Source organism: Chelmon rostratus, chromosome 22 (genome assembly GCF_017976325.1).
Source record: "Chelmon rostratus isolate fCheRos1 chromosome 22, fCheRos1.pri, whole genome shotgun sequence".
Lineage (NCBI taxonomy): Eukaryota > Metazoa > Chordata > Actinopteri > Chaetodontiformes > Chaetodontidae > Chelmon > Chelmon rostratus.
In genome coordinates this window covers 10,265,494-10,337,582 of record NC_055679.1, presented here as the reverse complement: position 1 = coordinate 10,337,582, position 72,089 = coordinate 10,265,494, and the positions used below count along the sequence as shown (strand labels likewise).

The window sequence follows — 72,089 nt, the reverse complement described above, 5'->3', positions numbered from 1 at the left end:
TCCTTGATAGCAACCGCTGCAATCTCCTCAATTTCACACGTTTTATCAAATCAGTCAAGTTGTCAACACTCTGCCCCGCAGGAATACGGGAAGATGGTTTTCCTCTGCAGCAGGTAATGGTCTCCGTAAACTGAAAAAAAAGCCTCCCATTTTCCCTCCGGGGTTAATAGAGGTGACAGTTGGCTCAGCGGTACCAAGATGGCTGCCGCCGTCTGAGTTTGACCCAGTGACACATTTCCTGTCCCATCTGTCTGCGGGACCCAGAGGAGGCGAGAGTCCCCCCTGAACACAGGGAGAGCAGGAGTGTGTGTGTGTGTGTGAGGCTGCATCTCTATGTCGACTTAATGTTTACTCAGCGAGTCCCAGCTTGGCTCTGAATAATTCAGTCTTGTTCACGCACACACACACACACAAACACACACACACACACTTTGCCATCCCAGTGGCACCATGGGTGTGCTGTCAACCCCTGCTGTTAATTTGTACTAGACGTGCAGTAAAAAAAAATCCAAATTTCTCTCCGCTGCCCTTTTTCTCTTCTGCTTTATGATCTCTCTCTTTTTTCCCCTGCTGTTGACCCTCATCTTTCCCAGTTTTCTCTCTGCACATTTTTCTGCTTCATCTTCCTCCACATCTTTCATCCGCCCCGTCTCTTTCTGCCTGCCATCTGACTCTTCCCCTGCTCTCTCATGCATAAGTAAATGAGAAGCAGGGAAACACATCTCGCTACTCCCAAAGTTCTGCCCCTGAGCTTTTACAGATGCATAACTGAGTAGTCTGGAAAGTGAGAAACAAAGACTAAAGGCCGGGTCACACCACAAATTGTATAATGAAATACGTCTGTGCGTCTTTGTGAAGTATTTGGTTGAAGCCTGGTGACTATTTGCAATGCTAGCTGGTGAGCTTTTGTAGCTGGCAGACTAACCACTAACACACCAGCCATCTTAGCGCTAATCAGTCACAAGAGCTCCCAAAACTTCTTTCTAGTCTTCTGTTTGCTCCTCACTGGGATTTAGTTCCCAGTTGTGCATCGTTTTGTGCAACAAAAAGTCAGTCAGCGAAGTTTTTAGCTCATTAGTTTAGCAACAACACATTGCCACACATTGCTGTGATTTCATTTCAATAAAAGTTTTTGCTGTTTAAATGCTGTTTAATGTTAGTGTGACTGCGCCTTAAAGCAGGGCAGATGCATCACTTGTAGCTCTCCATGATCTGTGAAAAAATGTTGAAATACAGCACATCATACAGTACAAATACAGCGCAGTGTGTTCACTAAACCATGACTTACCCAGTCTGCATGACAATAGTGTGTTCTAGTCATTTTGGTGCGTTAAGCAGAGAGAATAACAACCTATGTGACTGTGTTTTATAAATCATTCATTCAATCATTAAATAACGCTTCATTTAACTCTGAGCCACGGCAAATATTGATGCTTGTTGCCACGATGTGAGAGCTTCAAAGCATATTATTCTGCAAGGAATTGATTAATCAATAAGCTACATGTAAGATGGAAAAGGAGGAGGGAAGAAGAAAAGGAAGAACGAAAGAAGAAAAGGAGGAATGGAAGAGGAGAAGGAGGAAGTGAGAGCAGGAGGGAAAATGTACAGGAAGAGGGGAAATAGGGAATTGACAAAACTTTTGAAATAAAGAGGAAAAAGAGGCACGCACACAAGGCATGAACACACACACACGCACACACACTCATTGACACATTTCCAGTGATCCCCCTCTCACTGTATCTCAAGCTAACAATCCTTATAATCTTACAATGCTCAGAAATCTGGTGGATCAAAGTATCACTCCTTCAAACCTCAGTGCTATTCAGAACTCAGAGATGAAACACATCAAGGCTTGTGTGTGTGTGTGTGTGAGAGAGAGAGAGTGTGTGTGTGTGTGTGTGTGTCTGCTCTCTCTCCTCCTTCCTCCTCCTACGTCTTCTTCAGGGCTGAGCCGCCTCATTGTAGCGTGATACAGCAAAATGCAAAACACCTTGAATGAATAAAATGGCTGTTATTGTTCTTCTTCCCCCCTCTGAAGACGCCATGACGTCAGGCAAAATAACGAACTGCTTCTCCCCTCTTCTCCTCTATTCCACGCCTTATTTCATCTTTATGCACTCCTCATCTCTCTCCGTTTTCCTCCTTTCTCTGCTCTACTTTCTATGGCTCTACACCCCCCCCCCCCCCCATTCATTTCCTTCTCTCCTCTCCCCGCCTCCTCTTTTCTGCCCTGCAACAGAGAAACTCAGGGGTGAACAATTCTCCTGAATTTATTCCAAATTATGATAGTGTCTGCTGAACCCTATTTATAGCCGCCTTCACTTCCTGTACTGTAAATCTGGGAGCGTAGAAATGTCACGCACGTGTGCTCGTGCGTGCGCACACTGTACGTGAACTTCTAATCAGTGTAAGTGATGGTATGTGTACGTGCATTTGTATGCGTGTGGGTGGGTTTCCGTGTGCCAGACTGGGTCATGCATAATGAAAATGCCTTGGTCTTGTCTGGGCAGTCCCATTGAGATACAGTTTAATTGATTAAATGGTTATTATATGCCGATCTATTGCACATGCTATCTATAAAGTGATGCCTTGCTGCGTTTGTTCAGCATCTACATGTACAGTATGTTTCTGCAAGTACATTAAATGCATGTGTATTCACATGCTTTTTCTGAATGTGTGTGCGTGCCAGAACGTCTGTACAGTATGTGTGTGCGTGCCAGTGTGTGTACACGTAGGGCGGGCTGATATATTTCTGTCCAATTAGCCAGTGACCCAATTCTCTCTGGCTGTCTTAGAGTCATTCTGTGGTTGTAATGGATTCACTCTATCATCATATCCAATCTCCCTGTCTCCATTACAGTGGAACACTACTCAATTTAACTCGCACATGACGTTCCTCTTACCAAGGACAGTTCAATCAATATCTGTGGACTTGACCCCCCCCAACACGCACACATCTCCTCTGGTAAAGCTCACAGTTTGCAAGACACAAATCTGGGATTTTGTCAGGTACTAAAACTTGGAGCTGTCCCACTGACACTGATATGTTACGTGGTTTTAAAGCTTCATTCATGTCCGCATGCAGCACTTGAAAATTCATCTAATTATTTGATGCCATCACTTTTACACTCAATATTCTCTCTTAAAACCACATAGAGATGCTGCAACATCTGCATTTACTTCATATTACAGCAGTAATCACTGAAACCTGAGCATATACTTGTATTTACAGTACCTCCTGATTGGTCACTGGGATGCAGGATGCAGGGATGCAGAGTCAAATAGGCTGTGTCTCTATTTTTTTAATGTGGTTTTAAAGGAATAGTGTGATATTTTGCTTATTAGTTTGTTAGCTTTGAACAGAGCAAGACTTACTGTCTCCTGCTGTTTTCAGACTTTGTGCTAAGCTAAGCTAAACAGCTGCTTGTGCTAGCTTTATATTTGGTGAGACTTTTTGTGCTGAACTGGATGTTTGGTGCCCACACAGCATAATGATGACTTTACAGTGGTGGTGAGAACATAAATACATTTTAAGTACACATTTCTCATTAAATAGATAATGCCTTCCCTTAAAGTACATGCCACTCAGGTGATTTACTGTTCCTTACTGTTTCTCTCTGCCTCCTCATCTGCCTGCAGGAAGTAAGCGAGTCAGCCAAAAGGGAGCTGAAGTCAGCATCATGTCCAGTGTAATTCTCACTGTCTGCCCTTTTTCACTGTAACCACAATTTTCCAGAAATATTTCAAAAGTAACAGCCATGTATTGGTTACACCGGTTTTATTTTCTAAATTTGATGTCACCTCTGGTCTGCACTTGCAGCTAATGGGCTAGGCCTCCAGTTAGCGCTCGGAGCAGGCAGAAATCTAGCACCCTATTACCAATAATGCACTTAATAACAGATATTTATGTCACATCACCACAAGTTCACCTTTTATCCTTGTTCTGTCCCGCTCATACGGAACTGGCTGATATCCAGGAAAGTCTTTTTTCATTCAGATTGATGGTCACTGAGCGACAGCACAATCAGTTTAGTCAGGATGATTTTGGATGCGAGCCCATATATTGCTGCATATCTGTATCTCTATCATAGGACATTTATAGCCTCCAGGCTCCTACAGTCTCTATAGTTGCACACAGTTACATATACAGTATATAGGCACTTTATTGGTATATTGCTTTTTTGGTATGTTTTCTCAAGAACCCTTCAACTGCATGTGTGTGAGTGTAATAACTGAATCTGCATATACTCGTGACTGTGTTGCAGCTGCATAGAAATTCTTATTTGACGCACACAAAGAGCAAACACAAACAAAAGAGGTGTGCTTTCACTGATGCTGCAGTTTGTGTTCATACCTCCTTTTTGACTTGCGCGTGCGTGCACGTCTATGCACGTGCAAAGTGTTATCTGTTCACACACCTGTGTCAGCCAGAGACTGCATCCTCCTGCCCCACTCGCCTGTTGCCATGGTGAACTCCCTTTGGCCTACAGCAAGTGCATAGGTGTGTGTGTGCACGCGTGTCTCTTCATGTGTGCAACTTCATGTTTCGCTTTTGCCGAATGTGTGTGCATCCGTGCACGTGTATGTTCATGTATGCACGCCTGCATGGAGACCAGTGTGCATGCATTCAGGTGGAAGTGTTTCTGCGACTTGCTGTGTGTACGCACATGTGCTTGGTGCACATGTGTTTGTGCACAGCGTGCTTGTCAAGCCTGTTTTACCGGGTGTAGGAGTCCTCTGCAATCAACATTGAGACAAATGCGAGAGCAGGGGTATGATGACTCAGAGTCGGTGGGAGGGAGAGGTCCTCGTCCTCTTTCTGTCAGGCTGTTTGTTGTCCACATTCCTCTCTCCTGCTCTCTGGCTCGCCTCAAATTATTTCTGTTTTGACACTTTACGCGGAAAAATCACTGATGATCACTATTAAAGCAAAACCTGAACATTGCAACAATCCACGGCTGACAGTATCAACAACAGGTAGTTGAATAAACCTCTGCTTCAGCGATGTCTCACTAGTGCGTCACACAATCAATATACAATTATGTTGTACAAACTTATCATTTGTTCCATCATTTCAGAAAGGCACGATCACAAACAACATTGCAGTGTCAGTGCTATTGACTGGACCATTATGGCTAACACTATTAACCAGAAATCCCACCAAGAGCTGGTTGTTATTGAAGGCATGCGAACTGGGAAGAGATGCACTTGTTTCCAGAGGCAGAGGTTTACTGCAGGCTGCAGAAGGCACTGCTGCATGTGTCTGAATCCATTCTTCAGCCAGACTTGCATGCGCTTACAAGTTAAACAGTTACCTGTGAGGACGTGACAGACGGAAGGGTCTGAGAGACCGAGGGTAGATTACAGGCCTGTGCTGCTACAAACAGAACCTCTATACTGACAAGTGCTGTGAGTTTGACTACATAGGTGGACAGTTACGTTCCACCACCTCAGGGACTCATAAAAATATTTAAAAAAACAAGGTTAATAAGCACAATACACTCGTCCTCACATTTTCAGAACTATAACATATTTGATTTGAGATAAGAGACGATTGTTGTTCTGCTTCCTTAACAACAGTTCTGCACAGACTCTGCTGAAGCTGAATGAGCTCTCTGTCATCTGCTTTTACTGCCATTCGTCTTTTTTCACCTTCTCTTTTCTTAGTGTCTGATTTTGACTCTTTGCCTCTTTACTCAGACAGCTCTCTCCTCTCTCCCGCTCTTCCCCTCGCAGTCTGTGCTCATCCCTCTCTCCATTCCTCCTCTATCCCACTCTGAGTCTCTATCTCTCCTCCATTCTCTTTATCTGCTTCACCTTCTTCCCGCTATCTCTTCTTATTGCCGTCTCCCGGTCTTTTATCGGCTCCCTCGGTCGTTCTATCTTTGACTCTTTGCTGTTTTTATCCTAACCTCACCTTGCTTTCTGGCCCGCCGTGTTTTCCCTTGCTGTGCGTGGGCTCCAATCTCAACGCTGCAGTTTGAGTCACAGGGCCACAGTGCATTCGTGCACAGGGTTGCACGGATGCTGTTGATTGATGCATATTTTTCTTCCTCTCTATGCGCACGTTTGACGCATTTGCACAGGAGAATATTTCGGTGTGTAAGCGTAGTTACAAACGTCTCTGCTTCAAAGCATCGGCCCTGCCCCACCTAGCAACAGCCTGCACAGTGCACACTCTCCCTTTTTTTCGCTCTTTCTGCCCCCTCTCCTCTCTCATTCCCGCTCTCTCTTTCAATCCCTCCCTCATGCTGTGACTGGGAATACTGGAGATGGATTTACATGCTCACATGCAGGTATACTGGCACAGGCTCACACACACAGTTGCTCTGTTACTGGTCTTTAAGTGGATCTGATGATGTTGGTTTCGGCTGCGTGAAAGCCTCTGAAGGACGATATTCAAAAAGAGACCTTTTGGTTACTATGGCAATGACAGCAATATGAATGTGACAGGTTCCTCATAAATTGTAGTCAGATTGAGCACATCTCCATGTAATTATACCTGGGTTGAGAGGCTCACTTCAAATCCATGCACAAACACACATACATACACTCCTCCACTCTCTCTTATTGCCTCTGCTGTTACACTGCTTTGTGACACACATGCACACACACACACACACACACACACTGCCGCCGCCTCCTCAGAAATATTCATATGAGTAAATATTGTAAGCATAATGAAGAGAGCTCTGAAAATGGTAAGCCAATGACCTTTAGTTCATTTTTACACACACACACATGCAAACACATGAACACACGTGCTATCTGCATGTAAAATTCTACTTGTATAACATGCACACACGTGTGGAAGCTGCAATTACTTTTGTTAATCTCAAGATCGCGAGCTAATTACTTCATTATCACAAGAACTTGAGCTTTGTCACCTTGAGATAATGAGATAATCAATCTGTTCTCACAAGAAAACAAGAAGCCGATTCTTCTTATTATTCATAATGTTTATCACAGATCAGGAGTACAATGCTACGTCTTCACAGCTGTAGCAACTGACTGAAGCTGAAACTGCCTATTACTGATCAATACGACAGACTGTACTTCAGTTATGAGCCTCCCTGGTGGTCATAACAGTGATCTTTGTTACTCGGCTGTATTGTAAATGAGGTCTGTACCTCAGTGTATCTCTGAGTTAAAACAAAGGCAGAATCTTTAAGGCTGAAATCAGGTGTGATCGCACATTTTTGTCTTCTCCATAGTTATTTCCTTATCTTGAGAAATCCACAGAGAAGTTAACTGTTTTTTTTAAAAAAAAAACAAAAAAAAAAACCAAGCTTTGTTATCTCAAAGTAACGAAATAATTAACTTATAATCTTGAGATAATGGCATTTAAAAAAAAAAACAAATTGCAAGCATGGCCGACCTCGGCTTCCATACCTGAATTTGAAATTCTGTTCATCTTTACGTGCACACACACACACACGCCTGCTTTTGCATAAAGTGGGACAGAATCTGAATTCAGACAGGAAATAGCGAGCACCCAGGTGATGTTTATTTAAAATTGCAATTCAAAGCACCAGGACCTCCATTGTAAAATCTAAATAATTTGGCTTGAATCAGTTTGGTTTAAGTACGGGATGTTAATAATAAATTATAATCCATCATGCCTTTTTTTTAACCCATTCCCTTTAATGTGTATCATTATAAGGGGCTTTGCCATTCATGATCACATAAATACTTGACATTTCTCTCCCACTGACCGTTTGGCTTATCATAAAAACCAAGCTACGCAAACCAAGCTTGGCATTTTGGTCATGGTAATGGTCTGCTGTCCCGTCATGAAGGCAGAAGATTTTATCCCTCTGTCTGGCAGTGGAGAAGACCCAGCAACCACTATAAAAGACACCGCTGCAAAGAAATCGTTCATCTTTGGGGGCACTTAGCCTTTCTCTGACAGGACATACTGTGTTCTGACATATTGAAGACGCGAGTCAGCTCTTGCTTTGTGTGCAGGCTCCCCCCCGGGTGGGATATAACACAAATAGGGCACATACCAGACAGTGAAACCTCTACAGCCAGTCTCTTATAGACATTTTGAGCACATAACCCAAATGAGAGACGCTGCAGTCTTTCATCCTGGGATGCAGGATCGGGAAAGTACATGGCTAGACTTTTGTTAGCAGCTCACACGAGGGAGACGCTGCCTGAAACCTCGACGTTCATATTTCAGAACCAGATTTGTTCTCCCCTGCTTTCTCTCTCCTCCTCGGCACGGTTTTGGTCATTAGGTGACTTGATTCATTATTCAACTGATGTTTTGCTTTGTTTGAGTCATTCAGTAAGGACTGGACATTAACATCGAAAGTGCTTCATGTCTGAAGAACTTTCGCTCTCCTTGAGGAGCTTCTCTGCAGAACAAGACCAGCTCTGCCCAGGGGCTGATTCGAGGGGGCTTGACATGGGCTGTCATCCATCTTGAAAAGCATCTCTGTAATTAACCTCAGAATGAGATAGACTTGAGGCGAAACACTGCTTTGTCTCTGGCAGCATCCCTTTGGTGAAGTGCCTGCAGTGTGGGGCCTTGGACACGATCAGTTCAGAAGCAAGGTGATGGATTTAACCCTTTGTACATCAAGAAGATGCAATTATTTTATAAAGAAGTTTCAGAAATGTGTTTGTGAGCTCTTTGCAGCTACTGCTGAAGTGCCATTGAGCATGTTATCATTATCCAGCAGTACAAGGTGGTGACATGTATACATATTCTTCTTAGAGATGATTTTTTAACATTCTGGGTCTACTTTCTGTAGTTCTACCCATTCCATTATTGACAACAGCATGAGGTCGCCAGAGAGCTTTTAAACAAGTCCTCAGTTTAATTCAATAATAATTACCTTTTATTTGAAAGTGAAACTTTAACTGAAAGCACCGAACAAAACTGTTATAATTGCCTGTATTGTAAAATTCAATGTGCCTACACAGTTAAACTAGTTTTCTATCACAAAATGTCATTTGACATTGATGATATTTTATTTTTCAGAATACTAAACTCCTTCAGTTTGATCCTAACTTAATTATGACATTAGTGTCGAAAAATCCAATATGTTTTATGTGTGTGCAAATATAGAATATAACTCCTCCTCGTGTCATTGTAACCTCCCCAGATTGGAAGAGATATTAAAAGGACATGACTTTGGTGTGCTCAGTGGTAGCTACTGCCTTGCTCTGTGCATGCACAGCACTTACTGCTTCACCACAGTTGCTGAGTTTTTCTTTTTTAATCAAAACTGATTTTTCTTAAAATAATTAATACCAACTTAACACAAGTGCTAAGACGAATCTGTCTTTCACCTTAACATTGTGGAACCATCTGTGAAGACCATATTCTCATTAGTCTAATGAGGGAGGAATCTAAAGGCAGGTACTGTAGTCAAACTAGCATCACTGTGCACAAAGGAAGGACTGTGTGTGTCTGTGTGTGTGTTTTACACGTACAAGCATGCTTGGTCATACCTGGTTAAGTGCACAGAGAAACATCTGCTGAACCTTTCACATTAGTAAGCAGTGCATGCTTGGTGGACGCGAAGCAGAGCGGCAGAAAGACGAATGTAAGCTTCTTAATTTCTTTTTTTTTAATAAAGGCTTAATATTTTATGAGATTAAGTGTATTTATGAAACATAATTTGGGTTTTCGAGTGGTAGCTGGACTCAGGTTCATTATAAGGCATTTCCCAAATAAGTAGTGTTTTGGTGTTTTTTTGATGTAATGCAATGCTAATGATAATGCACCACTTCTCATTAACACATTTCTCAATAAGAATTAGCATACCAACCTCTGTGTAATAATAATGGAGAGAGGCTTTCAGGGAAAACTATCCTTTTTGCTTGTTTCATCTTTCATTTTAGTGGTAAAAGTTTGTGTTAAATATATGTAATGATAGTATGTGAAGAATGCTTGATGATTATATAAATAGAGGTCACTTTCCTTATGTGCCAACACCTCCAGTTTTACAGACTCAGTATAGAGATTACTCACAAACACTCAGTCCAGCACTACAGATATATTTAGATGATTATTCATCCTTGTTTGAATCTAGGAGCCACAAAACACCCTACACAGTCCCCCAGCAAAGGCTTTGTGTGTGTCGGCTGGCGGTGCTTGTGCGCTCCAGGCATTTCTTTGGATGATCGGTGGCTGCTCGAATAGACTCTGGGCATTTGTAGTCCCAGTGGGAGTAAAAATCCCCACTGAAGCAGCGTGACCACCGAGCTCTCAGAACAAGAGAGCAGGAACAAGAACAGGAGAAGTAAAAGAACGAAACAAAGACGAGAAATGGAGATATAGAGCCAGAGAGGCAGACACACAATGAGAGAGAGAGAGAGAGAGAGAGAGAGAGAGAGGGGGAGAGAGAGAGAGGGCGTTGTGACACACAGGGAGACAGAGAGCAAGGCTGTAGTGTGTCAGACGCCGCCCACTTTGACCTTGGTCACACCTCCTTCATTCATCCATTCACACTGACGTACACAGAGGACACAAGGCAGTACACACACACACACATACACACACACACAAAGATGCACACACACACACGCACACACACACACAGGACAATACATGTCTCGGCTGAAGACCACTAAAGAGAAACTGTTGCCGGTGGCCAAGCCGAAACTGAATGCTGCAACTTTCCTCACTTCCTTCCTGTTTGTGTTTGTCTTTGTGTGTGTGTGTGTGTGTGCGCGCCACAGAGAGTGAACAAGACAGATTTTTTTGTCTCCCTTTACCTCCGTTGTGTGTGTCTGCACCGCATTCATAGAGTGTGCAATCTGAATATCTGCGTGTGTGTGTGTGCGTGCGCATGCTGGTGCGTGAGGGTTGGTGAGTTTGTCGGACAGACGTGTGTGTGGATGTTTTGACACAGAGCCGACTGGTCCGTTCGGATCACTCCCACACACCATCACACCACTGAGGCAATGCAAACACACACACACACAGAAACTATTGTTCCAACTTGCCCATGTGACTGTGGAAACGACGCCTTTTTCTACCACCTTAAAAAACAGCTACAGCCAAGTGTGAATTCACATTGAGAACCACTTAAAGCCGGTCTCAGAAATCCAGCAGCCATTTCTATAATATCATATAATATAATATAATATTATATGCATCTCCTTTAAAACTTTGCTGTTTGCTGTAATATTAATCATGTTTAAACTTCACGGTATGATAATTACAACATTCACGATCATGGTTGGTGGTACATGCATCATGTTGTTGCATGGGGTTGCATGTGTGTGGCATCCCAAAATGAGCCTTCAGTATGGCTCCTATGGTTGAGGATCGGTCCCTCCAAACGCTAGTGAACGTGCAGGACATGTTGCGTCTGCACCATACGTGATATTTGTCTATTAATAAGATCTGATCGTGATTCACTTCCAGGCTCTGTTCTCCGTCTGTCAGTGTGTTCTGAGGCATTGCAGAGTCCAGCATCGCAGACTGGGGACAGTCTGCCTTTTAGACATGCTCACTGCACAGGCCCAGTGTCACTTTTAAGTATGTAAATTGCCCTGACAGCTATTGGATGGATTGCGTGACGTTTGGTACAGATATTCAAGGTTCCCGGGGTATGAAGGCTAAGCCCGTCTCCCCTCCGTCCAGTGACATATTGCCACATCTAAGGGCCGGATTGTGCACACATGCATTCGCTCCCAGACGATGAAGCAGATTGACTATGGTTGTTGTAGTTTTGAAAGGTCTCTGCGACTATTGCGTGGATGGCCATGAAATTTGACACAGACATTCATCCTCACAGAATGAATTTGAACAACGCCGTGATCCCTTATCTTTTCCTTTTGGCGCCACCGTCAGGTCGTTGAACACGGTAAACCTTATACCTGCATTGTCATTTTGAGCATTTTAACATGCTAACTTTTGAGCTAAAAGCTTGACGCTGTGTGATCTCTGATGGTGCGTTCCATCAGATTGAAGCTTCTGTGCTTCTGTTTGCACAATATGTTGTTATCCCTGTTGGTTTTCAGACTTGTAACAGAAGCCGGTCAACTTGGGAGTGACGTCTTTCCCATCTCCGACCTCTGAGATAAATGGACCACAGCCTCACTGAGCTGCTACACTAATCTTCAAGTCTTTATATTATCCTAATATTTTATTCTCTCTGTTTGGAATTGTTTTGCTAAAATCTCTTAAAACTATGTGAGAAAGTCAAAGTCAGTCTCACAGTTCTTCCATGCAATTCATTTCAGTTTTTATCACCAGCTGTGGAATTATTTTTTCTCGGTTTTCCATCACACATTCTATTCCATTCATTATGTATCTGTTGTTGTTTTTTTTGTCTGGGTACTATTTGATTTTTTTGAAATCCAATTTTCTACCTCAGGCTCAGTTCAGAACAAACTATTTAATCTCTCAGTGCCTGTTAGCTTCTGTCAGTTTTAGCCTCTGTGTGCAGACACAGGACAGAAGGGAAAAGCCACATCGTCACCATCTCTGCAGGGACGTCTTCGCAGGACGGCGGCAGAATAGCAGCCTGGTGCGCTGAATTAAAGCGCTTAACATCTCTCAGCGCATGACTGATGACACGCGGAGTGACCCATCCTTTTCACTCCCCTCCCACACACACTGAACACTGCCACACCCTTTCTCCATCTCATCCAGCAGCCCATTCACACATGCTGCTGAACCATGTACAGTAGTGCACACACACACACACACACACACACACACACAAACAGCAGGAAGATGACAGTGACTAGTGACCCTCCCATTCTCTCCCTCTACCACACACACATTCTCTCTTTCCTCTTCATCCCTTTCTCCTTCCTCAGTTAGTCTTCCAGCACAAACCCTTCACACAGAGTTGCACAATGAGCGCTCTGTGATGGAGGAAAGCCTGTGTTTGCATTGTACCGCAGTGCTTTGTCTTTGACCATCATCACACATCTGTCTTTCTCTCCATCTCTCTGTGTGGCTCTATCCTTCCTGCCACACTGTAGGCTCCAGGCGAGGAGCGTCTCCAGAGCCTAAATCTGGAGGTGTGCATTATTTCTGCTGGTGGATGAGAAAATTAAGGAAACATATATTTTGTGAAATGGTTCAAACAACTCTACAATGCGCTGTTATCCACCCATTCCTCTCTTTCCTTTGTCACCCACCTCTCCTTCTGATATCTATGTTCACATCAAGATGGCTGACAATGAGCTCTTTCTTTCCCTCCATCTTCACTCTCTTTCTCCTCTGCGCCTTATCTACCACTCGGAATCAATGTTCACATCGAACCATGTGACCCCACATGCTCTCCGTCGCCTCCACTGTCCGTCTCCGTCCACCTGTCTCTCTCCCTGTAGCAACTAACAACAAAATAACTGACGGAGAGCTGGAAGAATGTGCTGAAAATGTGTCTGGGAATTTTTCCACAATGTCATGAAGCCTATTGCTGCGATGTGTTATTTGATAATGTGATAAATGACTTTGATTGGCCATTGATCACATGATAATTTATAGTGAAATTAGACCAAAAAAGAGAGACATTTTTCATTAAAAAAAAAGAAAAAAATATGTTAATCAATGCTTCTGTTTGACAAAAATATGGCTTTTCATAAGATATAGGATAATCAAATGTACTCACCACCTACAGGAAATATCATTACAGACCTTTTAGTTCATGTTGGACATGGAAAAGCACCACTAAACTGGTATTACTGGGGATTTTCTGCAGTGTCTGTGACTGGCAGCCTTGGCTAATGAGGTATCCGGTTCCTCCATGCCGCATGTGAGTTTTTATAAAGCGCCATGTGAAGGGATTTTTTGAAATCACTGCGTCTGTGTTCATGCTTGTGAGACAGACAGAAAGCAAGAGGCAGAAGAGAAAATGGTTTTCTGTGTGTGTGTGTGTGTGTTTGTGTGTGTGTGTGTGTGTGTGTGTTATTTTAGTTTGTTGAGTTTGTGGTGAGTGCATCTGCGTCTGTGATCTACTCAGTGCTGCTCCAAACAACCTGGCACAGATGCTCTCTCTCTCTGTGTGTGTGTGTGTGTGTGTGTGTGTGTGTGTGTGTGTGTGTGTCTGTGTGTGTGTGTGTGTGTTATTTACAGGTCTGAATATTCCTTGGTGTAAACTCACTGGCTCTCATTTATGCATATGCACATGTTTGCAGATTGCACGTTTACTTTGCTGCAGCAGCATAGTAGGGCTTTATTATCAGTACTGTAGTTCAATTAATGGACCCATGCACTCGATTTAAGTTGCGTGTGATTGTGCACACATGTGTTTGACTGTGTGTTCAGTAAATCCCTCCAGTCTCACTGGTCTGCTTTCCCCATGACAACAGTGAGTCATGTGGCTTACAGGGACACACACACACACACACACACATACATGCACACTATCCTTGTGTAAATAACAGTCTTTTTATGTGCATACTGTAGGAGGCTGAACAACCAATAACCTTGTACTCTGACACACAATTTAAACGCAACATTTTTCTCCCGGTACATGCATCTCAGATCTAGATGGGTTTTACAAAGTCGTGTGTGTGTGTGTGTCAGGATACGTGAATATATACAGTACCAATCTTATTCTGAAAGGGCTGTCATTCAAAAGAACATTTTAATTCATTCATTTTTCTTACCTGCTGAGAACATATGAATCCAGTTAGTAAAATCTGGCGACCTTGTCAGAATAGCCTAAATTTCTAATATTGCTGCGTTCATCATCCACTCTACTCTAATTTCAAAAGCTGAACATTACTGTGAATAATGGTTTTATGACAGTTCACTGCAGTGAGCTCGACTTTTTAATTTTGCACTGATTTTATGTGAAGGCTTTAGTTTGCTCAAATGGCACACACACACACACACACACACACACACACACACACACACACACACTATTTCTGCACAAAGGTCTAAAATTCCTGCCTCTATCCAAAGCTGGTACAATGATACAGTAGTTTGTTAATATTAATCCAGATTTTGCACATAGAACAGTGTCAATCCAGTGGCAACACTGTACGCGATGCAGGAAGTATGTGTGAAGGCATGTGTGGACAATACAACCCACGACGTGGTGCCTACTGGCTGCATCACACCGCCTCCCTGATCTCCCTACACATTTGCTTTTGCTCATCTTTGTTGTATTATACTGTTGTTCTTGATGTTCTCATATTGGATGTACTTGTGTGAAGGATAAAATAACAGAGCTTGAAAGTAAAGTTCAAACTATACGTGACTTTCACATGTCCTCGTATCTTGCTAATTGCGGAGTAGTTGTCAGATCGCCAGTTGCAAATATTGTCCGACGCAGCACGTCAATCCCAATATGCACTATTTGTGACCAGCGGTGCAGCACTGATGCAAACCAGATACATGATGGACAACAGTTGAGTCATTCTTTAACTCCATACCGTCTGTTATGGAGGAGAAAATGCCTGAAAGGGATTAGAAGACAATATTGTGTGTGAATTTGGACTACGCTGCTGACTTTATGCTCCATGTCATCAATAATCAGTGTAAATAAAGTCTAAATTAGAATTTTGAAGCGGCTCTGTAACGATGGCGGACCTCTTCTGCCACTATCACAGCTGGCACGGTCATAGACCACAGAAAAAGACAGATGAACTCTTGCCCAGAGGGAGGACAGACTTCGAGGTTGCACAGAGGTCATAGAAAGAAAAGTGTGTCATGTGTGTGTGTGTGTGCGTGTGAGTGTGAGTGCATGGATGAATGCATAATGTTATGAAAGTGCGACACGGAGCGACAGTATGACCTCTATCTGGACATGTTGCAGATGGTAAAATAACTAACTGCCTGGCTAACAAGCTAGCTTTAGAAGAATTTTCTCAACCCTCCTGACAGGAAGGGTAAGAAAAATTGCGATATAAAAACTATTAACTAAAGCTGTCAGACAAGATTAGTAGAGTGAAAAGTACAATGTTGGCCTCTGAGATGTAGCGGAGTAGGAATGTAAAGTTGAATTAAATAGAAGTACTCAAGTACTTTTAATTTGTACTTAAGTACAGTACTTGAGTGAAAGCAACAACTTTACATTCCACCGCTGCAAGCTAGCTCGACAGATATTAAGGCGGAGGTGAACCAAAACATGAAAATGGCGTTTTAGTGTTTGCTTTTGTCCACTTGTGTGTGTTCGATAAATGCTGGCTGACAGGAAATGACTCATTTTAGAATGGCTTTTGCAAACCGCAAGGTTTAGGAAGCGCACGCACGCACAAACGAACACACACTTTGCACGGCCGCACTTTCACATTCACATGTCCATCCTCAAACTGCCTCTTAATGCCACAAAGCACCAGCCACACACACACACGCACGCAGCCCACACACAGAGCCCAGTGATACTAGGTCAAACTGTCTGTGCATCATTAAAAATGGATAACCGTTTGACTTGCTGAGCTGGTGTGTGCATGTGTGTGTGTGTGTGTGTGTGTGTGTGTGTTTTGCTATAAAGTGTTTTTTATTGGCCTGCCACTGAGGAAATAAGAAAGTCCCTCATTCCCTGATCCATTTTGGGTGAGTCATTGGCAGGTATGAACAGGAGATTAGACTAATGCGTGGGTGTGAGTGAACATGTGTGTCTGTGTGTGTGTGTGTGTGTGCATGATGCTGCTTTGAAGTGTGGCGGCGGTGGGTTAGTGAGTGGGTGTTGGGGGTGTTGCTGTGTGTGTGTGTTTGGATTAGGCTAATCTGTTCAAACTGTGAGTTAAAGGTAGAGGTGTTAGGAAGCCTGAGAATTTACCAGAGATGGAGGATGAGCAGTGACTGTAACCACCAGCTTAATGGAGTTTTTCCAGATGAGGAGGAAAAAAAGTAGAACGCAGAAGAAATACAGGCAGGTGGTGCGATGCAATGATTACACTGGATTAAGATGCTACATATAATCTACATGCATTTTCCATATAGATGGCAAGTGATGTCAAATACTTAGACTACGGTCACAAAGTGCCGTAAGATGCCAAAGAACATTATGAAAAGAGACGCCAGGGGTGCCTTTGCAGCTTCAAGTAAACTTATGATACCTTATCACCAGTGGGATGATGAACATCTTGTTAATCCTTATGGTGCATAATAAAAGTATTTTGATCATCAAGCAATCAATTGAAAGGTGTAATGGTGTCATTTGGTTTGCAATACATATTATGAATCAGCTTGTACAGAGTTGGCATGAAGTAGCTGTGTGCTAAACACTCTTATATGTACCTGCTGTAAACTGGTGGATTTTATCTGTATTGTACTCACACATTCACTCTCCTGTTACCCCCGGGTTTAATTTGTTCTGGTGCCAGCCGTGCATGTTCTTCCCAGGCGCAGGCTAAACCAGCCATTTCCCCTCAGTGCGTCTGCCGCTGAACAGAGGGGGTGCTTTCTTTCTTTAAGTGGCTTTTAATCTTTTCTGATTAACCAAATTATTTCAGCGCATTCAGTCTATGCGAAAAAAAATCCATGATTTTGTAAGTAGCGTAAAAATTATGATCAGCGTTTTAATTGGACCTCCATGGCGTTTTTTAATGTGCGCTGTTTGTATTTCCTGCCACAATCATTCATTTTTGTCCACAGGACTGAAAAACACTGTTGTGTTTATCTCAGAAATAAATAAATTAAATGATTTTATTTTAAGCAAAGATGGTTTATACTGTATTTGCTCTCCCTGATGCTCAGGCCCAGGGTTTAAGACTGTTTTTAGCCGTTAAAGTACCATTATGATCAACACATCGAGAAAAACGCTCACGCTCACATTTCCCCACACCATCCATTATCCCACGTCCTGTCATCTTTCCTGCCGCATAAAAGAACAAAAATATCTTAAAAACAAACTAGCAGGCAGAAAAAAAGCAAGTGAAGAGAGAAGCAAAACGAGCAGGATGCGAGCAGAGAGACAGGCAGTGGAAACAAGAAGCCGGTAAAATCCCAGTCGAGGCCAAACAGTGTCTGCAGGGTCAGGCGTCTCTCAGCTAAATTTAAATCAAACAGGGATGTATTCGAGTAGAAATCAGTGTCCAAATCAGGACGAGCAACTGCAGCGCACACGCTGCACAGAAAAAGATGTGGGCGAGAGGCATCGAGAGGCCGAAGTGGACAAAAAAAAAAAAAAAAAAAAACAGAAAAGAGCAAGAGAGAGAAAAAGGGAGGACAGAAAGATTTTTCCTCTTTCTGTCATAACAGCTTTGATGCATCTAGACCGATGAAATCTGATGACTGAGCTCGGAAACAAAAATAGCCATTCATCATCATGATCTGAGAGAAAAATCAATCAAGCGCGTGATGATACAATCGCTCTCGACTTTCAAAAAACACAGGCTTATGGGAACTAGCGTCATTGTCATTCATTAAAAAGCAAAAGAAAAGTCAAGAGAAACGTTTAACGTTTCACAAAGACAAAACTTTGCTGTCACCATGGACATAAAGTTCTGTATATTTGCGTGTTAGGACTGTATATGTATATGACTGTATTTATATGGCTGTTTATACAGTATATACCAAACAGACACACTAAAAACCTGCATCTTCCTACAGGAAGTAAGATCAAGCCAATAGAGCATTTTTTCCCACAGCAGATATTTTGACTCGTCATTGCATGACAAACACTGATTTTGAGGTGTTACTAATGACATTAATGACAGCTCATTTCCATTTATAGGTTAGCTATTGAGTTTATACATTAAACCCTGCACAATATCCAGGCTCATGAATGAAATGCAGCCATAATTAATCTTATTAGTTACATGTCAGTCAAAGTGTTCCTGAAAAGGGTCTGTTGTCTTAAAGGATAGGTTCACATTAAATCAACTGTGTTTTGAAACAATACTCAGATGCTCATATGGTATGTTCACGTGTACCCTTGGTGTGGGATCAACCTATCCATGCTGGCAGAGAAGAAATCCCATCAATCTAACTTCAATCTAAGTGATGGAGGGAACACAATCTACCGTCCTCATTTACAAAATTCATTCCAGACTTCAACCAGAGGCTTTAACACACACTGCAGAGGCCACATATTGGCTTCATCTTAACTTCAGAATGAATTTTGAAACAGAGCAAAGGCTCTTACATTCTTCACAGCCAGTTTGGACAAGAGGAACAATTACAGCCAAGACTAACCCTTTAATGTACATATGGGGATGTCAGTACTGTTTTGTCAACCTGTCCTTTAATGCAGCATTTTTCCTAATGCATCCCAGCACCTCTGATCCAATTAAGGACTTAATGCTGATTGGCAGAGCAGTGGAAACAGATCTACAGAGGATGTGTAGTTTCACTCCTTCATTTCAACCCAGAGGTGGAAAATTGGGTGGAGAACTTAACTGGACTAAAGAATAAAGTGTTTAAGGCGGCGCAGGTCACCCAAATAACAACAAACCATCCAAACAGACCATAAATGTGGGATAATTCTACAAAACGCAGCTAAAATGACATGGTTAAGGAGAGAAAGTAGTTATTAGTATGACTTTTTGACAATTAGCAGTGCTTCGCAGCAATGAGTTGATGAATGGATCGCTCTTTGGCTTCATGCCGTACAAGCAAACCTGAACACACACGCTGGCGATGAGACATACGAACAGTACGATCCTGGGGCTGGTGCAGCGCTATTCCACTGCTCAACAGTTGGTGGCGGCGTGACCAAAAGAAATGTAGTAATGGGCCAGTGAAGAAGAAGACTGACAGCAAGTAAACGTGGATGCAAACAATGCACAGTTTGAAATATTGCAGATGTTTTAAGAGGGGGGTAATGCATTAATCACGTTTGTCAGGCTTCAGGGGTATTCGTGCTCATTTTGGTGAGTAACCTGAACGTAAACATGACACAGAACAAGAATACTCCACATAGCAACTGACTCTCTGTGGAGCGCAAGTTGGAAATGCTGCCTCTCCTTATTTTTGCCACACTATATAAATAACACACTACATCCTGGGTATGCGCTGAGCCTTGGCACTGCTTAAATAGTGCACTGCAGCTTCATCCAGTAGGAACATTATCCCCAGAGAAACTGAGCTGTAACAATGGTACTAAAACATCCATGAGCCTGGAGCCAAGTGCAGTTTTCTTTCCTTGCAGGTAGATTCTGGCCCGGATCAGCATGTTGTCAGCATGTTTATTGTTGGGTTGAGGAAATATAGTGAAAAAAATGCAACCATTTTACACAAACCACATGTCAGTCAAATCTTCTTACACCTTTATCATTCATCATGAAACCAGTAAGCACTCTGTGTGTTTTATGCACGCGGTGTATTTGACTTTCATAGTCCGCCCAACTCCGCCGAACCTTTCGTGACACACCTTGAGAATACTCAGCCGGCTAGTTCGTCCTGTGACCCCCGAGCATGTGAAATGTCAGGCAGTGACAACAGATTTAGGTGGGACGCGAGCGGGCTGACAGCCAGCTAGGCAAGAAGGCAGACGCGCTTTGTCTGAGGCACTGACATTTTGGGTGAAGAGAATGTGAAATATTGGCTGGCATTTGTGCTCGGGGAGTGTGCGTGGCGTCCTTGTGTCTCATGCATGCGGAGACAGTTGCACGAGACACAAGCCTGGGAGCGACGAGGACGAGACAGCGAGGAGGGAGAAGATACGGCAGGCTAGATTTGAGGCATAAACATCCCGCTGTCTGAGCGATGCAGCCGTCGTCCCACTTTACACGCTTGTACTGGACAATTAAGAGCTTATTTGACGTCTTCATGGTCCACTGAGTGTTTTGGAAACCCAGACAATATTAGAGTGTGTCTCCACTGTAATGCAGGATAGATCAGTACTGCACTAAATAATGGGATGTGTGTTTGGTTGAAGCACTGGTTTATGGTCTTGGAGTGGACAGGAGATTTATCTCACCTGTTGTTTCATAAAAATATTCCAGAATTTATGTGGAAAAAAACAGAAGTTGTTGAAAAGTCAGACCACATGAGTGTAACAGAAAAACGTACTTTCCTTTTGCTCTGGATTTATCATGAGACCCCTCGATTGGTCTTGACCCCCATGCCGAGACCAACTGGATTAAGGGGTTAGTGAACCGAGCACATAAGATCTGTGTGGAGTGATGATTGTGACGTTCATCACACTCACACATGAAACAGTAATGAGGTTGATGGCGCTCTTTTAAATACACATCTACTCACCCTCTTCTTCTGCAGTGGCTGATTCGAGAATTGGCGCCACCTGCTGCTTATCTTGAACCCGCTCCTGTTGATCGCATAACAGCAGTTCTTCTTTTGCCAATTATCTTTAAAGTCAGTTAAAATTTGCAATACATTTAGATGGAAATGCAGCCGCTTTTTGACTCATCACCTGATTCCACCATTGATTTTAACTAAGGCTGTTGTGAATAAAAATAGAAATCCAGTCTCTGGGCACCACTTGTAATATTGGCAGCCATTCAGCCTGACCAATAAAAATCTCTGTCCTTAGCATTATCAATGCTTCATCACTTCTCGCCAGCGGATGTCTATAAAGATTAACATGTCTGGAAATTTCGACAATTCAAGACGGAGGACATCGATATTGCCTCCGATGAATCACCCACAGACTCAGAAAATGTAAACACCCCAACAAGAGAGAGGAGGGTCACGATCACCTTAACAAGGGGAGGGAGCACCACAATCACCTTCTTATAGAAATTACATTTGGACAAATGAAGCAAAGACTTGGCCCAGTCAGCGGAGCGGTGCAAAATATCGAATTTTATGATGCATGTATACGTTTTAGTGGATTAAAAAGCACTTTTCCAAATTGAGGTTGAGCATTACTTCATGTCCTTTGATGCATGACACTGCATGTAGCACATTACAATACAGTATAGTGCTGCAGGGACGCCGCGAGGCATTCTGGGATGTGCCTGCATACAACAGGAAGGTTTTTTTCTCATCACCTGCGGTATGAAAGAGCCTCAAGGTGAAGCTCTGGTACGACCTGACAAAATGTATTGTTATGTAAAAATACTGAAGTGGAGAGTTTGAGTGCCAACTCTAATGTATGGCAATAGTAATGATGCAACTGTTAATATGAGACAACAATGAAATACAATGAAAAGAGAGCTGGTAAAACCCTGCAGGCTGCGCTGGAACCAAAACAGGGACAGTCGAGCAGGACAGTCAAGGACAATCAAATGTAACCCTCCAACCATGACTGCTACATAAAGTGATGGTGAAAAAAGAACCGAGCGACAGTATTGCATTGCAGGGAAGCACCGGTGTTTGGGGATTTGTTTTTCCTTCGTACCTTTTGGCAGGTTAGCCTTTCTTTAAGAGATACTGTGTGCCAAGAAAAACAACGAGAACATGTGTGTGTGTGTGTGTGTGTGTGTCAGAGAGAAAGAGCAAGAGTGGCAAGAGAAAAAAGGGTAGAATGATATGGAAGAAGAAGAGAGGAAGTCTTATGGGGAGGAGAGAGAAAGCAAGGAAGAGAGGTGATGCCAAGCTACCCCTGCTGTTTTCTCTCTGACTAGAGGGCACAGCATTTCCTCTCTGTATGATTCTTTTTATCACACACACACACACACACACACACAGGCTTTGAACAGTGGTGGAAGCGCCAGTTACCTGTATTATTGGCTGTAAACGTGCACAATGGAGAAATATGACAACGTTTTCACAGTGCAACTGAAGCGAAGCGTACAGCGAGGACAGAAACGAGTGAGTGCACACTCAGAGTTGCGTGCACACGTCACGTTTTTGGAGCGTGCCAGTTAATGTGTTTGTGCAGGTAAACATCGGATCCAGGCGCTGGCTGGAGTACAGCAGTAGAAGCAGAGATACTGCGGCATGTAAGCCAGGTTTCAGATCATGTGTCTTCAGTATTAATTATACAGTAGTGAAGTAGAAAATTGCATCTAGATGCTGAAATGAAATAGAAAGTCTGCATTGTCATATCTGTTGTTCCATTACTTGGTGATCAGGGTGGTAAATGCAGCCAGTTCATGCAGGCAGAAACCAACGTCCACCAACCATCGTTTGTGTTTGTATCCTCCTGATAAGTCTAATATTCACTCTACTTTTGGTCTGCACCAACTCCTGAGGGTAATATCTGCCACTTTATCTGCTAAACGCTCCACTGTGTTCACCAGCTTGTCACTAACTTGGCCTGTCTGCTGTTTGGTCACGTTATCACATTACACACAGTCCTTTGATTCATTGGTAATGCACAAATATGGATTATAGCAGCTTTAAAACCAGACGACAGTAGTGTGTATATAAATACTTGCTCCTTTCGTGTTTCAAGTTGATTTCAGCCACAAAAACTGTTGAATCTTCTCAAGATGCAAAGGAAACACATCAGAACTCTAAAAATTCAAGTGCAGAGACCTACAGAACTCTACCCCCTTTCTAAGATCCGACCCTTGTCCTCTCCCGCCGGCACAATAATGCAGTTAGTCCCCCCATCATCTGCCGTCTCCCCAGGAGGACTCAGTCTGCCACAGCTTGCAGCCGTGTGGAACAATCATGCAGTCACACCTCAGGAACAGAAGGGGCCCACTCCCTCTGTTACAAACCCATCTTTCCATTCAGAGGCGTCCTTGTGTCGCAGCGGGTTGCAGCACCGAATGCATTTTCACAAGGTTGAAGATTTGAATCTGGCCTTGTCTTGTTTGATTTCTCTCCCGTCTCACACTGAAAGACCACAACAGCTACCTTTGTAAAATCCAACGAGACATTTCATTTTGGGCCATTCATGAAGAATGACACCTGCCTAATAGATATGTGTTAATTGATGCTCATTTTCACAGTGATTGCAGACATCATCGGTGCACTGGTGATGGAGATGACAAGTTCTTGTGTCACGATGATTTGTCTGAAAGAGGAGCTTTAATTGCTGGTCAAAACTGCAAATTTTAAATGCCGTAAACAGTTGATCAACCTGTCACATGTTGAATTTGGATTGAAGACGCATCATTAATTGGCCCCGAGGTTTACCTGCAGTATGAGCGAGTCTTGACATGTTTCATTTGATTCTGTCTCAGTTTAAACGGTTCTTCAGCTGCCGTTCTTTGACTGTCTGCCTGCCTGATTACCTGTCCATCAGCCTTTTTGTTCCCCTTCCTGCCTGTCTTTCTGTCTCTATTGCTCTAAAATGCTTATCGTCTTATCCTCAGCTCCTTTTGAATATTTTTCTACCTGCAGATTTGCTGTCCTGTCCCTTTCTTCCCCCCTTTCTTTTTCTGTCTCTCCAGCAGCACTATCTGCCCAAACGAGTCAGCCTCCCCCTTATTCTTGATTTGTCTCGCTTTTGTCATTGTGAATTTTGTTTCTCTTCCATCACCCTTTTCCCCTCGTCTCTCTCTTCCTGCTCGCTCTCTCCTCTTACCCCCAGCAAGTAAATGTCTATGTTAGTGTGTGTGTGTGTGTGAGAGAGAGAGAGAGAGAGAGAGAGAGAGAGAGAGAGAGAGAGAGAGAGAGAGAGAGAAGGGGGCGACAATGTGTTCAGCCGTTGAGCCAGTCTGAAGCCAATCAATGGGAGCTTATCAGGATGTGCTTTGCTGTGCTCTGTGGCTGTCTGCAGCCACATCCAGAGGCAGATAGGACTGAGCCGGGTCTGTCTGGGCTCCACTCAACAGGGGGTGGAAGAGGGAAGGCTTCACAAGTGTGTGTGTGTGTGGAGTAATCAAGCGAATGTGTGTAGCTGGATGAACGACAGAGGAAGAGTGTGTTTGTCTTTGCGTCAATCAAGGAGAATGTGTGTGTGGAGCATTTGGAAATCTACTGTATGTGTCTGAGATACACGGTTTGTGTGTCAGATAGGGTTGCAACTACACATTATTTTCTATAATATATAATCTACTGATTTTTTTCTCCAAATAATCAGCTGAATGTTTGGCCCATAAAACCTCATACCATAGTGTAAAATGCTCATCGAATGAGGTGAGGCAGCCTACAACCCAAAGACATTCATTTTACTGTGATGTAAGACAAGGAGAAGCAGCAAAACGTTTAACATGTAACCTTTAAGAAGCTGGAACTGTAACATATTTGATATTAATCGATTAATCAAAATATCAATAGATTAAACTGACTAATTATTAGCTCTGTAAGAGCTCTTTGGATGGTCACTGTTGCTACATCTGTCATGCTCTCTTGTATGGGACATACACAGTTAAAAATGATAATGATGGCAGAATTACCACTAAAAAGAGAACAGATCATTGATTGCAGACAGAAATGGACAAAAACAGGCTTTTTTATTGGATTTTATCTGCTATAGCTTTCTAGCTAATTAATGTTAGCTCTATCAGTTGCTAAAAGACTGAGTTTACAGCTACATGTCCTTAGCATAAAGTCAGCTGATGATCCCATGTAGAAGACATGGAAAGAAAGTAACGGCATTGATCTTTTGCCGACACATGGAACTAATTAGTCCAGGTAGTATTATTTTGATAAGGAAAAGGTGAAGGTGAGGTGAAAATTGAGGATTAACCTATGTGTTTAGTGAACGTAGCGCTATCTTGAATAATGAGTTTGACTGGGGGCTGCCTGAGTGTAAAAGAGCGGGATAGAGACATCCCTGACTGTCTTCCACATTGTTTAATCCATTCTTTACACTTTTGCTGTTGCTGTTTTTGGCTTACAAGAGGCTAAAAAAAGACACCACCCTCCAAACTCTTTGTCTTCTTTGTTGCTGTGCCTGGTTGTGGTTGCTAAGCTGTAACAGCGACAATCACTGTTCAAGGGAGGGGTGTTGTGAATGGTCAGCTGGGCGTGCACATTCATAAAAAAAGGGGATGCAGTGATAATTGTGTGATTGGAAGAGGGAGAGAATCAATGAACCAGTGTGTGTGTGAGTAATTTTTCCACTAATTTCTGATTGTAAATCTAAACCATAATGAGTTGATTAGGGTTAGGGTCCTTTCACACACATAGACAAACACAGAGAAACACATGCACAGTATTCAATCCCTGCATTTGCTCCACGCTTCCCTCCTCCCCCCCAAACTAAAGCGGCTGCTCCTCCTGTGACTTTGCCATCACTATGGTAATCACCAAGGCAACAAGTTACCTTAGTGACTTTTTTTGTTATTTTGTTTGTCTCACCGAATTGCCACAGCTTCCTGCTGTTAATTTCCAGAGCAGATCGAGGCAGATTGCTCGAGGCAATTATAGACGTTAGCAATAAGGGAGAGTGTTTCTCGCATGCATTTTTGATTTACCACCGTAATACATTTTATTAAAATTCAAAGTAATCACTTCAGAAAATTCACCTCTTGATGAAAATCAGATTTTTGGCAGAGTGGTGACTCCCTCGGCATACTGACAACCAGAGGAGACTAATTGGGGTTTCAATTAGGGCTCTGCTGCACCAGACTGCTCCTCCTCTCTCTCTAATTAAAACCTCCAACTGGGTAATCATTGGTAGAGATGGATAGGTGGAGGGGTGGAAGGAGAAAAAGAGGCACAGAAAGGGATGGATGGATGGACTGCAAGAGGATGCAGGAAATATGGGGACGTGGATGGATGGATTGAGGAGGCGATGGACAGATGAAAGGGAAAGGTAGTTAAAAACGATATGAGGAAAAGGGGTGTGAATGATACCAATGTGGATAAAATGAGAAGCAGAAGGGAGGTGACAGAGGGGCCGTTACAGACAAACGGGGTAGGGCTGATGAAGGGGAGGAAGGATGGAGGGGGAGGTAGAGAGGAGGGGCATGATAGAGGGAGGGATGCAATTTGCTTGGATCTCAAAGGAAGGGCGATGGGGGTAGAAGAGGACACATAGGAGAAAGATCACTAGACTCTAATGATCAGTCTGCAGGGTTCACTGTGTGTGTGTGTGTGTGTGTGTGTGTGTGTGTGTGTGTAGGGGGGTTGCCATGGCGATAAGTGGAGCTCGTTAGAGAGGGTCCATCAAGTAGTCAGCAGCAGGTGTCCGTCTGTGGCCGTCCCACACACACAAATATCTGTCAATCAGCCTGTAATCTGTCACATGAGTGTGATTAATGTTACCTGTTCCTGTCTGTTTCCTGCAAAACAATGACGTTAAAGCAACAGAGGTCGGAAAGACAAAAAAAAGAAAAAAGAAAAAAAGAAAAGCATCGGTGAGCACACACTCTTTCTCAATCATCTTGGTGCCGCAAGAGAGCAGCACAGTTTGAATCCACTGCATTGGTGTGTGTGTGTGTGTGTATGTGTGCAAGTTTATGAAAGACATCAATGCACACTCTCCCTAAATCCCCCCTGTCATGGCAGGCAGGAACAACTGAGCCAGAACAAGAGTGTGTGTGTGCATGTGCATGTGCGCGTGCGCGTGCGCGTGCGTGCATATTTGTGCAGCCATCTTTGTGAGAACCAATTTGAGTTTTAGACCTTGGGAGTGAGGACATTTTTGGTTGGTCCTTCAAAGGGCTGTTTGATGGTTAAGACTTAAGAATTAAGTTTAGGTTAGGGTTAGCATTAAGTTGTGATAGTTAAGGTTAGGGTAAGGGGCAAGGGAATCATTATTTCAATGAAAAGTCTTCACATGTACAGAACAAGTAAAAGTGTGTGTGTATTTGAGTGCATCAGCCCTTCAGCCAATCAAATGAAACCAATTGAATCAATAAAAGAACCACACTTGCTGTACCATGCTGCTGTCCCTATGGATAAATACATGAAAACATTTTGGACCAAAGGTATTATACTGTCTAAAGTTGTGGGATTCAGTGGGTTGATGCCGCCTCCTTAAATTGTACATTTTTTTCCTCATGCACCAGACTCGGCACTGGTATGCTGTAGAAGAACTCAATGTTGGTGGCGTTCTCACAGCTTAATAGAGTACCAGCTGTAGCTGCAGTGTGCACAGGCCGGTCAGCAAAAGAAGTCAGAATTTCCCCCCTTTGAATGAGCTTCATTGTTCATTTCTTGTTGTCGAGTTGTGTACGCTCACACTTGCAAGCTTCTGGATCTGACCTGGATGCTATTCAACAAACACACGTGAAGTTACAGTACGCAAATGTTTGGCAGGACATGAGTCAAACACACTAAACCTGATTTTGCCTGGAGTACGCTGCTGCAAGACATTTAAAGCAAAACACGCGATCACATCTGCAATTTTCCTTTCCTCTAAATCGTAGCTGAAAAGTCTATTTTGTTGTGTTTGTGCATGGGGTCTGCACTGCCCGCTTCATTTGAAACAAAGCTTGCAGAAAAAAAGTCAGACTGACATTCAAATAGCGCTTTCATGTTTTTTTTGCATCCTATTATCTTGGTGGAGTAGTTATTTGCTCTGAACTGCCCTTATCAGACGAGATCAGACCAACCTTGTTATTTGACTCCACTCGACAGTCAAAACAAATGAGAAATACCTCCCATGTTATTTTCCTATTAAAACAAGAATTTCTTTTTCTTGCAGTAACGCCTGCCATCCAAAGCAGCAGCAGCAGCCGTATTTGTATTTGATCTAACCGTGTTAAACTCTAAGAAATCTAATTGTGGAAACAGATTTGAACAGCAATGAACGCTTGCTGGGGAGAACTGTTAAAACAGCCAATATCCCACTGTGTGTATTAACAACTACAGTACACACTACGTGAGCAATTAAAGCTGCTACAAATCTTACAAGTCCTTATAGACTCGTACACTGTCACACATTGTTTTCGCGGCCGTCCTTATATTCCTCAGGTGCATCGAATTTAATTCATTTAAGAGCACAATGCACCGAAGATGCAATCAGCTCACTCTGAGGCTCTGCAGCATTCGCACCGCAACAAACTCGATTTTCTCTGTCCAGATTGGCTCCAATAAACAGCAACAGCTATTACTGCCGGGCTCCAAATAAAAGTACATACATCACTTTTCAAACATGCGCCTATTTCAGGCACAAACTTTATAATCCCGAACACAACGAGGGAGGGTTAGAAAGCTAGCATAACATGTTCCAGAAGCAGGGAAGAATGGATAAAGAGGGGTTAGACAACAATCATTTAATAATGATAATAAAAATAATGATGATAATGATAAGAAGAGTGGGAATAAAACATTGGATAGACAGATGGAATCAAAACAGTATGATGTTTTCTCTGCATTGATTTAATAGTGACAGAATAGAAAGCAATGCATGCAGGGAGGATAATAAAGCATCTGCACATTAGAACATTAAGTTGATTTATCAGTTTGCAGCACAGTATGATTGCACAGACGGAGCACGATTCCAAGCCTCCCACATATAGCTCTCTATATGACTGAGCTGGGATGCCTGAAACAATAAATACAGTACTTTGTCACCATGTGAAGTTTTATATTAAGGCTCAAAGGCTAAGATGACTGTGGTGAGTAAAGTAATTACCTTTCAGAGATGAGTATGTGTAGTCTGACAGTGAAACTCCTGGGACTCTCGATGATTTAGTGTGTGTGTGTGTGTGTGTGAGCGTGCATTGTGCTTTGTGATCTCACTGTGCTTGTTTGCGTGCGTGTTTACTTTATTAGTGCGCATGCCTGTTAGTTCCCCTCCTCGCCAGCAATGCAGTTATGATGCACAGCGGATGCTGCAGAAAATAATCAGTGTGTCAGAAAACAGCTGGAGCAAACATCAGCACCGTTCTCCAGACACTGGAAAAATACTCCAAGTCAGCGATGACAAAGCTGTCAGTATATCCGTATCTCAGTAAATCTTTTTATCTCAAAGTGCTGAGCTTTGTGTTCTGTGCAAGCGAGCGGCGCCGCAGTGTGATACTGTCAGTGTCTGATATGCTGATCTTAACCAGATGCTAATGGCGGCGACTGAAAGGGTGGACAACACTTGTCATTCTAATGCGGCGTCCCTCCCACCAACTCTGTACGATCCCTTACACGCAGCGCATTTTATTTATCTTTAAGCACGGTTAATGCATTCATTGATTTCCCCATAGACTTTCCTCTAATGGCATAGCAAAAGAAAAAAAAAAACATGTCTGACTGCATCTGCGAGCTACTAATGCGCCTGTTGGTGTGAAGTAGTTAAATGTAGAGATAATGAGGTAAACAACTTTTTTCTTTTAACTTCTAGAAGCCACACTCTAGACTGTTTGGAACGATCTTTTTAGCCACAGCTGATATGATTCTATAGCTCGCACGGGTACATTGACACAGTTAGGGCAAGCTACTTGCTTAATTTCCACAAGCAGAGGCTGCTCTTCTTCTCTACTGATTCTAGCTGATTACAGTAATCAGTTTTATGTTCAAGATGAAGTGGTTAGTGGCTCATAAGTAATAAGATTATGAAACAGTGGCAGGTGGTGTGCTGTTGTCTCATCAGGTGCAGCCATGCTGCCAAAAGGCCTCCGTCACAGCACTGGGAGTTGTCATAGCAGGGAAAGCACAGGTGTAACTCACATCATTAAGGATGGTTCAGCTCCACTCAGGTGTGTCATTAAAGCACTGGAGCAACATGTAGGACCCTAGCATAAATGTAGCATATATTGAGACCAACAGACATGAGCAGGATTTGCTGAGTCAGGGTTTCTGCAGTCGGACTTGACCGTAAGAGGCTTCCTGTGAATCTTTCGCTTTTGTCTTGAGAGACTTCGTGCACAACCTGCTGAGCCTGTGACATAAAACCTGAGGATACTGGGAGGAGTTTCTCCTCTGATCTCTTAATCTCAAATAGGACAACCTAATTGGAGCTAAACCAGACAAAGCTCTCACAGTGCGTACCCCCTGAGCCAAACGAGGATAATCTGCTGAAGGAATGAAGATTTCAAGGCAGTTTATTTTTGTTCTGCTTATACAAAATTGTTCTTTAATTTAATTTTTTATTTTAATTAATAAAAATCCCATATAAAACAAGCAGAAAACAAACAAACTGACAGTCTAAAATGCAGGTGAAAATCATGTGTTAAAAAATAAATGTTGGCAACACTCACTTTCACATTTTGACTTATTTTGAGCAACTCTGGCGCATAATCAACAGCTCATTTGCATTTTCCTCTTCACTTTCTATAATTGGAGGAATTTTCTGAACTGTGCTCGTCACAAGAGGACCTAATTTAAACATTGTGAAGTGATCATTGTGCTGTGGCAGGGGGAAATGCAGCTTTATTTGGAGGACAGAAAAAGGTGAAGATCACGTCAAATCACCCTGCTTCTTATTGTTTTAGCAAAAACAGCAAGCCTTAAACATAAATATACACGACAGTGTCTCCTTAAATGATTTGAGATGATTTGCCGTGACCTGTTTTCAGTTCAGTCCGTTTGTTCAGTGTTTTTGTAATTCAATATCTCATTCCCGCCCCTTTTTGAAACTCCCTCTTAAGAATCAATCAAATCTTGGCTGAGTAGAAATTCAAATATCTCAAAGTGTCTTTACTGTGAGCCAAGTCATTATTGTGTGCTGAAGGGTTGCATGCTTAACTTGCTTACTTACTGGCCCTCCATCAGCTCTAAGCTCCGAAATAGAAAGAGCCAGAATTTAAATGTGCTGCTGTGCTTTGCTGGAGGACTGAGACATGTTTAAACATCTTAAACTGAAGTAGGCAAATGATCTTTCCATAAATAATGCATTGCAACATTTTGTAAAATTGTGTTGTTACTTGTTTAAAACTCTTAAGTACTTGTGTTTCTTCAGGAAAATGAGATTTTAGGATTCACATTAGTAAAGTCAGTGCAACGTACTGCTTACATAATGCGTGTGTGACAGCACAGAAAGCCAACAGAGAAAGATAGGAGAATGAATGTATGAATGAACCTCAATATCAGCAAAACCCAGGGAGTGGTTGTGGATTTTGGAAGGGAGCAGCAGAGGAGCTACACACACCACCAAGTATCTGACAGTCTACACACACACAGACATATCAGCAGGGAAGGTCAGGGAACATCTTTACAACGTTAGTTTAAGAACTTCACAGTCTCTCTGGGGGTCCCGTGGACCTTTTACTCTGGTGCTGCGGAGAGCATCCTAAGAGGGGGGATCACCAGCTGGTATGGGAACTGCTTTGCTTTGCTATGCCAACACTGAAGATTTGGGAGGACCCGCTGTGCTGTTAAGTATGTATTCTGCTTGGAAAATGGAAGCTAGTTAGCTTAGCTTGCCAAAGTTAAGTTGATTCCCACTAGATGTTGATTTTCATTCATTTGACTTCAACGGCTGCTGAGTCATCGGCAGCCCCCACACGCCCAGTGCTGCACTCGTCCTGCCTGACACAAAGGAGGCTAGCGTTAGCTGCCTCTCTTTCATGGATCCAGTTGTGCTGACAGAAAATGATCAGACTGGGGAGCCCCACAGCACGGCACAGTGTGCGAGTGCTCATCACCAGCCAAGATGAACATGTATCTTTTCCGCGTATAAGCTATGACATGCAATGCGAGTCGATCTTTATATTTCATTTGACCGTGACTCTCAGCCACCGTCCGCCGTGCCCTCTCTCTAACAGGCCGTACCTGATGTGCTGACCTGCAGTTCAGCCTCGGCCCGGGTGGAGGAGGGAGAAGAGCTTTGAAGTGAAACAGATCCCTGTCAGCCTCAGTGCTTTAACAAAGTAGCAGCTCTAAGCTCCGAAATAGAAAGAGATGGCAGGCAAAGAAAGAGCGCTTTCTGTTGCACTAAAGGCTGATAGGCGGTGTGTGTGTGTGTGGGCATGTGTGCGTTGAGCTTGAGACACGAGAGCCGAGAGTTTCGTATGTGCCTTTTGGGTTTGGGGCGGAGGTGCTTTGCTCCACTGCACTCACACATGCTCGCACATACATCCACACGCACATGGGAGTGGTGATGTGGAGATCCTTCATTGAGCACGTCTCAAGCTCAGCCAAGCATTCAGTTCTCCCAGTGACCTAGAAATGAACGACAAGGCAAGCAGAAGCTACAATAGCCCGCTGCTTTACCTAACGTTCACGAAATCTGTCAGCAAGTAACAAGCGTGTATCTGCAGGAGATGGGTCTTTGTGGCCTGAGGAAAATATGCCGCAATGTTATTTCCATGCTGACAACAGTGTCAGGGAACCCACTGAAGACATTTCAGTCGAAAAGAAAATATTAGCAATGCAGTTGCTTCAATTCAATTGAAAGAGTTCAAAGCTTTGCTATCTTGGACCCGTTGGCCACAATCTGACGTCTGTTAACCCTTTGGGCGCAATGGCCAATGTTTTGGGGTCCCTCCCTGGTGTAGCCAGCGGATATCTGGATAACGGATAACGGGTAATTGTTCAGTCGGGTTAGCAACTTGACTGTCAAACTCCACAACAACTCAACATTTTGCCAATCTCTATAAACAGATATCTGCATATGAGTACCAATAAATTAAAAAAAGCTAATAGAAAGCTAAATCATCATCACATGGTAGCGGATTTCAGTCAGTGTGTTCTGCCTCTTCAGCTCTCGACATGGACTGCATTTAGCCAAAACCTGCTCATACCTGATTGGTCAATACTACTTGGACAAATCTTGTCCCTTGCCTACAGATGCTGCATTCACATGCAGATATATGTTTACAGCGGCAGTATGTCCTTCCTGAAGAAGGCCAAAGTGTGCTGAAAAACGATTTAACCTCCTTCTGACCATGCACACTGAGTTATTTTATATGAATTTTATTCAGTGTTTTGGTCTAAATGACCTCTACTGAGGGTCACCACATATACTGTATACCTGAATAAATGTGGAATAAACAACTAGGAAGCAAGATAGTGTAGAGGAGTTGTTTTTTACTCGTTTACTGAAGTTCTGCTCAAGTTCCACTGCACTCTGATGCACCTGTCATCCAGGTGTGCAGTCAACAACCTTTTGCTAAATGTCAGCAAAACCAAGGGGTGGTTGTGGATTTTGGGAGACGGCAGCAGAGGAACTACTACTACTACTACTAGTACAGAGTCTAACGTGGTCTACATACATCATCTTGGCAAGGAAGGTGAGGCCTTTACCGCCTCAGACAGGTGAAGAAATTCAGAGTCTCTGGGGGTGCCAAAGAGGGCGTCGTCACCATATTATAGTATAGGAACTGCTCCGCTCAGCACCTTAGAGCCCGGCAGCGAGTGGGTCGCTTGGCTGAGTTTACTGAGGGATCTGTACCCACCGTGCAGAGCTAGTAGGATTATAGAGCATGCTTACCAACCCAGCAGTAGACTTCCCAGCTTCTATGCTCAGGCAAACACTTTCTGTATATCCATCACAGAGAGACAGGGACAGAAGAAAAAGCGTCTTTCCTCAGGCCATCAGATGACGAATTCTGTCCTCTGACCTGATGTAGCACATTGTCTTCTGCAAACCTTTGCACTAGTCGCCACGTGTGAGATACGCATGTCTTTTTTTGCACACATGCAAATATCACTTATGTATGTAACAGACAAACTTTGAATCCTTGAAAAAAATGTCATATTGTTCAAGAAACAATAATGATTGAAATGATTTTCATTCAAAGTTTTCCTTCTGTGCATATATCAAACAAAGAGGAAGAAATAATCAAACCTAACCTGCCCACCTACGACGTTTGATTTTTATACCTGCGGCTCATGAGAGCCACTGAAAAGCACCACTGTGCATACTGAATCGACATGCAGTCTTTCTTTGAGTCAAGGTAACTTGAATACATCCTTAATTGTCATGAGATGAGGTGGTTACAGTGCTGAATGGTATCCATAGCAACAAGAGTAATCAGGTGCGCTGAGAAAGTAGGCTGTGCACACAAAAGTATGGTGATTTTGACCACCTATACTATTTTATATTAATGACTGTGGCACTGGCTTCTGTTAGGCAGTTTTTCTCCAGGCTTTTCAGCTGGTGCTCTTCTGACATGACAAACTGAGCCCATTCAAGGCCAAAGCATTAACTGAACAAGGTTATGACCTCACAAGGACGTTAAAATCTTGGCAATTTTAAATGGCAAATGACTAACACAACAAATAAAAAGAAGAGGGTCTAATATTGAAGCGCATTTTTCAGTTCAGGGCCATTTTGGAAGCACAGGAAGACTGTCTTTAGCTGAACAAAGAAGACAATCAAAAGACACACTGCGCAAAATGACACAGCATGCCCTCGCTCTCACCCGCGTTAGCTTACATCCAGCTGACATGTCGACTCACAGGGACTGGAAATGAGCAGGAGATGAGGTTTCGACCCACTGAGTCACATCTCCACCGGTCCTGTCTTCTACATAAACATGATCAGCAGCAAGCCTGTGCGACCTAATCCGCCTTTGTGCGTGTACTCATCAGTGTAAGGGTGTTGCTGCACTGCACACTAAAGAATGACGCTTTTCAAGGTGTCCTGAATGCTTATTTTTGCATGACATGTTTAATAGATTGAGAATTTATGTGTAAATGTGCAAATTAATTATGTCACTTTTGTTGCAATGTGAGATGTTGTGCATTTTAAGAAAAAAGTAGCAATTATGCAGAATCCCTATATGAAATGTAGTGTTTAATAGACCTGGCAATCATGCACATAACACTAATCAACTTAAGTGTGAACACACACACATACACAACCTTAGACCTTAGACCAAGTATGCTAGAAAAACATGATGGACTTCTCTGCATTTGCTGGTGCTGTTCCAGCTCTTTCCTTCAGCTGGAGGCGTTACAAGTGAAGGAGTTCAGAAGTCTTTGGGTCTTGTCCTCGTGTGAGGAGACATTGGAATTTGGGATCGGTGCATGAACAGTTCTGTGGGTGCAGGACTGGACTGCTGGGGTGAGCGTGAAGTTGAAAATCTTAATTTAGCTTCCATTGCTTCCCAAATCTAGACAGTCTGCAGCAATGGTAGCAGTTCTGTCAGGCTGTACTGAGATTGAATGGTAATGTCAGCATGTTAACATGCTCACAATGTTTTCATCAAATTATTTTTATGCACATTTTAACCTTTTCTGGTGTAATACTTATACTAGTGTTTTTGTGCATGAGAGAAGGTTGATGGAAAACAGCAAAATGAAAAATACGTTTTTTTTTGCTCGCTTGAAGTGGTTTGAATAGAGCTTTTTGAGGGGTTTGGGCATCTGATCGGGAGATATCTTGAGGGTGCAGTTACTGACTGAATAGCGTAATTTTCATTCACCATTCCATCATATGATTTCTATTTTTCAAAACAATTTTCTTGCATCTGCCAGTCAGAATTGTATGCATGGACCTATAATGAACTGCCATTGAACACCGGCCTTTTAAAAAGACCAAGACACCATTCAAACAGAAGCAGTTATTAGAGTCAGCAGCCACAAACAGCTCAGCATCTCATCTCTGACTACTGTAAATCCCATTCTTTCCACTCTTCCCACAGAAAGTGAAATATTTATCTCGTCTTTTCCACAACACTGAACAGCAGTTGACTTGTGTTGCTAAATTATGCATTTATTCAACACAAGTGGACGCATTTGAATGTTTTTTTTTTTCCACCGGCCGGATCAAACTGCTGCCATTAAAATGTATGAGAGGGCACGATGGAGCTCAGAGAAGAGGAGACATGAATGGATGGGGAGACAGGACACAGGAAGGTATAGAAAGAGAGAAATAGGGAGTGAGGGATATTACTGAGCAGTTCCCAATGGACAATCTCAATATATCTTTGCAATATAATGCAATCTTCAAAATGAAAGTCTCACTTAGTAAATATCGAAATGTAATATTGGTTGTGTGTTTGTGTGTCCATGTGCATGCACATGGCCTGTGTGTTTACCTGTCTACATGTTGGCATGCTTTTTATCTGCTTGTCAGTGAATGTATATAGGCCTACAAGTGCTTTGCTGAGTGTGTGTGTGTGCGTGTGGTTGACACCTTATGATCTTGAAGGGTTGTCATGGCGTAGATGTTAGCTGACAACTGCCCTCTGGATTCCATAGAGGCACAGTGTGAGAGGAGGATGCTAGAAAAGCTGACGTCAATCGTGGACAACACCTCTCAGCCCCTGCATGAGACTGTGAGGCCCTGAGCAGCTCCTTCAGCAACAGTCTGTGACAAACACAGTGCAAGTTCACTGATGTCCCTGTCCCCAATACCCACCACCAGTTATCTGTCTGTAAACATGTCCTTGTATATATCCTTTATATTTACGTATACTGTGCAATTGCAATCTATTTTCTTGTGGGATCAATACTGCTTATTTTATTTTATCTGATCTGATCTCACTAGTTGACTATTTATGCGTCCAGCAGAAACAGAGCAACATAAGCATTAACCTGAAGTCATATTTCTGCCCCCCTACAATTCAAAATCCAATAATCAGTCTCCTTTTGGCTCTGTTTTGGTCTCCACCAACTCCACAGGGAAATAGCCCACTCCTTAGCAGCTAAATATTCCACTATGTTCATGGCTGCAACCAACAACTGTTTTCACTGTCCATTAATCTGTCCATTATTTTCTCGATTAATTGGTCAGTTGTTTGGTCTATCAGATGTCAGAAAATGGAGAAAACCGTTCTTTCCAAAGCCCAAGATCATATTTATATTCATATTTAAGAAGCTGGAATCAGAGAATATGACTCATTCTGATTAATCGATTATCAAAATTGTTGGCAGTTAATTGAATAGTGGACAGCTAATTGATTAATTGATTAGTCGTTGCAGCTCTACTATTTTGACTAGCTAGCTTTGTCTGTCTGCTACATGGTCCTTGGCAATTAGTGTAGACTAGGTTTAGTGATTTATTTTGCTGAAAACAGCAAATCAGGGTGATGAGAGCAGTGAGAGTGAACCAAAACGTGACCGTTTGTGGGCTTTGAAAACCAAAACAATGAGCTGAAAGATGCTAAAACTCCATAAAGCTGAGGGAAACTGCAGAGTTGGCTGATGATTTTCTGTGGATTTGTCACTGAGAGGAACCCCTTTAACACAGCACATATTCATTCATTCTGTTGATATAAAAGTTTTGGTTAGTGCCGCTTTAATATTATAACCACTTAGCAGTGCAGCTGTGATTGGCAGCTTGTACCCCTCATATTCTAAAAGCTAGTGTTGCTTTTAAACATGGCTTACTAATGCATGGTCCCTGAATGGCTGGTCTTTTATAATACGAAACAGAAAAGGGAAAATAGGAGAAAGTTAGAGAGATGGTAACTTAACTCACCGGTTACCTAGCAACCATTCATGAAGCACAGCCAGAAAAACCTTCGCCTGGCCAGATTGCTTGGCTGGAACTTCCTATTTTTAATGAATGCCCAGATACACTTGGGAAAAACGGAAAGGTGGGAGTGTGTCTGAACAAACACTAAAACCTGCAGCGGGAGGAAGAATCTCCGAGCAGCAACATCAAAATCGTCTTTATGTGCTTGTCTCTCTACGGATTGAAAGTCCAACAACAAACATATAGCGGATTACACACGATATACAGAGATGTTCGATGGGACTAGGGGAAAACAAAACAGTTCAGATGTGTTTTGATGTTGTGTACAACCAAAAATACTATATGCACTGAGAGACCTGGGTAGATAAACACATTGTCAGCAACAGCGGTAGCCATCTCTCCATACTCTGTCTGCTTTTTCTTAGCACCAGCCACAGTTTATCCCCCTTTTGACACACTGAAAACCAGAAAATACTGCAACACTGATACCCAACATTTTGTTTCAAATCCAAGATCACTCTGCTTACTTTAATTTTAACTGCACAAACAATCTCATCCCAAAAAATGGCATCTGCTGTCTATCTTTGTACATATTTAACAACAATTTCAATAAACATCTTGATTGGTTGAATACTCAGACCAGATGATTTGCACAGCCAAAAATAAACTGTGTGTTTTCCTTACTGGAAGAAAAGTGTCCAGTTACAGATAAAGTACGTGCCGTCACCACCTGCCACGTCGTTGAAGTAACCCTATCCTCTCTTTATCCCTGTTCTGCTCGGCAGCAGCTGACATTACTTAAACCTTATCTGATGACAAGTTTCATCACTCGAGTTGATAAGACAACAATCGATTGATGTGTATGCACCGGCAAGAAAGACAGAAACCAGCTAACAAAGAGGGAAATGCACTTAAATGAGATTGCGTTTTGTCTGCTTCGCGATCTAAGTACAAGGGAATCAATAAACAGTACAGTTGATTTACAAGAGTTTGGTCTCTCATAGAAATCAGACATCCATCAGACATCTCTATGTGCCACATCTGTCCCGACATCGAGAACAATGCAACCACGCTGCTGTACATTGTTGTGTAACTGGAACTGGTTCTTCAGAGGCCAAAAATAGAAGCACAATGAGAGAGATTAAAAAGTGACAGTGAAAAAAGTGGATCAGAACTTCTCAGTGTTTGATCATGAAAAGATTTTGCTACGACGGGAAGCCAAATCGGGGGGGCTTTTGAAGACAATCACATAATGAAACAACAGAAAAGGCAGATAAACAGCTACACACACAACCACACACGCGCACAGAGTCGTGGCTGCAGACACTTTAGTGAGTATGTTGCTGATTGAGGCTGATTGAGCGTAAGCGAGCGCACTGGCAGGAGGCCAGCTGTTTTGGGGAAATTACGAAGATGAGTGGCACATCGCCTTCTTTTGGGACGAGATGCCCCGTAACACGCAAGCGTGCACAAACACACACACTTCACGCTTCTTCTGTGACGGGAGGGAGGAGACGGGGAGAGAACAGATAAAAGCCTGAACTGTGACGCATTTCAAAGCGAACAATTCCTCAGTTTTCATTAGACGTTTCATGATTGGGCTTTCTCGTGTTCGGTCTGAGAGATAGATGACAGATAGTTGGAGGATTTGATTCAGAGTGCAAAATGAGCATTTGATTTGAGAATAATGGACTAAAAATGAGACTTCTCAAATGCATTTTACACCTTAAATGTAATTCTTTGATGGCATAAGTGCTTAATGTGTCGTTTTAATAATTTGTGTTTGCCCAGCTGAAGCTCTCAGGCTGTTAAAGAGGACAAGTTCACCTCAAGTAGTGCATGTGTTTGGAAATATTGGAATCAGATCTGTAAGAATGAGTGATGCTCTTCTCTGCAGCCGCTCCTCTGAATGTCATTTAAAGTCACAACAAAAAAAAAGTGCTGTTTTTAGAGACAATTTCTAAGACGCTCAGATCTCCTTTTCCCTTCTGCTGTTTCCGTCTCTCGTCTTTTCCCACGTCTCTCCAGCCGTCACTTTTCTGTCATGACTTGAGTAAGAAAGGGAGGGAAAATGAAAGCGACCACCTCCTCACAACGGTGGGAGTGAGCGGCGTCCTCCTGGGGGCCGAGCAAGACGTCTTCGGTGGCTGCGGAAGCTTCCTGGCATCTGCTCAGTGTTCCAACGCGACAGCTAATTCTGTTACGGGAGGTATAAACAGTTCTGCTCGGCGTCCTTATCGCGAACGCAGACCCAGGACGACGGCCGCTGTCGTCATCGTTGTATAACACTTTGGATGCAACAGACAAAGAAAAGCCAACAGAGGGAGAGGGAGAGGGTGTGTAGGATGTGTTGGGAGAACGCAGCACAGTGATACATTGCTGATGAATATTTTAAAGGGTCCTCTGTTATGTGAAGAGGAAGAAAAATGGAGACACGGGAAGATGTTAAGAAAATCAGGACATGAGGACACACTCTCGGCCTTATTCCTATGGAGGAACACAGTCTAGAATGTTTTTCCCCATGTTTCAGAAGAAAAATTCACTTTAATTCCTGTTATTTAGCTTGTGCGCTTACTGCACTGTGAAGCGGCACACGCCTTTCATACATTATAGAGTGATCACATTCTGTTTTACATATTCGAGCCTGCACTTAAAGCGCTCTTTCTCTGCAGGGAACTTGTAACGTCTTTTCATAAAACTGGGCTCTCTGAGCAGAGGCAAGACTCAAATGTTTTTTGAAATCAGCGCTACATGACCAGAGAAAACAGAGAAAAGGGGGCTGTAGTATTCAAGAGATCTGTTTTCTCGCCTGCTTCCAGGTCAGACCACGAGAGAAGATAAACAAAGCTTCTGAGCGCCGTTAAGTGTGACATTATTTATCATCCGTCTCTGGATAGTTTGGATTTCTTCCGGTGAGGTCATAGCAGTGGTTACGTGAGACACGTTGGCAGGTCACCAAAACTGTGTCCATGTGGCTTCCTGTCAGTTTACTTTTAACACTGCGGAGTGAATCCTGAACAGAACTAAGAGGAAACTATGCATCATTTTCAGCTTCGGTCTGGAACAAGAGATCCTGCAGATGTCAACACGTACTGTGCAAATATGGTTCCTTTTAAAAGAAATATGTAATTGCAGGACACAAGATGTTTCCGACTTAAGTGAAAAGACAATTCTCAGCATGCTGAATGCACAGGGGAGGGTTCAAGCTTCTACATCAGACTTGTTTAAGTTGCATGATGGACCACAATAGATTCAAGGCTAGCTGTCATATTATGATTTTGTTCACATTCACATTGCAGTTATGCAAGTGACTTTACATGACATACTACGTCCTGTCGTCATCTCCTATGTGACATTGGTTGGTTAGTAGATGGCCGTGTGACGTGTTGTCAATTTGGCAGGCAGCCTTCTGTCTCCATTTGAATTAATGGAGGAAATGAATGGAGAGATTCTTTGCATTTCATCGCTCCTGTAGTAACAGTATTACAGCATCACTACCAACAGCACTAACTTCAAGTGCAATATTCAAGAATGAACATCCTCATCCTCTCTCACTCATCCTCTCTGAAACGTGAGAACTGACTTTATATCATGTTGTTGGACCTTATTTCCTCCCTCCCCCATTTGCTACCATGGCCTAGTTTCCCTTTTTCCAGTTCTGACAACAGCCTGTTGTAACATCTTGTAATTGGTCTGAATGTCCAACCATTCGAAAAAATATTTCCAAACCGGATCCAAACAGAACCATGGTTCAGTTTGATCAGGACCTAGACCACCTCTTTTCGTTGGACCAAGTACTGAAACTCTTTGTTCTTGACCATGGTCCAGGGGTCAGGTCAAAGTCCGGGCCAAAGCGAGTTAGGTGTAAGCCCCAAACTCAGATTTAAGTAGAGCACAGAGAAATTTTTTTCTCTTCAGCAGATGAATGTGAAAACAACCTTCTGCTGTCGGTCTGCAAAGACATCATTCTTTTTTTTTTTTTTCTGGCCCCTCTGCAGAACTGGATTTGGTCTTTTTTTGTCATACTTCTCAGCAACCAGTCAAACTTCACACACAGATCATTTGACAAATGTTTTGTTGATGAGTCAAAATATACACTTAAAGAGGCACTCTGCTCATTGTACACATACAAGAAAGTCAATTTACGTGTCATGGGAGGAACTCATATTATAGGAACCAATGTTTTTGGACATAAAAGCCAGAATCTCACAGCCTCTGCTGACCATTTGTTAGCTATGTTAAATTGTGGAGCACCCATGTAACATCAGTTATCTCCATGGCAACAACCCATTGGCATGGAGGCAAGCAGCTGGATTATTTCTTTGGTTTGAATATGCTGGAGGAGATTTTCGGATTAGAAAGACTTCTCTCAGAGAAGTGAAACAATTAAAAGATTAAAGAAGATGGCACACTAAAACTCAACTTTCCTTTGGTATCCTCCTGTCACACAATTAGCTTTGCAGAACAGCCAATGACCTTAATACCAACAGGAAATCAAGTCAACAGTAGTCATACATTTAGGATTTTAATATACAGTTTTCAAGATAAAGTTCTTTGATAAACAAAGGGATGTTTTTTTGGCTATATAAAAAGCTATTTAGAAACCAGTGACTAGACTTAGAGACAATAGTGGTCGTGTGCTTACATTTTCAGGTATCAAATACAGACACAACTTGCTCAGAGTGAAGAGGATACTCACAAAACTCAGAATAAACGTCTCACTGACTGATTTACAAGAATCACTTCATCAATAGTTTGAACCACGTTACTACACACTGAGCCATTTAGAATGAGCTATACTCCCAGAAATATGCAGAAAAAGAGAATCATTCAGGAGGTCAGTTCATGCTTGCATCCCATCAAACAACAGGCGCGAAATCCGGACTCAATGAGCTAAATACAAAAACTCCTTCCCAAGTTCTTGAAGTGATTTAATGGTAGAAAATGGGCTGGTGCAAAGGCGCATAAACTCCCTGGACAGGCTTACACATTGGCCCTACAATACCCTGATAGTGGTGGTAATAAAATGAGTTGTCAAACAGGCTGCAGGGCATTGTGTTGCAGTGCTGCTATGCAGCTGCCCATTTCCTCTATTAACTTGAAGAAGTGCAGGCAGTGGGAACCAGAGGCTACATCCACTGGATCTCTTGGAGGTCATAAACTTGAGTTCATTACAGCCAAAGGGTTGCTGCCTCCAGCCACGGCCGGGAAAAAAAACCCAACCTTTATCCACAGTTTCTCAATACAGTGAATGAGTGTATTCCGAACTTGGGATGCTGTCAAACCTTTCGTGATTTACGTTTTCTTCTTCCTGTATTGATGGAGCTGAGGACAAACTGACCTCCATGCTAAGAGAGACACCCAGAGATAGTGTGCTACTACCACAAGAGCACAAGAGACAGACAAGAGAGAAGGTGTTTGGCAGTGCAGAATCGTATGCAAAAGATTCATCGCAATATACAGTATACCAATGAAATCACACCTGGGTCATCACAGTGCTCACCACCACTAATCTTAGAAATACTTAATTGATTTTTTTAATTAAATATAACAAACTAAGGCTTTTAAGAGTAATTTTGATCATCTGCAGAAGCCCCCTACACACCTCCACTGTAATACTATATGTACCAAATGTTCAGTCAGAAATCAGTATAACTTCAATTACCTGCATTATAATAAATTGTAATAGTGGTTTGGACTTTGTTCTGACCCAGGTCTGATTAGTAGGATAAGAAAACAGATTTACAGTACAATAGCCTACACTTGTAAATTTATACACTGAAAAACATTTCATTGGTTCTCCTTAGAAACTCAAGTAATGAAACTGCAAGTGGGCACTAGCAACTAATTTAGCTACTGTAGCTACGCCTGTCAAGCTATTCTCGCACAGCACATCTGCAGTTCACTGACGTCGGAGGCAGATTTACCACTCGGCACTCTCTGTGACACAATGGATCCTTCATTTCAGACTGAGACTTTTCAGACTGTCGCTAGATTTTATTAGCTGTAGCTAGTGAGCTAACTTGGCTAACATTGGCGTCGTGGGTTGGTTCAAATGCCGTCTCCAGATGTCTTTTTAATCTGTCGCTCTGAATCACTTTAAAACAAGGGACAAGGGGTCTTAAATATGCACTTGATGGCTGCATACATGATTATGTGCTGACAAAGATAGCAGGTAGTTAGCAAAAATATAAGCATTCTCATCAGTTGATCCATGTAGAAGACATGCAAATAAATAACACTGTTGTTGCGCAGCTAGTTAGGCCTAGTTTTCTAAGTGTGGTAAGAAAAAATGTAACATCTTGCTGTTATTTTGTTGGAACATAGCTGTGTTTGGCTGCTTAGCTTACATAGGACACTATGTTTTTCAACATTATAAGAGAAAAGGCTTTTAGGATGAAATCTGGACAAAAAGACACCATCCTCCACACTATTTAAATGGCGAGTATCACTCTTGCTTGAGCCCAGCCGCGACACCATTTTGGAGCGAGGAGCAATGCGAAGCTTGACAGACCTGCCTTGTTATGGTCGGACAGTCACTTTCAAGGAGAGGCGTTTCGCAAACAATCAATTGTTGTCTTGCCTTCGAGTTAATTTACACACTTGTGGTAGCACTTCATTTTAAAGTTCAGCAATCATAAATAAATAACTAGTACAAAAATGAAACAGCTACTTTGTATTTACTATAAACTTTGCAATGATTATTGGTACAAATATACAATTTTCCTCGTAATTACAGTACAGCATTGTATTTACAATGTAGTTATGCAATGCATTATGGCACTTTGTAATAAGAATTCAAATTACCTGCAAAATGATTGATAATTAATGTCCATGTTCATATCAATGACTGTAAATAAAGATTGATGATGCCTCTTTACTTCCTCCCACTTCCAGATGTGGGATACGGATACTGCCTGCTGACATTTTTTGGAGCCAGAGTCTGCGCAGCAGTGATTAGATATTGGAGCCGCGGGATCAGGGTCCAGCCCATACACCCGCTCAACTCAATCGTGGGTTAGGGTTAGCTGTCAATCATGACGTTACACCCCCTTTTTATATCATCAAATAACTAATTAACACCAAGCTTATCAAACTGCATCAGCGTGATGAGAACCACCTAAAATGCCAGCAACCTTTTTTTTTTTTTTTACATATACTTTTTTAGTTTGGCCCATGTCCCACCCCTTAACATGGAGGGGGTGGGATTTAAGACCTATACTGCAGCCAGCCACCAGGGGGCATTATAGATAGTTTGGTGTCATTTTTTCGGAGCTGTCATTGTCATGTATCTTTATGTGCAGTCATATGTCATAGAACTAACTGCCAGTAATTATACAGTATTTCTCTACCAATGTAACGATAAAAACTATGCAGTTCATTATTGCAACTACTGAAGTCTGTACAATGCTAATTACTAGTAACTAGCTTCCACTTATCAGTATTTACCAGTGACCTAGTAAACACTGAGTAATTACTGTACTGTAAAATAAAGTGCTATACTTGTAGTTTAGGTGTCACTCAACAAAAAAAGCATTTATATTCAGACATTTAGGCAGTCTGTGCAAACTGCAGCTCTGTGAAACTCCACATTGATTTTTTTTGTTCATGTATTCCACAGTCACAAATAACTGCAATCTGTCTTCTCGACCACAAACATAGTGTGCAGCTAGATTACTTGTGATTCTAAGTTGAACCGATAGATTTGTTGCTTACAGCGCATTCATCATAAGAGCACCAAAGAAAGTGTACAGTATATATACAGCCCAAAGTGTAAGGCGTAACATGATACAACAGTGTAGTGCAGATCTTTATGTTCAGTCTGGTCCATGCGAGGTCCATCCCTTTCAATATATTCCACGGTGTTATGTTCCATTATTTCCACTCCAGTCATATTCACTCCATTCAGTTGAGTCTGTGTTTAATTCAATTCCATTCCACTTCATTCAACGCTGATTAGATCCCAATTAGTCCGCTCCAAACCTTTTAATTCCACTCACGTCCGTGTTTATGTATCTCTGAGACCAGCCCAGTTACGTTTGAGTCAACTGGATTTTATTCAACAGACGGTGTAAATCTTGTGTACATTTGGATTTTCCAGTCCACTCTCTGTGTTTTCCTCTTGCAAACTGTCATTACTGCAGAGACGCCCTGCGCTAGTTTAATTATCATTAGCCTCGGTCCCGTGTTCGCAGCGCTGTATGAACACCTTACAGCTGATGGCGTCTGTAAACTCAGTCCTGTATTTCTATAGGCAGTGTCAGCCCATATGTTTAGCTGGATGCTGTATTTCAGTTATTATACAAGGTGGCACTCTATGATTAATTAGTCCATTAATTTTAATGGTGAAACATTTGGAAGGTGATGAATTGATTATTTCTCCTGTTAAGATACAGTACAGAGTTTCCCATACATAAACGTTTTTCATGGCGGCCAAATACCTTTATCATCCGGAACTATTTTATTCATTTTACCAGAACAAATTGTGACATATTCTGCACAATCATTTCCCTATGTACATTGTACAGTGTAAATATTATTACCTTTCCCTGTCACTGACAGCACGTGGCCTGTGGGAAAGTTTTTCTGCTTCAGAATAAAGTAATTTTCAAGAAGTGAACCTGATTCAAACCTCTTGTGAGGAACCAGACATCAGACAGGTTAAGAGGCCAACTGTCCAAAGATATTTAGGCATACGAGGTCTACAGCAGGGAGGTGTGTAAGTTTTAAAGGTTTTAGGCAGAATTGCTAAAAATATGTACTGACCCTGTTTTAAGAGCACCCCAGGGCATGAGTGAACACAAGATTTTGCTTTTCATTAGTTTTCCTGGAAAATGAGGGTTATACAGTTACTGTAAATGTATATTATTGTTGGAAGAAATGAAAGCTGAGGATGTAGGACACTGGCAGAATGTGATTATTCAGTGTCCAACTTTATTCATGCATCCATTTAAAAATGTGACTAGACTAGGTAAGGCAAATGTCTCCTAGCCACGCGTGACAAACACTAGCCAAAGGCTGGAACAGCAGCAGGCTAGAGAAAACTACATCCCTGATGAGGAATGTCAGCTTAGCAGTTGGAGCCGGCAGGTGTGTAGTTACTCAGCTCCCTGCGGATGGTGCTGAACGGCGACAGCTCCAGCTCGGTGGTGCACTCGTGTTCGTTATCGTCACTGGCTGTGGCCGAGGAGGGCGCGTGGTTACAGCAGCAGCAGCAACAGCAGCAGTCCAGGAAGGCCCTGCCCAGCGGGCGGCACAGGAGAAGCAGCAGCGCCGGCGTCACGGCGGCCCGACAGAAGAGCAGCAGCTGGGAGAGAAGATGGAGGACAGACATGGTGTGCTCAGGCACGCCGGCCGCCATGTACGCAGAAACGATGTTGCAGATGTTCTCGGGCACCACGCACGCACCGTAGACGATTGCCAGCGCCACGACGGTGCAGTTCATCTGGCTCTCCAGCCGGATCTGCTTCTTGTTGCTGCGCACGCTGGCCTGCTCCGCGCGCCGGATCTTGCGCGCCGTAACCAACGAGCAACCGATGGTGAAGAGCGTGGGGAGGCAGAAGTAGCAGCCGAAGCACCACCACAGCCGAGCACCCTCATAGGTCAGGCCCAGCACGTAGAGCATGTCGGGAAGTGAGGTGGATATCCTGATAATGCAGCGTTCAACAGGAGGCTCGTCTGGCATTCCCGTGTCCTCCGCCACCAGCTGTCTGATGAGGAGCTCTGGGAGGGCCAATAGGAGCGCACCGATCCAGATGACAGCTAGCTTAGCAGTAGTGGAGGTGCAGTTCTCGATCATCTCGTAGTACATCTGGACATTGGTGGCTGCGCGGAAGCGGTCGATGCAGAGGGCGCACAGGGTGAAGGTGGTCACGCCGAGGGACGCCACCTGAGGAAACAGGCAGAGGAATTCTTACAATCTCATTCATCACAATGAAAGTCTTTTCAGTTGTTACGTTCACTGAATGTACGGGAATCTGGCTTCACTCGCTTGAATCATGGTGCCTCAAGAATGCTATTTATTTTATTTTTATCTTTAATCTGGGTATGAAACAGCAAATGGCTGTAGGGGAGAATATTGGAGAGAAAATTAAGCCTCAGAGCTAGGCTTACAGTAGCTTCACGCTAGTGATATTCTACAATCATTTCAGATGACAGATGGGCTGAGCTGCTTGCAATGCGAGTTGTAGTCAAGCTTGTCAGGTTTGCACTCTTTACTGAGTAAAAGACCAACAAAGAACTGACAAAATTATCTGCAGTGTAGAAAATGTGTTGCAGAAACTTCAAGAAGGGCTGCCGGGAAAGTCAACATGTAGATTCCCTTGCTTCCTTTGCACACGAACATAAATAAACAGCAGAACACACAGTAATGGCATTGGCCTGACACGGGTGTAATTACAAGCCAACGGCCGACAGTAGCACAAAAGAAGGCTGCAAACTGCTCTTAATGCTGTGTAGCATCCCTCAATATGTGTGTGTGTGTGTGTGTGTGTGAGAGAGAAGCCACAGACAGAAATAGAGTGAGACCACACACACATACACACATACACACACAAACACAGCTAGCAAGTGAGAAGGTGGATTCAAAGCTCATTCATTCAAATGTGTTTTCACACTTCCCGTTCAACGACACTCATGCTAGTTAAGAAACTTCCTGCATATTCTGCTGTTCTCCCGTTGATGTTTAACCGGAAACCTTTTTGGAACAGCTAATTGGCTGGCATTGGCTCCGCCTTCTTGATCTAAATTGTCCGAGAGCTCACAAATTTCCCCAGCATGTGAAAGCATCTGTTGGATTAACAGTCATTTTGGCAGAGTGGGCACCCTGCAAAACATTCTGCTGCAGCTGGAGTGTGTGTGTGTGTGTGTCTGTGTGTGTGTGTGTGCGCGCGCGCGCACTCTTCTATCCTTACATGAACCAGTTCCCTCCTTGATTTTGCCTGCAGCACCAAATCTGCCAGAGCAGCCACTGATCCTCCCCATCCTCCATCCTGTCTCACCTTGCCTACCTTTCCTCCCTCCGACTCTCACTTATCTCGCCTCTTTTTTACTCTCCTCAGCCCCTGTTCCCCTTTAAACACGACGCCTTCCTTTCCTCCCTCCGTTCCTCCCTTCATATCAAATTTAATTACAACAGCCAGCTTCCCAGATGGCCCCAGTGAGCCACGGCTTTAGTGCTCTAAACACATACTTCCTGGACAGATATAGATGTGCACACACTGCAAGATGCTGTGTGTATCTAGGCCTGGAACACACACATTTTGGGACATTACATAAACTTGCATTCATTTCCTGGAGACTTAGCCTAATCATAACCACTACTTATCTAAAATTTAAAGATTTCTGTTGTGTGGACTTGCATTTTGTCCCCTTAAGGAAGATGTGTCCCAACAATGTGACTGTGTAAACAGACTTATGACACTACAACGTGAGCAATACAGCTCCACACACACACCACACACGCAGACTCTGTGACACACATGGACGTCCTAACCAGGCTAATGAAGTGCGAGCATATGAAACAGCGAGGGGTAAGTGGGGCAGACAAGGCACCAGCACTGTGGACAGTAACTGCAATCAGTGCGACTGTGTTTTGGGCAGTTAATTACCTGCCGTCACGCCACAATCTTGGAACTGTAATTGTAATTGTTTTAAAATGTAGCCACAGCAGAACAATAATTAGTCGTTAGGTATTTAAGCATATTTAAGTTGGACTAGATTTAAGCCTGTTGATGTGAGTGGTTTACTCACTCTCTGGACAGATTAATCCTTCAGGTGATTTGGGCAGGTGTCAGAATTGGAGCGCACTTGGCAGATGTTGTCATCTTACAAGTTAATTACCGCGCTCGGAAAGCCAGGCAGCAAAACTCAAATAAACGCAGGAGACAGCGCAGCACCCGAGCTAAGCTTGTTTCCCTCAGCGTCTACAGGTGACGCTAACTGGTGTAAACAACAGAAAAGGTAAATTATAAAGGGCTCAGAAAAGTCAGTCACGCTCACGTAAAGTTGCAGGGACATGATTTGCATTTCTTTAGTGTACAGTATACAAAAATCTTGCAGCGCAGGAAGGCAGGTTGTGAAAACTGTCCAAAAAACAGCTTAATTCTCAGCTGAAGCGTGTGTTGGATCACTTGTGCTGTAACTGAGGAGCAAATCATGCATTAATGCTTACATTAATGCATGTCGGGATTACTTTAAACACACTTCTTTTACCTCTAGCTGACACGTTGTAAACAAAGTAAATTGTCTTCAACATGTACAACACATGGACTTTAGAGTGGCCCTTTAAACTGATGGCAGCAGGGGGAGAAAACAAGTCTAAATCTAATCTTAATAAAACAATGTTATGTTATGTTTTGTGTAATATGCATGAAAAGATCAGTCTGGAGCAGGATTTTGGCAGCTTCTCCTTACTTTGAACAAAATACAAGTACAAAAAAAATACCTGCAACAGGTTGCTGATAGTGACACACAGCAACTCTGCTCACCTCATTCTCTGACTCACCCGTCAGTGTAGATAACAGTCATTGAAATTGCTGTGTGCTATTTAATTCTCCATCCCACTCCACAGTTTACACGCCATAATGCTGCGTGGTAGGAATATATTTAAGTGTGTCAGTGGAGAACAATGAGGTGTTTTTGACAGCTGCTAGTTCAGGCCTTATCTCAGCAGCATAACCAGTTTAAAGTGGCCCCTGTAGATGGTTAGAGCTACTTATGACCCACTTCTTTCTTCATCAACATGCACACCAGGTACACCTTCATTCCCACATGTGGTGACTTTAAGCGAACACGCACGTACACAAATGCCCATCCAGTACACAAGGACAGGTGCATGCACATGCTGAATATTTCATGGCTGGAACAACAGGGCTGGAACGGCTTTAAAGGCTGTCATGGAGGACCAGGAAACCCAGCTTTGATCAGCGTGTCAGGGCGGAGAGCAAGGGCAGGACGAACAAGCATAGCTTTGTACGGGAGAGGAGACGAGAGAGAGAGAGTCCAAGAGTCAGGCCTGGTGGGGTGATGAAGCTGTGTGTGTTTGTGGAAGGGGGTTATGCAAATGAGAGACTGAGAATCAGGGGCAGAAGAATGGAAAAGGGAGACAGAGTGGGATGAGAGAAAGAGCAGAAATGAGAGAGTGGACAGGAGACAATAGCAGGCGGACGCATCAGTGGGTTGGAGAGAGTCCAAAGTGACAGGAAGGGAGAAATAAGCCACGACATCTTCGGAATGATTAATAATGTTAATACAGCATTTCTTCCAGAAGAGCAGCGTTGACCCTGTCATGTTCAGTTTAGCTGCTGGCAGGACGATAGGCCTGCTCGCCTCGGGGCTGGAAATGGTGCTCCTAAAATACTATCGTTTAAATCTTCCTACTTTTTTTAACACAGCAGTGCCTATTTGAGCAAGATGACTGTTGCTTTTGTTGTGTTTCTACGCCGTGAACTCCCTTTAAAACAGTCATTTGACAATTGGGAAATACACCTATTTGCTTTCTTTAGTTAGATGAGAAGTGAGATACCACTTTTGTTGCTGTATGCTAAATAAAAAGCTACAGCACAGCCAGTTAGCTCAGCTTAGCATGAGGTGATTCATTAGCATGCTATACCTCGTTTTTGAATTGGGATTTTCAGGGTTGGACAGTAATGCATTAGATGTAATTGGGGTATGGAATCAGATTACAAAAAATGAGTAACTATAAAGTGTGTGAGAGCCCAGATTACATTTGAAATCAGATTGTAGTTACAATCTCAACCGTATCTGGCACTGATTATCTCTTATTGTCAACTCATTCATGGTGAATGGTGCTGAGTCTGCATTGAAGATGATTTAAAGAGAAAAAAAGAATATTTGTGGAGCTCATGCTTGATTTTGAAGTAATCCAAATATATTCAGATTACATTACTCATTACCAAAATTGACATGTTGTTTGTATTCAGTTAACTGACTATATTTCAGAGTAATGTGGCGGTTTTATGGGGTCTTAGGTGCCCAGTTGAGAAATAGTCTGTCACATAGTCCCTCGTAAAACCGTAAAGTGTTTTGGGCAGAGCCAGGCTAATGTTTTCCTCCTGTCTACATGCTGAGATAAGATAGGACTCAAAAAAAAAGAGGACATTAAAAGGCCTTTCATCCTCAACACATGTTTTTCAGGTTCTGGCCGTCTATTTGCGCAGCAGGTGAGAAAGACATTTTCCCCTGGTGCTGTTTTTAATAACGGCCCATTAACTTCCTGATTAAAGGTCCTGCAAGCTGGTGGCACAAAGGCCTTGTGTTATTAATTGGGTCTTAACAAGAACTGGTGGAGCCTGTGCAGCCATATTGTGACTGCAGCCACTGTCAGGGGTAATGGGTGTTATCAGGTGATGAATGGGCTAATGTGGAGACATAACAACAACAACACACACACACACTGTCTTATAGTAATGAGCCAGGGAGACAAAGGGTTACTCCAGCTGCAGTCCCTTTTCCAGGCTGAGTGCGTGACCCAGTGCGGGCTGCAGCAGACCATAACTCTAACCAGAGAGACCCTGCTACTGACAGCCACCATCCGTCTGACAGCTGGGCTGTGCGTCTGGGAGACAGAAAACTGAGGCATGTGAGCATGCAGGCCCAGTTATGCATATGTGTGACTACGCACGTCCACATTTATGCAGAACACCTTAAAGTTTTATTTCACTGTAGGTGTGGATGGTGCATATATACTGTGTGTGTGTGTGTGTGTGTGTGTGTGTGTGTGTGTGTGTGATTATGGCAGACAGACAGCTAAATTCAGCCTTGTGGGCTGATAAAGATTCTTCGCTGATGATGTTAGAGCATACAACTATAATGGAGATCTATCATGGAGATATTAAGGTATCAAGGGACTTAAGTAGGGAATTCTGATCTTGTGACGACCATGGGTTGTTGCTGAAAGCTTCCAAAACACAAAGTGTCAAGAACTGTTTTGTAAAGCCACTTTTTCCAAGGTTCCAAGCTTTCAATCACATCGCATCACATCGGTTCGACATTTTTTTGAAATACCTTGCTCACTTTCTTGAGTTTGAATATCAATGCTGCAGCTAGTTAGCTTAGCTTAGCACAAAGACTGAAAACAGAGGGAAGAAGTTAGCTTGGTTCTGTCCAAAGGAAACAACATTAGAACTAGAACCTCTTACGCTCACCAATTAACACGCTCTGCTTAATTTGTACAAAAACCCCACCAAGTTGTGGTTTTAACGGGGGTTATGTGGCAGACCGTTCTTGGCCGGGTGCATTAACTTCCTGGGGTCTTGTCGTCACCGTGAGGTTGCCAGGCTACCATCTGAAGGAGATTAATGGGATCGAACGCTCCAGAAGGGACCTTGTGCTAAGATTGTCTATTGAATGAACTTTCAGCCTTTTCTATTCTATTCTATTCTATGAACAAAAGGAACAGTCTCTACCAGCCAGAACAGAGATCCATAGAATCCATGAAAAAGTAGGACGAGCACTCACAAATCTTCATCTTTCTTGCTGCTTTCTTTTCTTCAATTACATCTGTAGCAACAGTCCAATACAGTATTGCAGTCTATGCTGTCGCTTTCTGCCTTTTACAGTGTGTCTGAGGCGGTTTCCATGCAATAAATTTCTCGTTCATTGAATCATATCCTGGCCTGTGGCAGATTTCCCCTGGACATTAAAAAAAATATTCTGCTCTCAATGTGCAGTCGCTACTGGAAGAGCCCAGCTCCAGATCATTGATCCCCGTCTAAGAGTGTTGTGTTGGAGGACATACAAAATGCAATATTCTCTGTTCTATGAAGGCTGGCTCCACGCTGGCCTGTTCCATGCTGATCTGAAATTGATCCACTGTTTCCACCAACATTCATAGTGTCAGCAATCCAATGAATATTTCATTTTTTTACATGGATAATTATCAATTTGGCTAATTGCATCCAACAGCAAGCCTAATCTGTGCTTCGTGCCGTTGTGTGGTCTTGTCTCATCATACAAAACACAATATCTAGTCATCCATGGACAAAAGCTGACTGAGTGGACTCACCATCATGCATTATGTAGAGCCACTAATTATATACCCTGAATAATTTACATATCTTCCAATTAAGCATCATTCACGTGCCTAATAGACAGGGCTGAGAAACAGAGAGGGCAGGAGCTCGGGTGTGTGTGTGTGTGTGTTCTTATGTTTATGTGTTGCTACTGTGTCTCCTGCAACTGTATGTGCATTCAGTATATAGGCACAAGTGTGTGTGTGACCAAATGCTTTCATACTGTATGTGTGTGTGTTTGTGTGTGTGTGAGTGTGAGTGTGTCTTCCCCCCCTGAGGCTTGTTTCTAATCACAGATAGCTGATGCAGAGAGAGAGAGGGAGAGAGAGGTAGAGAGAGGGAGAACAGCCGTGGGCAGTGATCAGTGGAGAGAGGGCCATCCCACCCATCTGGAGGAGCAGCACACCCTACTGACTTTGTGTGTGTGTGTGTGTGTGTGTGTGTGTGTGTGCAGGATAGATAGAAAGATAGACATGGAGATGGATGAAAATCATTGGCTTTCTGGATGTAAGAAGGTGGAGGAAGTCTCCAAGGAAAGGTGTTTGGACGTGGGCCCTCCTGGTCCTGTGTAATGGCCACATATTCTTGTGCATCGCACGGCTGTGCCAAGAAACCGAATTCGTAAGTCTGATTTAGGTGCTTGAAAATGCGCCTGTGCATGTGTGAGTTGGAACAGTTAATGTGAACGTGTCAAGCTGATGTATGTCCCGCCATTACCGCCAATTTCAGAACAATGCATGGGTCTACCTCTGGCCCTCTCTCCCTCTTTCCCAATCCATCGCTCTCTCACTTCCCTCTGCCTCTCGCTTGCTCGCCATCAATAGTCTGTTTCTCTCTCTGGCTGTGCCTGCCAAAGCCCACTGTACCATAGCAAAGACAGCCCACATTTACTGACTACAGGGTATTGTGCAGCACAGTAGAAGCCAGATGCGGAGATGAGGCGCAAAAACTAAAGGATTCACCACGCAGTTGAGAGCAAAATATCACAGAGAAGAACAGTGCAAAAGAGGGAATTGAGTGAAATGTTACTTGGAGCTTCAGCACATTCTTGCAGCCAATAAGGACTCAATGACAGACGTATGTGATGACATATACGGCGACATGTATTATCAGCAGATTATATTTTAAAATTAGAAAACATGTTTTTGCACATGCATCAGTAAAAGCCATTATGGGCCAAACTACAGCATATGGTAACAGTGATGTAGCGGGTCTGTTAGTGAACCACAAAGGGAGGAATGAGTCCTTAGAGAGTTGCCAGATTCACCGGCTATTAGCTCTAAATCAGGTTTAAAAAGGAGGCGTGAATGCAGCCATTTCCGTCTACCACTGGGACTGATCATTAGGCTGTTGCATGTGACACATGCATGATAAGATTTTACAAATCTGACAAAATGATCATCCCCATTTAAATCTACATATTGCATCATATAGTAGGCCTACATATAGCCTAAACACGTTGGAACTTACATCTACACATTATGTACAAATTTTAGGTGTTTTCCAGATCTTAATATTCAACAAAAAGACATGCGGTGTCTGTCTCACTATCATAATCACACTTGTGAGCAACTGCCAAACAATCGATATCCCCCAATAAAATGCAAGGCTGCATGAAAAAGACACTCAGTTCATATTACTGTTTTGATTCTGTCCTTTTAAGATACTTTGATATTTGTAAGCATCTCTTTATTTAGGGGTAATGAGACAAAAAGTTTTTTTTTAATCACTGCGTTACAGCAGCATAGTTCTGAATGAACCTTGACAAATGACTCATCCCCCACCGGCTTATAAAATGCTCACTGCACTGCTTATTTGTTATTTTACCCTGCTTTCAAGTCTTATCCTAATCAACTTCCAGGTGCAAACGCCCAATTACCGCCCATTAGTTTTGCCTGAATTTGCTGCTCAGTGCAGAGACCCAGAGCGGTCGTCTGCAGCGACAGCAGCATGAAACGGGAGCGTGTCTGAAACAATGCAGGCTGGCTGTAACCCACATCTTTATTTTGTGCAGCATTCTTGCAATTTTCCTGCCGCGTTTTCTCACATCTCACACCCAAAATTGCTTTCTCTTTGAGGTTTGGAAAAATTCCACGCTCTACTAAACACTGGATGAAACACGGTTTACTGAAGGCGGCACCATGGGAGGCTCCTCGCTCAGGGGACTGTGCTACATTATCTATACCACCCTCTGATTATGCATGCATGCACACGTGAAGTTGGGTTTCATGTTTGCGTGAACGTGCCCATATGTTTGAGAGCTGTGTGTGGATCCAAGCATGTGTGGCTGAGTATGTGTGTCTTTATTTCAGGCCAAATGCTGATATCCCCTGTGACTGCATTTGGGTTAAGTGAAGAATAAAGTCACTCCATAGTGTGAATCTCTGTGTGTGTGTGTGTGTGTGTGTATGTGTGTGTGTTTCACTGAATGTTCCACAGGGAGAGAGTGGGCCCCAGGCTGAATTACTCACGGCCTGTTTTGACACATACACACACACACCCATTGAGGGGACTGCTGCGCAGTGGAGGCCCAAATACACATGTCCTGATAGATATGCACTATAAAAAGCATATTCACATGCAATAATAAATGCACAGAGACAAGTGAATATCACTCACTCTCACACACACACACACACACACCACACACTCTGCATTCAGAATAGCCATTTGGCCTATGCACGTATGTAAGAGCGTTACTAAAGTCATTAAACAACATCCCGTGGTTCTTGGGCAGCTCATATGCAATAACACAGGGGAGGGGCTCTGTCTCCCTCTGATCCCCCATAATTAATACCACATGCACTCACAGGGCGCTTGCAAATGAAATGAGATACTGTACATATATTACACTATGTGGTCAGTGAGGACAAAGGCTGGCAAGCGAGATAGCAGAGAAGAGATGATGCAAGCGATCTCCACCTGTTAAGTAATCTGGAATCATATGGTCTGATGCAAATAAATGCATGCACATGCAACCCGGATCTGCTCAAACTGGACTGCAGTTTTAGATGAATAGGATCTGACTTCATCAGACTATTCATGGCACCATTCTTTAGCTGAGAGGCTACACAGAGCAGCTGCCTTTCAAAAGGCAAGAGACTCATTAAAGTCTCTTTGACGCTGTAAACTCACATGACGCAGCTCCAGAAGCTGGTCCTCAAATCTGTAATCAGATGTCTAAAAACGTCCTCTCGGGTATGGGAATCCTTGATTGTCATTCATGAGGGCAAATGGGAGGATAATAACACACTGTTCACCTGATCATATTATCACTTCATGGTGTGACAGCCCTCGCTGTCTGCAGGCACCGGAGGGGTGGAGTCAGAGTGGAACTGAGTCAGAAGAGGGTCCGTCTTTGCTGCATCTCTCTTTACTCACGCGCCTCGGGCATCAACCTTAAGTCCACTGCTACCAGTTTGGTAAAAAACTGTGATGTGTTTGGGTCAGGATATGCCTTTAAAAACATGTGTGCTCTCTCCCCTCTTTGTCCTTCCTTAAGCCAGGTGGTGACAATGGCCATTCAGAAGAAGCTTAAGACCCCTGAGCTGGAAACCCCTGTTTCATACAAAAGACATCCACCTTGCGGGTGAATCCGACACTGGTGTAATTGCAGTTGGCACACAAAGGGAAGGTATCAGCATGGTGTCAACAACCTGTCTAGCATCCATCCACTGCACATGAACAGAGGTAGACAAACAGAAAAGCAAGGCGACTGAGTGTGTGTGTGCATGTGTGTGTGTGTGTATGGGCAGGAATACAGATCACCTGTAACGTGTTTTATCAGCTGTATGTATCCTGACAGCAACAGAGGGAAGCGTGTTATGTGTCAGTCAGACTGAATGGGAGATAGAGAGCGATTATCTTACATCCTGGTGTGTATTTGTGTGTGTGTGTGTGTGTGTGTGTGTGTGTGTGTGTGTGTGTTTGTGTTTGTGTCTTGTCTCCATGCCTTGAGGGCTAGGTGAGGCTCCCTCTCGCTCCAGTAGCAGGTGTGCAAGTGACAAACAGAGCCTCCTTGTTATTGGCTGAAGTGACATCCTATAGCCCTGCCTGAGCACTTTACAGCCAGTCAGGGCTTAAAAACTGAAACTCGCCTCTTTAGGTCTATTTATTCTGGAGAGGGGGGTGTGAAACTTCATTTTCACGCCCCAAAGTCCAACAGATTATGTCTGTTGTCACTATGGAGGTGTGATCATATTCAGACAAGGTTGGGTGATATGTAAATGACACTGGATGAGCCCCATTTACCATCTGTCATCTCTGCAGAGAGTGATACTGCCTGTAGGCTGCAAAACTCCACTACAATCGCAACTAATTGTGCCTGACACATTGAGAGCGGGATAAAAATACAAGACAGAGCCGAATAAATTTACCTCCACGTAGGGCACCACTTTGCAGGTGAATTCGCCCAGCAGCCAGGACTTTGTCAGTTCGTGAAAGACCACCATGGGCAGGCAGAAGAAGATGAGCACGAAATCCCAGACGGCCAAGTTGGCCAGCAGCGAGTTGGAGATGCTCTTCATGTAGTAGTTCTGGCACACGATGCACAGGATGGCGATGTTGCCCGCGATCCCCACCAGGAAGATGACCCCAGAGACGCACGTGATCGCGTAAGCGCCGTAAGTCTCGCTTGTGACCGGGTAAAAGGGGTTCTTGATCTCGTCCCCGAAATCCTGCGAGCTGGGAGGCGTGATCGGCGTGGCGTCCCAGGGGTTCTCCTCCCTGAAAGTGAAGAACTCGGTCCTCCTGGTGAAGAGGTCAAAGGGCAGGTCGGTGGAGGTGAGGGCCACCGGCTTGGGGATGGGTTCCCACGGCGACTCGTGAGGCTGAGCCAGAGCCGCTGAGCTTTTGTTCAGCCGGTTTCTCCCCCTCCTCGACGCTTTCTTCTGCTCGTCTTTTGTGCCTCTCTTGTGCCTGTCGCCCTCCTCGGGTCCCCCTCCTCCGTCTCCCCGGCCCATTGAAGAGGGCTTAGCCGCATTGTGGTGTCCACCTGCTGGCGTCCCCGTACTACTAAGACCGCCATTCAACTTTATCCGCTTATTATGGTGGCGCGCCGGGCCCCAATGTGAGACGGCGTTGGGATCCTCCATGGGTGTCACAGTCCTGCTGGAGTCGCGCTTGTTGTGTCCAATTCGCCACGTTTCTTCTGCAATTACCCTTTTCCAGGGGTGAGTGGAGTTAAGGGTCCCTCTGATAGTTGCCCGCTGCGCCTGCAGTTCCGCCGAGGACGCACCTGTGGCGTACCCCGGCGAGAGCGCATGGTCCCTGGCTTTATTTTGATGATTCTCACGGAGTAAGCCGTGGAAAGTCCTGGCAGAGTATGCGCTGGTGTTGCTGTCCTCTTTAGTTCGCACTTCTCCATTATTTCTTAGAGATAGTAATACATGTGCATGGGCTAATAACACAAATAACGTCCTAGGCGGCACAATCTGCATGGTCCAGAAATTCTTGAGCGCGGTTTTAATCCTCACAAGTGCATCCTCATACCTCCGTGGCAGCGCGGGGACACTGTTCCATTTAGTCAACACCCATGTTGGACGCAGCGCAGGGGGGGGAGCTCACGGCTTCAAGTGCACAGCCACATCGGTGATGGGAGCTGTGCAAACTTGGAAGTTATATCCCAATTTCTTGTCGTGCGCTCTGCAGCAATCTCCAAATCGCCGCCTCCTCCGCGAGTCACTCCCGCTTCCAAAGTCTTGACATTACCGAGCAGGACAGCGAGTCAGGGTCCGGATCCACTGGGGAAGAGGCAAAGAGTGGGGGAGAGGGAAATGCTGCATATCCACGCACGCAATCCGCAGAGCCTCCAGTTTCCAGCTGTGGGCAACAGCATCCAAAAAGAGCGAATCTCTGCCTCCTCCCGTGTCAGTGCGTTAGTTTGGTGGGCTGGGTCGGCTGGCAGCAGCGTCAATGCGGTGCAGTCCGGGTAAAGCCCACTAGGTTGTGATGCACAGGAGTAGAGAGAGGAGAGAGGGGGGCAGAGAGAGGGGAAGAAGGAGGGGTGGAAATAGGTCTGTTTCTCGTCCCTTCCTCCTCCTCGTCCAGTGTCTCACCTCCTCCGCTTTCTCCTCGGGAAGACTGTGCGCTGGAAGAAAATGGACTCCCCTGGCGGCTAACCCCGATCTGTCACTCCTCATCCATCACGGAGCATCCAGCAGCCCCGGAGCAGACTACGGCTGCGGCTCCCCCCCTCGGCAGACAAGCCAGCCACGCCCGACAGACAGACGTGCTAATAAATATATTAGCCAGCTTTTAATTTTTACGCACAGGCGCCGCTGTGATATCGATGCACTTGGAGAACGTTGAATCAGATGCGGTTTAATCTTGCTTAAAAGCAGGCGGGAATGGATTTGCCAGTGGGGAGGAGGAGTTGCACTTGTTTCAAATGAAAAGCAACTCGTGAAAGCAAACTCTTTCATCTGAGATAATCAGGCTTATCTTAATGTGATCTGGCCACTTTAACTGACGGACTCCGTATAAACGCACGTATTTTCCCCGCAGGCGCCCTTTTAGACTCAGCATTAGGCCCAAGATACTTAATATAGCTTCATTATTCATGGTATTTAGGATTTTCACAGCTAAAGTTACATCTAGAAATCTTCCCCTGAAAACAGCTCTTAGATATATGGATAGCCTCTGTCATGTCCCAGAGTCCCCATTCGGCCATGTGCCCCCTGAATCCCTCTCATCCGACCCCCAGCATCCTCACTGTGCCCCGCTGGATGCGCCACCATTTCTGAAAGTGATCTTCATCTGCTCCATGGATTGATCCAGCCTAACTGTAGGGGATATGGACATTGATTGTGGCTTGTTCTACAGCTGCACTCGTCAATAACTGCACCATATCTCCATAAAATTTGCTCTTTCACAAAAAGAGCGCTTGAAGTCATTTAATAAGCCGAGCCAGCAAATATTTGACTGTAACCTAAATGCTGGAGGCTTTATTAAGAGGCAGTATAAAGAACAGCTGCAGCCTTGGTTTTCTGAGGTTGAACTTGTCAAAGGTGTCTGTGAGTTCATGTGACAGGGCTGTGAAGGCACTTCTGACCACTGCTTTGGAGTGTTCCAGGATGTGTGGCTGTAGTGATCACATACACAACCCACAACCTGTGACTAAGTACTGTCGCTCAGTCAATAATGCAAGAGACTCTTAGGAGTAAATGAAATGAGCGTCAGGTCTCAAGTGCCCAGACTACTCAGACCACGTACTGCAGTCGCAACCATGTGGGTAAAAGAGACGGCACAGAGTGCATTCACATACAGTTCATACAGTACAAGCTTGTGCACATATACTGTAAAAACACATGTATGTGGTTAGAAACACGTGCAAATACTTACACATTTGCAGTGATACTTGCCATCTATTTGTATGTACTTTTTCCATAAAACCTGCGCAGGTAGACACGGAGAGAGGGGGAGGGAAAGTGAATTGGCAGACACGGCGGACATCTAGCTGGTGACCTTCTACATCAAATAGGTGACTGGAGCCAATTCCAACCAGGGAGGCGCGCGCCCCCACACACACACTCACACACACACACACACACCCACACACACCCACACACACACACACACACACACACACACACACACACACACACACCACATTCCCACACAGCCAAGTTTCACTAGGGGGGAGAATACTGAAGATAGATGACTCGAGTTGCTCCTGCCAATATCTTCATCTGACCTGGATTCGACTTAAAAGAAAGAAGTTCTACATTTAAAGTTGCACCCAGAAAATTCACAGAGCGCCTCGAGCGTATTGGACTCGATGTAAGTTTAATGATCCCTGTGGCACAAGTGAGTCAAATAATAAGCAGTATTAGAGTGATGGGAAGTAACGCGGCTCTACAGTATAGCTGCTGAAGGAGGAGAAAGTTTTTTTCACCCCCCTTTTTTTTTTTTTTTTTTTTTTGCTTTTCTTTGCAGAGTGCACATGTCCAATGAGTCATGCAGGGCTACATTTGAAGTAATGGGAAACATTTGGTTTTTCCACTTTTATATCAAAATCCTTTAAGTGTGAGCCAATCAGTCCTGACATATTCAGCATCCACTGGGCTTCACAGGTTAAATCCTTCAAATTACACTGTGTATCTGACCTTGAAAATACCCACACAGCAACTTACGATACCATTTTAATCATCTGTAAGGCACGGGGCAACGCTTCACATGTAATTATCATGTCTATTGTGTACGTGTGTGTGTGTGGTCCACGGAGACTCTGCCAGTTGGCGCGTGTGGGTGGAGATAAAGACGAGAGGTTCTCTCGCAGATGTACTCATGCATGGAAACACTCAACGGTTCAGACACAGAGGGACATCAAGGGCACACGCTATGCATGTACACACACGAAACACAAATAAGGGAGTGAGTGCACACATGCGCAGCTGGGCACACACATACACACAGTGAAGAGGCTTGAGGTTAGTAGGGCACGCAGGCTGCGAGAAGAGCATGTTTGAACCACGAAGATTTCACAGATTTCACTGTATATGTGCTAAAATAAATGACAGGATTGGTGCATTCACACAGGCTAAACATAACACAAAGGTTTATAGAGGCCTCAATTAATCATCAAAGCATTCAGTTTCATTCAGTTTGATTACAGCACCAGGAAGCTCAAGAGGGAAACAGCTTTCATACTTTTACTCATCAGAATTATTTATTTATCTGAATAAATCAGCAGGCAGACGGACATTGTTATTAATCAACTAGCAGTTAACTCTTGCAGTCAAGAAAATGGTGCTAAGCTGCTTTTTTCCTGCATTAGACATTGCGGGCGCATCAGTGAGACTCCTAGATTCATGCTCCTGCTGTAGTTTCACTTCTCTCTGTCCAGTATGGATTTGATTTGCTGCGGGGCACTGTGAGGCTTTCATCACACCGCTTACAGCCCAACACAACGAGCTGTTTGTTCGCAAAGCTTTTCTCCAACGCCATTGCTATTCTTTACGCTTCATCCCTTTATGATGAGTGCCATTATCATCCACGTAGTGTCAGCACATCTCCAGGAGGCTCTCAGTGATGATCTCTGCCGGGCCAGAAGCAGGCAGTGGCTCGATGCTGCCATCTGGTGACATTTGAAGGAGTTGCAACCTCCTGTCCTCTTTACATTTACTTTACAGTCATGTGTGAATAAATAAAACCAAGTTAAAACTTAAGATAATGGATAAACAGAGATGGAAACTGAATGTGCTCTGACTTCCCCTGTCCCAGTCATTTCCTGTCTCAGCCTCCCTTTATTTTCATTTTGTCATCTTTTTTAATGCACCTCCTTTTCTCCACCTTTCCCTGAGAGTCTCCATCACTAGTTATTTTTGCCTCCTTTATCTCCTGCACACATCTCTTTGCAGGAGCACACAAATTCAGACAGCTTCTGCCATTTTCCAAAATGTCCGTCTTTCCTCTTTGTTGCTGGTTTTCATTCATCCTGCCGTTCACCTTTTGATTACCTTCCTATTGTCCCTCCTATCTTATCCCACCTATGATTGAGAGCATAATTATTCTCCCATTAAAGGTGGAACGGTCTTATTTAGCATTCAAAGTGATATTTTGCCAGGAAAAGCAGACGGAGAGATGGCTTTGAATGCTCCTGAATGAAACACAAAGACAGAAGAGGCCATAAGAAGTTGAAGGAGGCAGATGAAGTAGTTGGGGGAGACGGAGGAGACGCTGTTTTCTTACCCTGCAGGTACCTGCAGGGTATCCAGCGTTTGCGGAGGTCATGACATCAGCTAAAGGCTCAGCTATATGACCCAGTAAATGACCCTCACAGAGATACAATTACAGCAAACTGTTTTATCTCCCTGCTGCTGATCCCAATATGCTTCAAGTGGATGAATGAGTCTCGTGGAGAGCGGAGACAACGAAACACTTGACTTCTTGAACCTGACATTTAATTAACTAACAACACCTTTACAGCAGCATCCTGAAGGAGGCATACATGTGATAATGGATGGCATACATGATTATAGATAGACGGATCATTCCGGGTCAAGTGCAATTGTAAGTGCACTACATGCTGAGGCTGCTGAAATAAAGTCTGTGAAACTGGAGGTGAAAAGGACAAGAAACTGTTTTTAATGATCCCCTCAAAGGAAAATCGAGTGTTTCACCTTGTTAGCATGTCCATATGCTGTTTTCCGCCTTAGAACTGCAGTGGACCAGTGACAGGGATCCAGACAGCCATGGATGCGGATGTTGATGAAGTTACAGCAAACGTTACTCAAAGCAGTTTTTCAGACAGCTAGGCTGCTGATTTGTGTGTTTGATGAGCAAAGTCAAAGCTGCAGACATGCGGTGGAGGGGTGGGTGGAGATAGAGGCGGGGACTCCTCAGATCAATGCATATTACATGAAGGCAAAGGCAGAGGGATTTTTGTCCTGGAAAACTTCTACATATGTAATTTCAATGAAGAGAGATAAACGGTTTAATCAATGCCTGCAGAGGAACTTTAATTTCTTTTTGTGCAGCAAAGTGACATGTATGTCCAAAGTACAGTATGTCCAGCCTCATGTGGCTCAGACTTAGCCGCAATGCTATTGATTTATCTTTCATATCACAGTGGTGGATGTTTCATGCATTTTGCATTATGTTTCTATCCAAGTCTGCGTGCGCTGTGCTTCTTTATTGACTGAAAGGCAAATTTACCCTCCGGGACGAGGTTAAAAGTTGAAAGTTGGAAGAAGAGTGTTTTTCTTCTGATTTTGATGAGGTCACAGATCGCGGACCAACAATTGGACATTGATCTCATCTGACTCTGAATAAAAAGCATGTTTGCTCAAATTTTCTTTGATGCTCAGTTATGGGGATGAAGTCCTCTCTCTCTCTCTCTCACTCTTGGCACGACTTGGTGGAGTCTTGGTGGAGGCACCGTCCACCTTGTTAACCTGCCACCCTCCCCAGTGCAGGAGGGCAGAGGGTTTGTTTAGTTGAATATGGGAGTCTAGTCTGCCTGACTCATTGATCGTTTATCTGACTGAGGCTTGTGTTCAAGTTAGAATCTATGGTCCCGACCACGGCTCTGAAATATCAGCAGCCTCACTGTGCTGTGTATTGATAAATCCATGGCGCTGTCTGTGGTGCTGAAGTAGCAGATGGTTTATTAATTGTGCCTTTTTCTCTCAGTCCTGCCCTTCTGTCAGTTTCGTCTTGGATCTATAATATTCTCTAAACTATATACTGCAAATACCTATATATATGCTATGCTGCAGCATATGTACTCTATAAAGTAGAACCACCTTCATAATCAAAGTGAAAAGTAGCAAGGTATAGCTGTGGAAGAGCAACAGGATCATAGAGACACACATTTCTATAATATTCCCATAATATTTCTATGATCAATAGTCTCTGTGCTGCTGAAAGTAAGACACCTCTGTAACAAAATATTTTATGGGAGGCATGACTATAGGTATAGTTTTTACAATCAGGCTAGGGTTCGGGCCACCCCCCCGTTTAAAAATCAACAAATCACCTACTGGTTGTGGTGTTGGTGCCAGCAGGAGGGTGGAGGTTGGATGTTGGCAGCTGCATCAGGGGCCGGAGGTTCGTCTGATGCTGTTGATAAAGAGAATGCTTTTTGTGGCTGGTCGCCATCTGGGTGAGAGCGAGGAGTGATAGTTTTATATCTTTTGTGCGGTCGCAGGGTTGATTTTTTAAGCTTGGTGCATAACGGGGGAAGAGAGCAGAAGCAATAAAATCGTCTGTGATTGGATTTTTGCTGAGCTTTGTTTCGTTAAGTATAGAAGATCCATACCACACAGACAGAGGTGGCGATTTGTAAACACTAAAATTTCATCTTTTGTGAAGGGAGATATTGAGTGTTGATAGGCGCCACTGCACTGGAGGAGTGTTAGGTGTAACAGGTGATGGGTTGTGACAGTCTTTTGTATGGAGAGTAAAAAGAAATGGGCTGAGCACACAGTCCTGGGTAATGACCGTGGCTCTGGCGACTGACAATGTGCCATCAACCTTTACTGCCTGACGTGTTCTACTTTAAAGAAGAGGAGAACTTTAAAGTGCTTTAAGGTTCTTCTTAGTCATTCGATACCACCGGATGGCACTGAAAGCGGAGCGCAAATCAATGAAAAATGATCTTTTATAGAAAGAGTTGCATACGTGAGTGCAGGAGACAGGCCACTGCATCATCTACTCCTCTTTTGTTCTCTCGTGAGAAAACTATAGAGTTTCCAGGAGTTAAGACAGCTGGTCGAATTATGCTGAAAACATCTTTTAATTAGATGATATGTTGTTTTTGCACATGTCCTCTTTATTATCCCTATTTACTTTATTTATGATATGCACCCTGTTGTATCTAATCATTAAGTCGAGCCTTTCTTCGTATCCTTTGTACACATCCGGAGGCTACCCAGAACATCCACAGTCACGTATATTGGCATTGTCACTGCAGTTCTTGGTTCACTGCATGGCTATGGAGTGTTTAAACGGTATTCAGCAACCTTATTATGATAACATTTAATCAGGACAGACACGTGTGTGCAAAGGGATTCATTTGGACACCTGTGCCCATGCGTGTACACAGACTTTTATCCAGAGAGCGTAAAAAGCCTTGAGCCAAAAGGCTTGGAGTGAGCCATGAGAATCCTGCGTGTGCTGAATGCTCTGTCAGGGCGCGCACTCAACTGCATGCACAGCAGCAAGCTACACACACACACACACACACACACACACATACCGAAACAATATGTGCATGAGGTGGTTTGGTCGACTCTAAGAGGTGAGACGCCGAGCTGCAGGCTGCACAGTAATTGCTCATGTTTTCATCAACAGTTAAGTTTTCCAAAATCATGAACTGAGGTTTATGGCTTCAAATATAATTTATGTCATTTTCACACAAGGAAACACTACAACACAACATTTTTGGTGGCCAACTTATATCGCATCATACAAACAGAATGACACAAATATATATTTATTTAAGACAAGATATGGACATATAAATGCAGGATAAGAAGAAAATAAAGGCACAATCAGATACACCCCTCCTGTGTGTGATACATCCCTCCTGTGTGTGTGTGTGTGTGTGTGTGTGTGTGTGTGTGTGTGTGTGTGTGTGTGTGTGTGTGTAGTCATTCTGGCTGTACTGAAGCAATCACAAGAAAAATAAAGAGAAACTGACATGGACAGTAGACTTAACTGTACAGCAGCACAGGTTTACTTTCTACACTAGAATATAATAGCAACAGCACCCCCTGTTGGCAAGATCATGGTCATTCTTTTTGAATGTGTGTGTGCGTGACTGTGTGTGTCAAGGGGGTTTGATACTTTAACATATGCATTGTTCAATATTATTTGTTTGATCCAAGATTCTTACAGCCTTGTTGACAGAGATGAAGCTGAGATTCTCTCCAGTCTCACCTCTGTTTAAGTGCTGCACAGATCCTGATAGAAAGACTTGATTGTAGTGTATGTAACATACTGCCATCTGATGCCATCCTTGCATGAATTCCAATGTTTTTCGAGGCACAGAAGTTTTTACGAGGTGACATTTCATGCACGTCAGGTCACCAGGGGCCATGTGCCACCCACCTGCTGCTCCTCCTTTGTCTTTTCATCCACCCTGGTCTGTCACCCGCAGGTCTGCCTGGCACTGAAGGATCACAGCACAGTTTCTGTTATAAATCAACAAAGCACAGATGGTGGAGATTTCATACGCTGCCTGTTTAAACACAGAGGGGAAACCATTTCCTGCTCAGGCGGAGAAGGTAAACAGAAGCACCAAATGCAACTCAATTTTCTATCTCCAGCATATTTCTTTTCCTGGAAGTCGCATAAAAGATAAATTTGTTTTTGTCTTTTAAATGAAGTGTGCAGTTTGTGTGTGTTTCTATGTGTGTGTGCATACACATTTGCATGTGATTGTGCTTGAGCATGTACCATGTGGGTGGGAACCTGCTGGAATATCGCCTGCTATGATTAAATCTTTAAATTACAATTATGCAGTTCCTCAGTTGCTCAGCAGGTGTCACTGTGCCACAGAAAGAGAGCGATAGAGAGAAAGGAGGAGGACAGGAAGACTTTTCATTTCAAACATTCAACACGCTGCTTATTTCCAGCAGCTTGGTCGTCTGTTTTCTGCACAATCATCGCTAAATGTGGCTGATCAGGATGTGTAGCTTACACTGACATGTATTCTCTTAATGATATTGTTGATGGCTCCATTTCCTGCCCTCCCTGCACAGAGACTGAAAATGCAGCCGTGACTGCAGAGAGGAAATCAATTATGTGTTAAGACTTCTCTGGATTTGCCTCTGCTCCTTATTCTCCAATGACCGTGTGTGTTTGTGGTGTGTGTGTTTGTGGTGTGTTTGTGTGTGTGTGTGCGTGTGTGTGTGCTCCCTATAGTTTCATCATTAGCAGTATTGGGGTTAGAAGCAGGAAAAGTAATATCTGTGAGTTTCAGCTTGGCCATGGCGGATCTGCTAATCTGCAGTCACCAGCACTCTTACATACTGTACTGTGTGTGAGAAAAAGAAAGAAGACACAACTATCTAGCAAGATATGATTCAATAGATATATCTATTGAAAGCAATTTCTGAGGGAGAGATGTAAAAAGACACATCTCTGTTACTGCTACTGTCACCAGAGGACAAACACAAATCCAAAGCAGGTTTCAAAACACTGTAAATTGTGAGGCACTTTTGTACGATGAGCTGGTAACCGTCCCTCTTCTTAACAAGTGCTGCAGCAGAGGGCGAGACGAGCGAAGTCGCAGACATTAAAAAGAGTGTTAAAGGCTCTAGAGATACAGCGAGGCAGAGAAAAGGAGAGCTGGTGGGACGCAGGGTGGATGTGTGGAGTCGAGCAAATGAAGAGACAGAGGAGCTCGAGGAGATCGTGGCTCAGCGTGGCCTTGTTTGCTGCTTCATTAATCTTGCCTCCAAAGGGCTGCTCTTCCTTCACAAGTGTGTGTGCAAACATGTGCATACACAGAGCGCCAGCGTGCTGCTTTATAGGTGAGGACATCATTTGTCTCTTTGTTCTGCATAATACTCACACATTGCATTCTGTTCTGCCGAGAGTTCATGTCAATGCGCATTTCTGTGTGTTTGAGCGTTGTAGGTGCTGACTCCGCAGCTCATTACAGACCACAAGGGAGTCCTGTGGCCTCCATCTAGCGAGGAGGAAGAGGAGGAGGAGGAGAAGTCTCTGACCCAGACATGAATAAAGACGCTGGGATGGAAAAGCCAACTCTGGCCAGGGTCCCGCTGGGCACACTGTCTGCTGCCTGACAGCAGCAAACAGCTAACCCTGCATTTCTGCCACACTCTGTGTTCACATAGGAGCACCTTTAAAGGCTAGTTATTATACATTTGGAACATTGCTTGCACGCTGCAGCTCCATTGAATGAAAGCAATACAGCTTTTAGAAATTACTGTCCTCAGGTTTTCAATATGTGCTTTATTTTCACCCTTTCAGATCATTTATTTAAGTACTGTACTATCAATTATACTGAACCTGTTGAAAGTCATGGTGAAGTCATTGCTTTTCTTTCTTCACAGAGGTTATGTGGATTGTCTGCCTCTCTAACATCTGTGCCGCCTGCAAGGATTCCGCTCACCTCAGGCCAGACGTCACCTCAAAGCAGACAGTTATCGAGGCGGCGAGCGACCAGCATCGGAATTGGGGCTGACCCGGCTGCGAGAGCCCGCTCAAACTGAGACGTGAGTCAGATCTGAAAACAGACATTTAGAGTCATTGTTTTCAAAAAGCGGAGCCGCTTGTTGGATCCTTATTTTCCGCTGCAGCGACTGAGGCAGGAACTGCTTGTGGTTGCAATGATGAGACAACAAAGCAGATGTCAGAGATTCGACTTCCATAAAACATCCTTTCAGCCAAGTTAAGAGCATCATTTGCTTTTATTTTCAAAGTGCAAGTGCACCTATTTTGTGCATCTCTCAGAAATCAGACATCACACTTCACTCAGGTATATGCAATGGCACCGCCTACAGCAAACTGTTGAGCATATGTTTTACCTGCCTTGTAACATTATCAATGCAAATCTCAAATGCGTAAGTTCTGATGCTCAAGGAGACGGGGTGGAGGAGGTCTTTTAAGCCTTGGGGCGACTTAGAGAAGGAGCTGAAACAGTAAGAGCAGATGGAGACGTTACAGGAGGATTTTTTTTTTTTTGCTTTGAGACAGTTTGGGCTGCTACATAATACAGGACAGATTCAGTGAAGTGACCATTTATTTGCACTTTAGCATACAAATGACCTCATAGCGTGGGTCTGAATGACAAAGACACAATTACAGCTTAACAAGGTTCGAAGGAGTGAGAGCGGGGTTTAAAAGGTCACAAAGGCCTGGTTGCATCACTTTGACAGAAGTGGAAAAAAAGGCCCACAGGGGAAGTAAACTGTCATATAACTGATGCTATTAGACAACTGCTTTGTAAAAGAGACTGATAAAGTGTTTGTGGGTGCTTGCAGGATTTGTGCGTGCGTTTGTTTCTGTAATGTCTGCAGGTGGCGGGAAATAGCATGTGTGATCCAGAGGATGCATGACGTGCAGTAGTTGTGCTTTATCTGTGTGTCAGCCGTCATCGCATTGTTAAATTATGTATTATTGTGGCGAAATGGGGACTACAACTCAGATATTAGATTCTGAATGAAACAGCATTAAGGCTGAAAGCTCATGGATGATATGACAGAGACACAGAGAGCAGAGGCACGGAAATGAGGCTTCATATTGGCAGCACAACAACAAACCCATCGCTAACCCCTTCACTGCTGCCCGGTAGATTTGAGAACTATAATCAAATATATGCAGCGGTGTCTGAAGATTTCATTCATACTGAGCCGAAAGACCCGAAAGTGCTCATCATCTCTCCAACCAGAGAGGATGAGGAGGGGAAAAAATGCAACAACATAATAACACTCTAAAATCCTCCATTATTCCAGCTGAGACATCTGCTTCTGTAATGAAACCAACAAACAAACATGCATAATTCAACCAGCCAGCCGGTTCTGCATTGAGTGGAAATGAGCAAAAAAACAAGAGTCCAATAATTATTGCTGCAGAAAAATGATGAAGCACCACACTTACACCTAAACGGCCTTATTTACACTCATTTGTTAGGAGCAATTCAGGAGGCGAAACACTTAGCTGTGAAGTCTGTGTGTGTGTGTGTGTGTGTGTGTGTGTGTGTGTGTGTGTGTGTGTGTGTGAAGTGTGTAGCGTGCTACACAACTACAGAGACAGTTTCCTCTGCAGATGGGAAAGTGCTTTGTTGTGTTTTGTCATAAAAAATGTGTCATTTTTTATGACAAAACCAAACATTAGGTCCAGCTCCAAATTAGAGCGCTAACAGTGAATGAGAGTGATGATGATGTTGCAACAGGGAATAAATCAGGGGACAGGCCACACACACACACAAGCACACACACACACACACAGACTGCAGAAACAAGAGTCTACAGCCACAGTAGCGGCTCTGTGAACCTGTACCATGGATATATTATAACAACTGGGCACAACGAACTAGATGCTGGACCCCAGGTCGAACAGTAGTACACTTTAGTGTATTAGACATGTAATTCAATATAGAAAAGTCACTACAAGTATACTTTTACTCTTTGGGCTTAATTTAAAGTATGTTTGCCAAAATGTGTACTAAATAAATGTCATTACGTTCTACTTAAATGTGTTAAAAACGATGCAGACACAGTCCTGAATGCAAATACACACACTTTGCAGCTACGCATAGACATTAAAGGAGAGATTCCAACAGACATGGACACACACACACACACACACACACACACACACACACACGTTTTTAACCTCTGTTCACCATCTCTTTCCATCAGCTTTGTTAAGACATTTCTCAGCCTCCCTTGTTATCTGCATCTGAACAACTTGACGCAAGGCCGAGAAAAACAGAACAAGAAAAATGGGGGAAAGGAAGTCGGACAGGAAGCGACAGGAGAGCAAAACATGAAAAAAAAGAAAGAAAAGAAGACAAAGAGCGAAAACAGTAATGTAGAGAGAGAACAAACGGATAGTGAGGAGAAAATGAAGCAGAGACAGCAAAAAGAGAGATGAAAGGATGGAGGAAAAGGAAAAAGGGCAACAAAAATCGACAATTAAAGACAAGGAGAGGGGGAGAGATAAATTATGCATGGGTGGGACTGGAGGGCAGGAGGAAACT

General features: G+C 43.5%; 1 protein-coding gene across 1 annotated transcript; it reads right to left on the bottom strand.

The window, feature by feature from the left end:
• Positions 1-46,947: 46,947 nt before the first annotated feature.
• On the bottom strand, positions 46,948-59,349 carry gpr37b (G protein-coupled receptor 37b). Its single transcript, XM_041964299.1, has 2 exons — positions 58,288-59,349; positions 46,948-47,766 (listed from the first exon to the last, which is right to left on the bottom strand). The coding sequence occupies exons 1-2, from the start codon at positions 59,347-59,349 to the stop codon at positions 46,948-46,950; spliced, it is 1,881 nt and encodes a 626-aa protein (XP_041820233.1).
• Positions 59,350-72,089: the final 12,740 nt, after the last annotated feature.

Excerpts from the sequence above, each read along its gene's own strand:
- gpr37b (XM_041964299.1), bottom strand. The coding sequence starts at position 59,349 with ATGCAGATTGTGCCGCCTAGGACGTTATTTGTGTTATTAGCCCATGCA. Across the intron at positions 47,767-58,287 it reads AAGTGGTGCCCTACGTGGAG|GTGGCGTCCCTCGGCGTGAC; the intron begins GTAAATTTATTC and ends CTGTTTCCTCAG.